At 44.5% G+C, this 71,479-nt stretch overlaps 3 protein-coding genes across 5 annotated transcripts; 1 reads left to right on the plus strand and 2 right to left on the minus strand.

The window, feature by feature from the left end:
• The first annotated feature begins 38,482 nt into the window (after positions 1-38,482).
• LOC122015907 (autophagy-related protein 3-like) lies at positions 38,483-44,757 on the plus strand. Of its 3 annotated transcripts, none has more exons than XM_042573000.1 (11): positions 38,483-38,652; positions 38,740-38,921; positions 39,017-39,087; positions 39,294-39,422; positions 39,503-39,669; positions 41,637-41,722; positions 42,250-42,301; positions 42,927-42,992; positions 44,120-44,247; positions 44,371-44,475; positions 44,573-44,757. In XM_042573000.1, the coding sequence occupies exons 2-10, from the start codon at positions 38,761-38,763 to the stop codon at positions 44,465-44,467; spliced, it is 957 nt and encodes a 318-aa protein (XP_042428934.1). In that variant the 5' UTR covers positions 38,483-38,652; positions 38,740-38,760; the 3' UTR covers positions 44,468-44,475; positions 44,573-44,757. The 3 variants fall into 3 exon arrangements, with proteins under 3 accessions (XP_042428934.1, XP_042428932.1, XP_042428933.1); XM_042572998.1 differs by having other exon boundaries at positions 38,484-38,652; positions 38,735-38,921; XM_042572999.1 differs by having other exon boundaries at positions 38,496-38,626; positions 38,735-38,921.
• Positions 44,758-45,468: 711 nt separating this feature from the next.
• On the minus strand, positions 45,469-50,526 carry LOC122016955. The gene is made up of 4 exons (XM_042574397.1): positions 50,045-50,526; positions 47,534-47,795; positions 46,553-46,646; positions 45,469-45,935 (listed from the first exon to the last, which is right to left on the minus strand). Exons 1-4 carry the CDS (start codon positions 50,395-50,397, stop codon positions 45,670-45,672), a joined length of 975 nt encoding a protein of 324 aa, XP_042430331.1. The 5' UTR covers positions 50,398-50,526; the 3' UTR covers positions 45,469-45,669.
• Positions 50,527-51,955: 1,429 nt separating this feature from the next.
• Positions 51,956-53,844, minus strand: LOC122017001 (VAN3-binding protein-like). The gene is made up of 6 exons (XM_042574453.1): positions 53,489-53,844; positions 53,029-53,404; positions 52,810-52,956; positions 52,682-52,731; positions 52,540-52,597; positions 51,956-52,447 (listed from the first exon to the last, which is right to left on the minus strand). The coding sequence occupies exons 1-6, from the start codon at positions 53,792-53,794 to the stop codon at positions 52,212-52,214; spliced, it is 1,173 nt and encodes a 390-aa protein (XP_042430387.1). The 5' UTR covers positions 53,795-53,844; the 3' UTR covers positions 51,956-52,211.
• Positions 53,845-71,479: the final 17,635 nt, after the last annotated feature.

Raw genomic sequence — 71,479 nt, forward strand, 5'->3', positions numbered from 1 at the left:
GGGCTCGGTAGCTCGTTCTCTGGACCTGATGGAGTCGGAGAGGGCTCGGTAGCTCGTTCTCCGGACTATGGTCAGAGAGGGCTCGGTAGCTCGTTCTCTGGACCGGATGTAGAAGTCGGAGAGGGCTCGGTAGCTCGTTCTCTGGACTAGGTCAGAGAGGGCTTGGTAGCTCGTTCTCTGGACCGGACGAAGTCGGAGAGGGCTCGATAGCTCGTTCTTCGGACTAGGTCAGAGAGGGCTCGGTAGCTCGTTCTCTAGACCAGGAAGGCAGATAGAAAATCCTGGTGAGTGAAGCCAGGTGAAAGTCCTGGTGAGTGAAGCCAGGCAGATTGGAAATCCTGGTGAGTGAAGCCAGGTGAAAACCCTAGTGAGTGAAGCTAGGTGAAAGTCCTGGTGAGTGAAGCCGGACAAGGAAAAATCCAGATGGATCAAGGATGATCGGACATCTGGTGTTGAAAAGGTTAAGTAGGTCAAGGGAGTGACCAGATACTTGGCATGAAGAGAAAAGTCCAAGTGGGTCAAAGGGATTGACCAGACACTTGGTGGGGAGTCTTAGCAGGTCAAGGGAGTGACCGGATGCTAAGCATGATGTACCAACAGGTCAAGGTTGACCAGATGTTGGTGTGGGAGACTTGGGACTTGGTATTGGGAAAAACCAAGCTCTAGATCGATCTGGGGACCGATCCAGTGATACGGATGATCGGTCTGGTGACCGATCAGTAACCAAACAGAATGCTTCTGTGGATTATCTGATCGGTCTGAAGACCGATCAGGAAGCAAACAGAAGAGAAGAAGGAGAAAAACTGATCGGTCCAGGGACCGATCAGACTCCTCCTGGACCGATCAGGACATAGCCTGATCGGTCCCCAAGACCGATCAGGGACAGTGTGGACCGATCAGGTTGGAGCCTGATCGGTCCAGACCTAGCCGTTGTGATTGACAACGGCTAGATCTCGGTCTTCTGTGTCTTCTTCTGCCTTCACAGGTTTGCAGGTTCAGCTATATAAAGAGTCGAGCGACTCTACAGGACCTTCTTCTTGCTTCTGCAAGTTCTTCCTGGTTCCTTCTGTGAGCTTTGCTGAGCTCATACGTCTTGAAGCTTCGCGTGAGCTTCCCTGCTGCTGGCATCCGTGAAGCTGCTGCTTCATCAACGGACTCCAGACGAGAAGGCAAGCTTGTCTGTTTCACATTCATATTGTCTTGTGCTTCTTTGTATTTCGTGTACTTCTATCTTGCTGTTGCAAGAGTTATTGTGGCGAGGTTTCTCCACCCAGAAGGAGTTCATATTAGCCGGTTTTCCGGGGTCTCATCCACCGACGGATTGATAGGCTTCGTCCACCTTACGGACACACCGAGGAGTAGGAGTTTCATCTCCGAACCTCGTTACATCGCTGTGCTTGAGGTTTGAATTCTCCATTTACGTTTCTGTTGTTATTTTTCCGCTGCGCTAACTTGATTTGTAGAAAGAAACGCGAATTTGGGGTCGGCTATTCACACCCCCCCTCTCTAGCCGCGACCGTCGATCCTAACAGTTGAGTGCGAGATTGATCCTGTAACATCTAAATTTAAACAGCTATTCATTTGTTTCCATGCATGTGCAGTTGGTTTTCTTATTGGTTGTAGGCCGTTGATTTTTTTTTTGAATGGGACTTATATAAAGAATAAGTACATCATCATTACTATTTTCTTCATTACTTGGTTCAGTCATCTTCTTATTAGCTAATCTATGACATCTCACACAATGCTTTTACCATCAAAATAAGAGTAATGTAGTAAAAAAATATCTTATCATCATTATTTAACATAAATAGTTTCACATCATTAATTAACATAAATAATTTCATTATTTCTATATTTACCAAAAAAAACTTCCTTGTTTGTCACTTAACAGAATCTCTTCATCTGGAAATGGTACTATATCCAACACCTTTTTATAATTATAAACAAAATATCACTTCTATAATTGTATTTAGAAAAAAATACTAAAAATATAGTAACTCACCTTGCTAAAATCAACGTCGATAAATAATCTCTCAGCAACATCACGTTGGATGGTAATTTTACTCCTTTCCTAACGAAACAATCAGGGAAAACATCATAAAGACCATGCATGTTCAAATGAAGATATTCTTTCATATAACCATGCCCGAATACACAAAGATATTATTACAATAATATGAAATATATCGCAATCGCACTTCAAAAATTAAAAACTCATCATTAGGCTAACAATACAACTATCTATATATTTTTTGCTTCCTTCCAACCTATTGTCATTACCAGTATGTAAAATAAGTTGGTGGCACAAATTTGTATACTGTATATCCCCACGTGTAATCAAAGAACCTCATCAGGTTATCAATGTAGGATATGATAAATCAAGGAGTAGAATAGTTACAAATAGGAAAAACAACACAGTTAAATAGAAGACAAATAAACAGTCTAACAAAATCATCCATTTCAGAATTCTTCTCTGATCCAACTAATACAAGTATTTTACATTGAATTACAGTTTTATTTATGTTGCTGACTTTTCTGTTGGTGCGGGAAGCATCCGACGATCGAACCTATGTTTTGATTATGTCAAAGGGTTCAAAGTTAAGGTGTTTTGGTTTCTAACATGTTGAATGAGTGTTTCAGGAAAGTCCTAACTGCGGTTAGGCAAGTGAAAATCCTAGGGGGTGGTAACCCTAGGTCCTAGGGGGTGGTAACCCTAGGTGGAGAAAAGTCCTAGCTGCGGTTAGGCAAAGGGAAAACCCTAGGGGGTGGTAACCCTAGGTCATAGGGGGTGGTAACCCTATGCGGAAAGTCTTGGCAGGTCGATGTCTTCAGGCAAAAGTCCTAGGGGGTGGTAACCCTAGGTGAAAAGTCATGGTGTCACGAACCAGGTGAAAGACTGGACTAGCTGGGGAAGCGGATGTCCAGCAGAAAGTCCGGAAGCATCGAGTGCTGAGCAAAAGTCCAGTTGATCTGGAGGATCAACTGGCAACAGGTAAATCTCCTGAGTGGAGTAAGTGAGGACGCGTTCCCCGTAGAGGGAACAGTAGGCGTCGGGTCGACCTAGGGTTTCCGGATGGAAATCCGAAGTTAGACTCGGACAGTCCGGGGACTGTCTATACTTCTTTAATAATGTTTATTGTGCTAACTTTGTGTTGCAGGATAGTGTTTGGGACTAACGTATCTTGCAGGAGCAAAGGAGCAACCTAAAGCCTTGGATGAACAGTGTCCGAGGCGCCTCCATGGAGCTTGGAGGCGCCTCGGGTGCAAAGGCTGAGCTGGCTGCGAAGCACCATTGGAGGCGCCTTGGAGAAGGCAGAAGGCGCCTTGGAAGGCGCCTTGAGAGGGATATAAGGCGCCTTGAATGGATGAAATTCGACCAGGTCAGTTTTGATCCACGCGGAAGATCAGGCAGCATGGAGGCGCCTTGAACACCCTTTATAAGGGGGTTTTGACCAGCACTTCAAACAAAATGAATTCCAAGTGATCTTTCATCAACGTGCTTCTCCAAAAGACGTTCCGAAGTGCTGCTACAAGTGCCCGACAACCCGAAGCTTCAGATTTAGCATTTCTTGTTGTCGGTATAATACTTATAGCTTTTTGTACTCATAATTGTAATCTTTTAACGAGCTTATAGTTGTTGCCCACGGAAAGCGATCAAGGATCGCGGGCCTTCGAGTAGGAGTCGCCTTAGGCTCCGAACGAAGTAAAATCGACCTGTGTCTTTGTGTTGTTTCTTTTATCTATTTCGCTGCGTGTTTTACAACTCCGATAGTTTTACGATTCCGCTAATCTAACAAAATAGCCACGAGCGCTATTCACCCCCCCCTCTAGCGCTTCTCGATCCAACAATTGGTATCAGAGCGGGGTCGCTTTGAACTGGTGCAACCACCATTCAAGCATTTTTCGTGGCTTTGTCGTTTATATAGGTTAAAAATATAACCTTACGCCTTTCGTTTTTTTTCCCTCCAAAACTATTTTTGAAAATTTAATTTTCATCTTTTCACCATTGGTTGGAATTAACAAAATATTGCGTTTTCAAAAATTGTGGTAATATTTTTTAATAATATTTTAATAATATTTTATTATTTTTTCTCAAAATTCCTGAATTACTATTTTTATTTTTCTCCCGCACTACTAATCCAAGACTAAGTCTTGGAACAAGTTTTATTGTGTTTATTTTGCGAGATCGTCTTTTTAAAATGGCCCATCAAGAAGGCTACAACACTGCTCGCCCACCGCTCTTCTCCGGAGATGATTTCGGAGATTGGAAGGGTCGGATGGAGGCGTATCTCCAGACTCACTTTGAAGTCTGGATGATCGTCAAAACCGGGCTTCAACTGCCAACTGACGGCGCCGGCAAGCCACTACTATACGAGAACTGGGACGCGAACCTTATCAAAAAGGTAGAAGCAAACGCAAAAGCAACGTATACACTTCAGTGTGGCTTAACGACTAAGGAGCTAAATCGCGTCGGCCCATTCTCAAGCGCCAAGGAGCTGTGGGAGAATCTGATTGAGCTACACGAAGGTATTCTTGATACGAAAATAGGTAAGCATGTTTTAATAAACAAATTATTTGAGCAGACTAATGCTATTCCGGCCGAGGAAGGTGTTGCGTTATTTGCAGGAACAAGCAAGACGAAGAAAGCACTGAAGGCAACTTGGTCCGAGTCATCAGATGAATCCGAATCAGACGAAGAAGAGCAAGCGAGCCTTCTCGCTCTACCAGTACTAGCACATGTTGTTGAAATCGAGTCCGAGTTCGAGCCCGATTCAGAAACCGAGAGCGAGTCAGAAACAGAGTCCGAGCGAAGCCACGGATCCGTATCCGTTTCTGAAGGACCCAAAACCACTGTAAGTGCTCTAATTTCTAGTATTACCTTAGATGATTCAGAAAATTTAATTCCTTACTTATTAAAGAAGTTGGCTAAATCCAACGTCTGGGTTAAGTCGCTCCAAAAGGAGGTAACAGCCCTTAAGGAAGCGACTGACTTGAGTGCTTTAACTGAGCCAGTTCAAATTGGAAGTTCGACTCAAGTCCAACAACTTGAGGAAGAAAATTCTAATTTGAAAACTCAGATTAAAGAACTCAAAGACACGTTGGAACGGTTCACCTTGGGTTCCAAGAATTTGGATCTAATCCTTGGAAAACAGCGAGCCATTTACAACAAATCCGGACTTGGATTTAAGACCAAAACAAAATATAAATCATATCTGTCTCTAGTTAATAGAAACAATAGAAACATAATTCAAGCATGGGTCCCCAAGTCCAAATTGATTAATCAAGTTGGATTTGGTCAATATTAGATCCCAAAGGATCAAATATACTACCTCGATAGACCATATCGAGGCTATGATCCAGGGGGAGTTAACAGAAAAACCATTAAAATTAAATAAAATTAAATTCAAAATTCAAAATTCAAAATTCAAAATCGAAATTCAAAATTCAAAATCAAATTCAAAATTCGAAATTAAATTCAAAATTTAAAATCAAATTAAAAATTTGAAATTAAATTCAAAATTTAAATTCAAAATTCAAAATCAAAATAAAAAATTCGAAATTCTAAATTCGAAATTCTAAATTCTAAATAAAAAATTCAAAATTCTAAATTCGAAATTCTAAATCAAAAAATCGAAATCCTAAATTTGAAATTCTAAATCAAAATCAAAATTAAAAATTCGAAATTAAAATTCTAAATTCAAAAATAGATGGTGGATCCAAACTAGCTGGCACCTCTAACTGAACTACCCGACAGGGTAACTGAACCTAATTTACCCGAAATGGGTAAAACAAGAGTAGATCACCCGGCAGGGTAATTAAGGTTAGATAAAATGAGCTAGGTTTAACTTGACCCACGGTACTGGTGAAGTTTTTGGATGATAGTACGTTAGGGAAGCTTGGGCATCGCATGTCTAGGAAGATATGGCTTCGACCTGGTGCATTTGGCCAAGTGGAACTGACCGAAGCTACCCTTAAATGGATCCTAACTAGTTAGACCAGGGTTTAGTATTAAGTTTAATGGGTAGGACTATTTGGGAAACCTCGAAGGCATGGTTACTTTAATGAGTTCCTTGTGACTCACCATAACCCAGAAGTTTATCCAAAGAATGCTTACTTGCTGAACCCAAAGCTAAACCTGAATCTAACACAAAGTTAAACCTTACCCCAAAATTCAACCATAATTCATCTCACAACAATTATAGGGTTCCCTGATTGACAATTTAGATCATGTGAGATGACTAAGAAATTAAATTTATTAAAATTGACTTCAACTTAAATCAAGTTAATTAACAACTAAATTTAATTGAGTTATTTTTAAAACTAATCTTTTCAAAATACTTGAAAAACTTATTTCAAAATCCTTTGAAAAATCTTTGGAAAAACTTATTTCAAAATCCTTTGAAAAATACTTGAAAAACTTATTTCAAAATCCTTTGAAAAATATTTGAAAAAACTTATTTCAAAGGATACTTGAAAAACTTATTTCAAAATCCTTTGAAAAATATTTGAAAAAACTTATTTCAAAATCCTTTGAAAAATACTTGAAAAACTAACTTGAAAATCTTTGAAAAATCGTTGAAAAACTAATTTCAAAATCCTTTGAAAAATACTTGAAAAAATAACTTGAAAATCTTGCTCCCCTAAATTTACTAGACTTACAAGAATATGGAATTAGCCCCGAAGGAAATGGAGATTTGAAGTTTGAGCATGCTCATACTTTAGGGCTCTGATACCTGAACAAAACAATCTGGATAACTTAAAATCTATTTAACCTCATGCTTGGACTTAAAGACCAACTAAAATAAATAACCTAAATTAAACATTTAGCTACTCTCTCTCTTCAACCCAAAAAAAAAAAAAAACTAACAAGTTCTTTTTCAAAAATAAGTATTATTTTATTCAAAATTAAGCTAAGTCCCTTTTCACTTAAGCTATATTTTCAAAATTTAATGTTTTGCAAAAGGCTTAGCTAAGTGATTCATAGAGCAACTTTCAAACTTTTTCCAAACTTAGCCAACCTTGAAACCTAACTTTATAAATTCTTGCTAAGATATTTTCTAAGTTACCTTTTAGATAGTTTTGCAAAATTGTAACTCAGTGCGTTCAAAATTTTAGATGAAAATTTTTTTAGCACTTATCTTTTTTTTTTCAGAGCCTATTTTACCTTTCAAAAAGAAAATGTGAAAATCATTTTCAACTGAATTATTTTTTGATAACTGGCAAAGGAAGAGAGTAGAAAATTCAAAAGTCAAAAGTAAAAATTCAAAAAGGCTACCCTTTAGGGGGAGCTTAAAATTACATTTCTCTTTTCCTAGGTTTCTTTTTGATTTATGTCAAAGGGGGAGAGAGAAGAGTTAAGTAAAGAGTAAACTTAAACATAGTCAAAGGGAAAGCATAAAGTTTTTTATGTTCATTTATGTTCATGTTTAAGTTTCTGTACTTATTGTCTTATTTTTTACTTAACTTTGAACTGTATTGCCATAATCAAAAAGGGGGAGATTGTTGGTGCGGGAAGCATCCGACGATCGAACCTATGTTTTGATTATGTCAAAGGGTTCAAAGTTAAGGTGTTTTGGTTTCTAACATGTTGAATGAGTGTTTCAGGAAAGTCCTAACTGCGGTTAGGCAGGTGAAAATCCTAGGGGGTGGTAACCCTAGGTCCTAGGGGGTGGTAACCCTAGGTGGAGAAAAGTCCTAGCTGTGGTTAGGTAAAGGGAAAACCCTAGGGGGTGGTAACCCTAGGTCATAGGGGGTCGATGTCTTCAGGCAAAAGTCCTAGGGGGTGGTAACCCTAGGTGAAAAGTCATGGTGTCGCGAACCAGGTGAAAGACTGGACTAGCCGGGGAAGCGGATGTTCAGCAAAAAGTCCGGAAGCATCGAGTGCTGAGCAAAAGTCCAGTCGATCTGGAGGATCGACTGGCAACAAGTAAATCTCCTGAGTGGAGTAAGTGAGGACGCGTTCCCCGTAGAGGGAACAGTAGGCGTCGGGTCGACCTAGGATTTCCGGATGGAAATCCGAAGTCAGATTCGGATAGTCCGGGGACTGTCTATACTTCTTTAATAATGTTTATTGTGCTAACTTTGTGTTGCAGGATAGTTTTTGGGACTAACGTATCTTGCAGGAGCAAAGGAGCAACCTAAAGCCTCGGATGAACAGTGTCCGAGGCGCCTCCATGGAGCTTGGAGGCGCCTCGGGTGCAAAGGCTGAGCTGGCTGCGAAGCACCATTGGAGGCGCCTTGGAGAAGGCAGAAGGCGCCTTGAGAGGGATATAAGGCGCCTTGAATGGATGAAATTCGACCAGGTCAGTTTTGATCCACGCGGAAGACCAGGCAGCATGGAGGCGCCTTGAACACCCTTTATAAGGGGGTTTCGACCAGCACTTCAAACAAAACGAATTCCAAGTGATCTTTCATCAACGTGCTGCTCCAAAAGACGTTCCGAAGTGCTGCTACAAGTGCCCGACAACCCGAAGCTTCAGATTTAGCATTTCTTGTTGTCGGTATAATACTTATAGCTTTTTGTACTCATAATTGTAATCTTTTAACGAGCTTATAGTTGTTGCCCACGGAAAGCGATCAAGGATCGCGGGCCTTCGAGTAGGAGTCGCCTTAGGCTCCGAACGAAGTAAAATCGACCTGTGTCTTTGTGTTGTTTCTTTTATCTATTTCGCTGCGTGTTTTACAACTCCGATAGTTTTACGATTCCGCTAATCGAACAAAATAACCACGAGCGCTATTCACCCCCCCTCTAGCGCTTCTCGATCCAACATTTTCCTCCAAATAATCGAGCTACAAATTTGGACTTTATGCTAACATCCAAATCAATAGGTTGCTCTACATGAGCCAAACCAAGGATGATGCAAAACTCGATCGATGTAAATGGAACTACAATGTTGTCACTAAACAAGAAAGAATGCAAAGACTGCTGGAATCTGTTTAATACTAAATCTATTTTGGTACTATTAATTGGCATCTCAGGAACCTCGAGCCCATGGAGCAAGTGGAGTGCTTTTGATTCTCTCTTTTTGCTTATTACCCAAATGTTAGGACCGATTATGTAGCTAGAGGGGGGGTGAATAGCTCGACTCGATCTCATGCTCGTCGTTGCTTGTTTCTTCAAGGATATGCAGCGAAAAATACAAAGAAACACACTCAATGCTAACACTAGGGATTTACTTGATATCCACCTCAAGAAGAGGTGACTAATCTAAGGATCCACACACTCATGCACCCTCCACTAATAAAACACTCCTTTATGGTAACTACCAAAGGGGGATAAGCCCTACAAGTTCACACTACAAGAAGAAAGGGAAAGGGAACAAAATACAAACAAAAGCTTATAAGTTTGCACAAGAAAACCATAACCCTAGATTTTTTCTTCTTGCTGTAGATCCGCCTCTTGACTTGGAAGAACCTCCAAGAACTTCAAGAACTGGTGGTGAGAACTCTGTGGAGAAGGCCTATAAAGATCTGTGCTTGCTGGAGAAGAAGCCGTGGAAGTTCTTGTCGACGAAATCGCACGCCAACGTCTTTATCCAGCGCCAACGGTCAGATCCCAATCGATTGGATTGCTCTCAATCGATTGGGGAGGCTTTGGATCGATCGGCTGATCGATCCAGAGCGCCTCTGTGCTCTCGGGAATTGCCTGGATCGATCGACTGATCGATCCAGATCCCGTCGCGCGAAATCGCGCCTCCCAATCGATCCATTGATCGATTGGGGGCTCTGGATCGATCAGTCGATCGATCCAGAGCTATTCTGTGCGATCGCACACTTCTCCCAATCGATCCACTGATCGATTGGGAGGAGGCTTGTCGCGAAGACTCGCCCAATCGATCGACCGATCGATTGGGCATGAGCCAATCGATCGGTTGATCGATCCAGCCCATGTAAGACTTGCCAAATCAAGTCCAAATGTCCCTCAAACCACCATCCGGTCAACCATGACCTGTTGGTACATCATGCCTAGCATCTGGTCACCCTTGACCTGCTAGGACTCCCTTACCAAGCGTCCGGTCAATCCCTTTGACCCACTTGAACTTCGACCAGATGTCTGGTCAACCTTGACTCATCTGGATTTCCTCGTGCCAAGTATCCGGTCAATCCCTTTGACTACTTAGACTTCCCAACACCAGATGTCCGACCATTCTTGATCCATCTAGATTTTCCTTGTGGCAAGTCTCCAGTCAATCCCTTTGACCTACTTGGACTTCCCAACACCAGATGTCCGATCATCCTTGATCCATCTGGATTTTCCTTGCTTGGCTTCACTCACCAGGACTTCCCTTCTGCCTAGCTTCACTCACTAGGACTTTCACCTGGCTTCACTCACCAAGATTTCCTTCTGTCTAGCTTCACTCACTAGGACTTTCACCTGGCTTCACTCACCAGGATTTCCTTCTGCCTAGCTTCGCTCACTAGGACTTTCTTTCTGCCTAACTTCCTAGTTAGGACTTTCACCTGACTTCACTCACCAGGATTTCCTTCTGCCTAGCTTCACTCACTAGGACTTTCTTTCTGCCTAACTTCCTAGTTAGAACTTTCACCTAGCTTCACTCACCAGGATTTTCCCGTCAAGTATCCAGTCAACCTTGACCTACTTGACTCTCCTTTACACATGAACAATTGCACCTGCAATCTTCATGTATTGACTACATGTATTGTCAAACATCGAAACCACAACATTAAGACTCGAGCTTGACTCAATTCAAGCTCAGTCAACACGGTCAACCTTGACCTAGGGAATATTGCACCAATAATCTCTCCCTTTTTGATGTTTGACAATACCTTCTTTAAGTTAGGCTAATCCCATAGCCTCAACCTTCTTCATGTCACTAGGTAATGAAGACGTAAGTTAAACCCTACATTCTCCCCCTAAGAGGGCAAACTCCCTCTTAGATAATGAAGGCCTAACTTAAACCCTTCATTCTCCTCCTATTGACACACATCAAATTCATTCCCAATCTTTGGGCACAAAAAAAACAAACTCTCCTCCTGAAGAGTTACCCTTCGTTGTTTATAACTTCACTCGTTGCTCACAACACAATAATGAAGGTCTCATACCCTTCATTATTCTCAACGCTCATCCTTGAGCATATACCACTTGGTATATTCACTTGTTGTATTCACACACGATTCTACTTGTTGTGTGAATACCACTTGTTGTACTCACACACGATTCAAATGAAGGTCTCATACCCTTCATTATCATCAGATGCTCATCCATGAGCATGCACCACTTAAACAATGAAGATATCCACTCTCCATTGAAGTCAAATGCCCAAACTTGAGCATTTTCACGAAAGAAGGTTAATCACCTTCCAATGTATATGAAAATTGAATTTTCATGTCCTTAAAGAGTAACTCCCCCTAAAGACATGGTCATGACTTCTGTCATTGTACCAACAATGACTTGGAATCCCTAAACCTTTAGGAAACCCAAATTTATAAGTTTTGAGGTTCATAATTTCGATAATGAACTCAAACCTCAACCTAAACCTCTACTTAGTCTTCCTTAACCAATCCATCCTAGTTTTTCATCATGAAAACTCCCCTTAGATGTATAAAAATATGTTTTGAGGGGTAAGAAATGATTACAGAGACTAAAACATGATCCAAAATGCTAAAATCAGACTTTCCCAGCCAAAATCAGTATTCTCAATCGATTGGAGTTGGGTTCCAATCGATTGAACCCTGTTGAATCGATCCACTGATCGATTCAGACTGTTTGGATCGATCGGCTGATCGATCCAGCGAGCTTCTGCTCGCGAGAATTGCCTTCTCAATCGATCGCCCGATCGATTGAGGCACTCCAATCGATCGGGTGATCGATTGAAGCTTTGAAATTACTGAAATTTCATTTTAGTCAATTTCAGAAACCCCTAGAAAATTCTACAAAACCCCAAAAATCGTGAAAATTATTGTAGACATTATTTAGGGCATATATTATCATGGGAAAATAATTTTTTATGAAAATACTTTTTGTTTTTCAAGATTGACACAAACTTGAAAACTTGTAAAAACTTTAGTGTTTTCTTCTAGTTTGTGTATAACTTTTCAATGATAATTACTATCAAAAATAGTCTTCATCAAGGTTTTCTAAAAGCATTTTAAAATGATTTTCAAAACTAATATCTAACCATGTTCTTTGGGCTCAATGCACATGACTTATACATTAGCTTTCCCAATGATTGGAAAACACATAACTATGTATTTTGATGAACCTAAAACTCAAAAGAATGCACTAAATCAACATCTTGAGTTTTGTTCATCATACTAACATCTCACTTGTATTTAATGTGTACTAAAAACACATACAAGTCACCTTATAGTTTGTGTGAGATGTAAAGTTTTGGTTTTACCCTAATCTAAGGATCATGCATATCTATCTAGGCATTTTGAGGTTATGAACATCCACCAAGGATGTTACTTGTTAATGAATGTCATTGGTCCTTAATTTACAAGGAAATAAAATAATGCATGATGATGTTATGACATACATAAAAAAAAAATAATTTTCAAAAGAAAATTTCCTATAACTATATGATGTATGTATGACATGACATGGTATTTTTATATTTTTCATAATAAGACATGAAATAAAAAAAAATATGATGTCATGACATATGATGGGTAAACACAACATGGCAAATTAGCTTAAGTAAAATACCTAGAATAACTATCTAAGTATCCTTAAGCCTTAGCTAAATTAAAATTTAACCCTAGATTGTCCACTATTTCCCAAGGAAATGCCAACACCCAATTTTGACATTTCTTTTGCTTTTCCTAATTTGTGCCAATTTAAATTAACCAAAACCCTCATTAGCACAAATTACTCTTTTAAGGAGTAACAAATTAAAATAAGGCTTAGATTTGCCTTTAACTTCCTAAGAAAATATCAAAATCCCAACTTGACATTTCTTTTACTCTTAATTTGTTGTGCCAATTGAAATTAATTATATTCCTCAAATTTTGGCACAATCTACTCTTCCAAGAGTAACCATTTAAGTTAAGGCATAGATTGCCTTTAACTTTCTAAGAAAATGTCAAAATCCCAAATTGGCATTTCTTTTACTCATATTTTGTTGTGCCATTGAAAATACATCAAAACTTCTCAACTCATAGCATATATTACTCCAATTAAGAGTAAATGATAATCCTTTTCATTTTCAAAGGTTAATAATGACCTTGAAAATGCTCCTTGAGTGTCAACTTCATCATGATTAGGTTAACTACCCTTTCAATTTGAGTTGACACTCTCTAACCCATCTATGGGGTAGAGAAAATGCTCCTAGGAACCCAAAACCTATTGGTGCTTCTTGGATGATCTAGGTATTCGCTAGGGATAGCCTCCCTAGATACCTTCCTAGTGACTTTGTTTGGCTTCTTAGAAGCCTTGGTCACCTTTTCTAGATCAACCTTAGGGATTTCTTCCCTTGTGACCTTTTTAGTGACTTTGTTAGACTTAGAAGTCTTAGTCACCTTAGTTGCAAAAATACTCCTAGGGATAACTTCCCTTGTACTTTTGACTTGCCCCTTAGACCTAGACTCGGTTCCATAGCTATATGGAACCCTATGGTAAGAAATTACATCCTTTTTAGCCTTAAGTTTGTATCCCAAACCTCTATGGCCATTGGATGACTTTTGTTGTCCTAAACCTAGGTTTTACTCATTTTGCCCTTTTAGGATATTTTCCATCCTTTTTAGGGTCTTTTCCATTTTATCAAGTCTTGACCTCAAGACTTGATTTTCCATCCTTAAGTCCTTAGCTTTAGGTTTTTCAATGAATTCATGAGCATTTTTATTTCTAGACCTATAACTAAAATTCTTAGTTTCCTTGTCTAGATTTTTATCTGCCTTTCTAAACCCAAGTGTGGTAGTTTTAGCATGTAGTGCCACATGTTTTTCTTTAAAGCTCTCATGCTTTCTATTCTTATGGTAAATAACATTAAAATGATAAAAATTAGAACTAGCATGCTTTTTACCATTGATCCGGCAGTAAGGACGGGGGACCCCCTTTGAGGGAAGTCAATGACACGTAGAGGTCAAAAGTCTAAGGGCAAGATGAGGTTCGGCCGATCAGGTAAGGGTTGGATCAACCGGCCGAACGGGTCAGAACAGAATCAAAGACAACCCGGCGAGGAGTCGGGTTTCCGACGCTCATGGTGAATAAGGTCGCCGGGCTGAGCGGGTGGCCTGCTCAGCCGAGGCATAAGGCAGCAATGCCGTGAACAGTCTCAGCCGAGCACACGACCAGGAATCTCCCAAGCGTACCAGTACTCGCGTCCGGTCGGCCGTGATGGGACTGCCGAGCGGCTGGATGCTCGGCGCGGGGAGAGAAGGGACAAAAGGACAAGGGGACATCAAGGAACATCTTCTGACAATGAGCATGCTCGAAGATCAAGCCATACGCAGAATCTTACGACAGAAGGTTCTGCCGTCCCATCAGAGAGGTGCTCGGACTGTAGCAGTATGGTGTCAGGCAAGCTCCTCCGGCAAGCCCATACTGAGGTATGGTAAGAGGACACGTGTACCCCTCGGTATGTATGCATAAGCCTGTAAAGAAGTCGGAGGTACCGCCGGCCGAACGAACCACCGTCGATTCTCGCGGCAAAGCCCCAGAGGTGGAGGTGATTTCGTCCGATTGGACCCCATCCCAGCTGGATGCGTCCGCGGACCCCCTCGAGGTCGTTCCTGTCAGCGACCTTCCGTCCGCTCCCCGCCAAGTCCAACGTTCGGCCATTTTATCCCAATTTTCTGCGCCGGCCTCCGACCCTTCCCCCGCTTCCGCTCAGACTACTCCCGGTCGGTGCCGCACCGTCAGGGTCTCCTTGCATCTCCCCACCGAAGAACTGCTGCCCAAGTCCGATCGGCCAACCGCGCCCGAGCACATGATTACAATGAAGGGGCCTCTAGCCGAAATGTGGGTGTCGCTATGATTCCCCTCAGCAATTTGGCCAACAGCCACATGCAGCAGGCTACTGGGGTAAGCGTATTTTCTCAAAGTTCTTTACGCATTCTTTCCGATCGGCCATTAACAATTCTTACTTATTCCAGAGATGGGTGGAGGAGATTGCCGTCTGCAACCGTCTGGCCATGGTGGACGAAGAATTAAAGAGGCTGAAGGCTCCGGGCGGCCCGTCCGGCTCACAAGGTCCATCATATGCCGAGCTGCAGAAAGAGCTCAAAAAGACCCAAGATTTGCTGGCGGCTGAGCAAAGGAAGACGATCGATCAGGCCCATATTTTGGTTGAGCTCAATCGACAGGTCAAGACACTCGACCAAAAAATAAGCTTAGCCACCACTCGGAAAAACACGGCTATAGCCGATCTGGAGAAGAAGAATGTCGAGGTGCGGGGCCTGGAGCAACGGGTCAAAGAGCTAATGGATCAGCTAGACGGTGAGAAGGTGAGCCGCTCGGCCGAGGCGACTAAACATAAGGACGAGCTGAAGAACTTGCATGAAGCTCTTGAAGCTTCACAAGCTACCTTCAAAGAATACCAGGAAGCAGAGCCCGGCCGAGTCGCAGCCCTGAGGCAGAAGCACATCCGCTCGACCGAGTTCTCAGAAAAAGTGTGCGAGCGGATGTATAATGCCTTCGAGCTTGCCATCACCGCCACAACAGACTACTTGAAGTCGTCCAAGGCTCAACTTCCCGACTCCGCCAGCATTCCGGCCCAAGACTATGCGGTTCTCCTCAACACCATCCCCAAGGATCTTTACGATTTTCTGGAGTAAAGTTTTTATGTACTTCGGCCGTTCGGCCAAAGACTATCCTTTTTTGTAATTCGGCCGCTCGACCTTAATTTCTCTAATGCTATCCTTTTGCTTGCTTTTTCTTTTGCTAATCAATACGAGTGTTGTCCGCTCGGCTTGCCAACTACCGTTGTTCATGTTCCTTCACTTCTCCTCGTTATTCGCCTCTCATCCCACCTTTCTTGTGTTCGAAAGGGGTTTTTTACAAAGTATTTTGCATAGCTAGTCCGCTCGGCTGAATATATCCTGTTTCGCAAACGGGATTTTCGCCAGATGTTCACGAAGTACTTTTGGTTACTTGGCCGATCGGCCAAACGACTTAAAAGTCGACCTCTTTATTGTCTTCTTCCGTCCGAGGGGTTTATAGTCGCTGGCGCGACTCTCGATTTTTAACGTCGGAGCTCGATGGTCTTCCGGCCGGAGGGTTTATAGTCGCCGGCGCGACTCTAGATTTTTAACGTTGGAGCTCGACGGTCTTCTGGCCGGAGGGTTTATAGTCGCCGGCGCGACTCTCGATTTTTAACATCGGAGCTCGACGGCTTCCGGCCGGAGGGTTTATAGTCGCCGGCGCGACTCTCGATTTTTAACGTCGGAGCTCGACGGTCTTCCGATTCGGCTGATGATGCCCTATACTTGTGCTAATTTTCAGATTTTTTACTCCTGCATTTCAAATATACAACCGAATGGAAAATATACAACATATATTACATTGGCGCACCTTTCACCCCGCCCGGTAAGGCTGGAGGTGGTTCGCGCTCCATGGTCGATCCAGTTGTCGTCCGTCTTCATCCTCCAGATAATAGGCACCTGAGCGGAGCTTTTCGATGACTTTGAAGGGACCCGCCCAAGGAGCCTCCAGCTTGTCAACGTCCCCGACCGGCTTTACTTTCTTCCACACTAGGTCGCCGACCTGGAACGCTCTAGGGATCACGCGCTGGTTGTAGTTCTACTTTATTCTCTGTCGGTACGCCATCAGCCGGACGGACGCTTTGGCTCGCTCTTCGTCGATCAAGTCGAACTCCATGTTCCTCCGCTAGGCGTTGTCATCATCATAGTTCTGGATCCGCACGGACTCAACGCCGACTTCAATCGGGACAACTGCTTCGCCTCCGTACACTAATGGAATGGCGTGATGCCCGTTCCCTCCTTTGGAGTCATGCGGATAGCCCATAAGACGCACGACAGCTCGTCCACCCAACTTCCTCTTATGTGGTCAAGTCGAGCCCGAAGAATTCTAAGGATTTCTCTGTTGGTTACTTCCGCTTGGCCGTTGCTTTGGGGATACGCCACAGAAGTAAAGTGTTGTTCGATGCCATAACTTTTGCACCATTCTTCGAGCTGCTTCCCGACGAACTACCGCCCGTTATCATATATGAGCCGGCGAGGAATGCCGAACCGACAGATTATATGCTGCCAGATAAACCTTTTGACCATATGCTCGGTGATCTTGGCCAGTGGCTCGGCCTCCACCCATTTGGAAAAGTAGTCGACCGCCACTAGTAGAAACTTCCGCTGACCGGTCGCCATAGGGAACTGACCCACGATATTCATTCCCCATTGATCGAACGGACAGGATACCGTAGACGCTTTCATCTCCTCTGCCGGTCGGTGGGAGAAGTTGTGGTACTTCTGGTAGGAGAGGCACGTCGCGACGGTCCGAGCGGCATCTTCTTGCAGTGTTGGCCAGAAGTACCCAGCCAGCAGGATCTTCCTAGCCAGCGATCGTCCGCTCGGATGTCCTCCGCACGATCCTTGGTGCACTTCCTGGAGGATGTACGCCCCGTCTTCCGAGCTCACACATTTCAACAGTGGGCGGGAGAAAGCCTTCTTGTAGAGTTGGTCTCCCACGAGCGTGAACCGGCCGGCTCTTCTCCTCAATAGCCGGGCTTCCTCCCGATCGGACGGTGTTGCACCCGATCTCAGAAACTCCATGATGACTGTCCTCCAATCGCTTGGAAACGCGAGGCTCTCCATCCGGTCGACGTGCGCCACCAAAGATACTTGCTCAATTGGCTGCTGAATGACGACCGGTGATATTGAACTTGCAAGCTTGGCTAACTCGTCTGCTGCCTGGTTTTCCGCTCGGGGTATCTTCTGGATAATGACTTCTCTGAAGTGGGTCTTGAGCTTTTCAAAGGCCTCTGCGTAAAGTTTGAGCCGAGCATTGTTAATCTCAAAAGTGCCCGAGAGCTGCTGGGCGGCCAGCTGAGAATCTGAATGGAGTGTCACCCGACCGGCTCCAACATGTCGGGCGGCCTGCAAGCCGGCTATAAGGGCCTCATACTCCGCTTCGTTATTTATGGCTTTGTAATCCAGCCGGACGGATAGGTGCATCCTTTCTTTTTGGGGAGAGAGTAATAGCACGCCAATCCCGCTCCCGAGCCGAGTGGACGATCCATCCACAAATAATTTCCACATAGCTTCGGGCTCTGGCTTTTGCACTTCGGTGACAAAATCTGCCAAGGACTGCGCCTTTATCGCCGAACGGGGTTGATACTAAATGTCAAATTCGCTCAACTCCGTTGTCCATTTGATGAGCCGTCCGGACGCTTCTGGGTTCAACAGCACTCTTCTCAATGGGCTATTTGTTCGGACGATGATTGTATGTGCCAAGAAATAAGGACGAAGTCTCCGAGCGGCGAGGACCAAAGCAAAAGCCAGCTTCTTGAGCCTAGTGTAGCGAGATTCAGCGTCTTTTAAAATATGGCTCAAGAAGTACACGGGTTCTTCTCCGCTCGTCCTCACTAATGCCGAGCCTACTGCCCGCTCGGTTGAAGATAAATAAATACAGAGCGGCTCACCTATAGCTGGCTTGGCTAGCACGGGCAAAGAGTTCAAGTACGTCTTCAGCTCCTCAAACGCCCGATTGTATTCCTCATCCCAATGAAACTTAGTAGCCTTGCGTAGAATCTTGAAAAAAGGGAGACTCCGGTCGATAGTCTTTGAAATGAATCTTGATAATGCAGTTATCCGACCGGTCAGGCGCTGTACTTCCCTCAGATTTCTTGGGGGCGGCATATCTTGCAACGCTTTGACCTTGCTGGGATTTGCCTCTATGCCCCGCTCTGTCACTATATAGCCCAAAAAACACCCGCTTCTTGCTCCGAACAGACATTTCTAAGGGTTGAGCTTGACTCCATACTTCCTCAGCGTTCGGAAGGTCTCCTCCATGTCCATAAAAAGATCAGTCGCTCGGACGGACTTGATAAGAATATCATCCATGTATACTTCTAAATTGCGCCCGATCTACTCCTTGAATACTTTGTTCATCAAGCGCTGGTAGGTTGCTCCTGCGTTCTTCAGTCCGAACAACATTACATTGTAACAGTAAGTGCCGTCGGCTGTGACAAAGCTAACCTTTTCTTGATCTTCTCGGGCGAGTGGCACCTGATGGTAGCCCTGATAGGCGTCTAGCATGCATATTAACTCGCACCCGGCTGTGGAGTCCACCAGTTGATCAATCCGAGGCAGAGGGTAGAAATCTTTTGGGCATGCTTTGTTGAGATCTCGGAAATCAATGCAAACCCTCCACTTGTTGCCCGACTTGGAGACTAGCACCACATTTGCGAGCCAGCTTGGGAACTGGACTTCCCTTATATGGCCGGCCTCCAGGAGCTTCTCAACCTCCGCTCGGATGATGGTGTTTTGCTCAGCGCTAAAGTCCCTCTTCCTTTGCTTCACCGGCCGAGCGTCCGGTCGGACGTGAAGCTCATGCTGCGCTATACTTGGCGAAATTCCCGGCAGCTCATGCGTCGACCAAACGAAGACGTCGCAGTTGCTCTGGAGACATTTGATCACCTCTTTTTTCTGGCTTGCCTCCAGATCGGCCGCGATGAATGTGGTGGCCTCCGATCGGGTCGGGTGGATTTGTACCTCCTCTTTCTCTTCATAAACCAAAGAGGGTGGTTTCTAAGTTATGGCGTTCACCTCGATCCATGGCGTCTTCCGCGCGTAAGTAGCTTCCGCTCGGACCATTTCGACGTAGCATCGCCGAGCCGCCAGCTGGTCTCCTTGCACTTCTCCAACTTTATCTTCAATCGGGAACTTGATTTTCTGGTAGAAGGTGGAGACGGCCGCTCGGAACTCACTGAGCGCCGGTCGCCCCAAGATAACGTTGTATGCTGAGGGAGAGTCAACCACGACGAAGTTTGCCGTCTGCGTCCTTCTGAGCGGCTCTTCTCCCAGCGAAATAGCCAGTCGGGCCTGTCCGACCGGCAAAACTTCATTGCCCGTATACCCGTAGAGGGGGGTTGTCATGGGCAACAGCTCAGCTCGATCAATTTGCAGTTGGTCAAAAGCCTTCTTAAAGATAATGTTGACCGAGCTGCCTGTATCGATGAAAACGCGATGAATAGTATAGTTAGCTATTACCGCTTTGATGAGGAGGGCGTCGTCATATGGCACTTCGACTCCCTCCAAGTCCCTGGGCCTGAAGCTGATTTTGGGCCCGCTCGCCCGTTCTTGACTACAGCCGACCGCATGGATCTGGAGTTGCCTAACACTTGCCTTCCTTGCTCTGTTGGAGTCACCTCCGGTCGGTCCGCCAGCGATGATGTTGATTTCGCCGCGGGACGTGTTGCTTCTATTTTCTTCTTCCCGCGCGGACGACCTAGGCCGCTTCTTAGACACCCGGGGATTGTCCTCATGCCTCTGAGCATGATACCGCTCGGGAGACTGTCGTTGATTGGCTTCACAGTGTCGCTGTCGCCTGTCGGATGATGGCGATCGACGGCGGCCACTCCGGGGAACGGGGTGGGCAATCAGGGGAAGGCTTCGACAATCTTTTGTATTATGCGTGTCGGTCTGGTGGAACGAGCAAAACATGGGGGTCCATACCTTGTTTTTTGGTTTTGGCCACTCGGCAGCTACCTCTTGAACGACGTGGGACCTTGCGTGGTGAGGGCGGCCTGCTTCGGCCCGCGGTCCTCTGGGCGGCTGGTGGCCAGTGGACGGTGATCCTGTCCGAACCAAGAGTCAACGGACACTGGGGACGTGGCGCCTCCTGCTGGATCCTCGAGTGCTCCGGTGAACCTGCAGCAAAACCGAGCCGGGAGGGGTGTCCCGGCGACGGCCCTCCGACGCTCAAGTCAGGCGAGGAATAACAAAAAGGTGGCCTCAAGATGAAGGTTTTTCATACCTCCGGTGAAGAAATGGAGGCCTTATATAGACCTCTCGAAGAAGCCTGGGCGCGCCAATCAAAGCAACCACCTGCCTTTGACCATGCCCAGGTATGGGTCTGTCAGAAGGGCCATGCCCATATATGGATCTGTCAGGAAGACGTTCATGAGGCCATACTGCTACTGTATCAACCTTTCCATGATGTGACGGCAAGATCCGCCATCGTGCGATCTTGTGTACGGCCTAATCATCAGACATGCTTCTGCTGATATCTCACATCCCGAGCCGAGCTCATAGGCCGCTCGACCACCTTTGTACCCTCGCCCTTATTTGGGCCGAACGGACAACCCGCTCGGCCCTTTGGCCCCAGCCGAGCGGACTCCCGCTCGACCCTTCAATCATCCTGCCTTGGCGTCGGAAACCCAAGCCCATGGATGGGTTATCTCTAGCTCCGCTCGGACCTACTCAGCTGCTCGGCGCGGCCATTAACCGCTTAGTCAGCCCTTCATCGGTCCTCAAGCTGAGACCCTTCAGGAAGTGGGTCCCCCATTCTTACCGCCGGATCACTTGCCTTCCCTTCAAGTCTAGTCGAAGGAGGCAGTGAGTCCGACTGACTGGACTATATGTGTCCGAGCGGGCGGTCACCGCCTTTCCGTAGCTTATAATATCCCTGGGGCCGTTCGGCCTTTCTGCCAAATTCAGCCGTTCGGCTCTTCATTTTGGTTGTCTTATCGCTTAATGTGGATATTTGCTTGTCTAGATCTTCTCAAAAATCACGCAAATCCTCTCCATTAAGTCAAAGCATGCGCGGTATGGGCGCATTAATTGTGCCTAGCGACAGAGCGCCACGTGGCTCTTCTCGCGTGGCCGTGATGATCCGTACGATGGGACGCTGGTTATTTTGAAACGGACGGTTAGATGATGACTTCGTCTTCCGTGACCTGCATCCGACGGACGAGGCCGACCAGCCTCGTTCGTATAAAGCCCTCGTCTTCGCCTTTTTCGCCGCATTCTCTGTTTCATCGCGTACTCTCCGTCGAAGGTGCCCGCTGCTGCTGCATCATTCCGGCCGTCCCAGCTCTTGCCTCTTGGTGGTCTTCGGCTCTCGGGTGATCCTTTCTGTCTACCTTCCCTCAGTAAGCTTCTCCCTTCCCTTACAAGGCCTTCCCAACTTGTTCTGCCTCCTTTGTTCCCATTCCTTCGATTTCTCGCTGTCTTTCTGCTCCTTCGAGATGGCAAGCTCCTCTGAACCCGCTGTTGGTGTTCATGGCCCTTGGTACCTGACCATGGAGAGTCGATTTGATGAGGAGGGTGCTCGGCGCCTTGTTCGGACGTATGGGATTCCCGATAACTATGAAATAGTTGTAGCCGACCCGACTGACCGGCCCCATGACCCCCCGGTCGGCACCATTTGCTTTTTTCTAGACCAATTCCAGGGCGGCCTTAGATTTCCTACCCATCCCTTTATTTTAGAGGTTTGTAACTATTTTCGCATCCCGCTCGGCCAACTTGTGCCGAATTCCTTTAGGCTGTTGAGCGGGGTGGTCGTCCTCTTTAAGCTGCACAGTATCCCTCTTGACCCCAAAATATTCCACTTCTTCTTCTACCCCAAACAATCCGAGCCGGGCACTTTTATCTTCCAAAGTAGAATAGGCTTTAAATTTTTCGATAATATGCCGACCTCCAACAAACACTGGAAGGAGTTTTTCTTCTATATCCGACTTCCCGAGCGGCCAGCATTCCGAACCAAATGGCAGACCGCTGTGCCGACTCAGCCGGAGCTCGGCAAGTTCAGAAGCAATCCAGCCTATCTTCATGCGGCGAACTGGTTGTCCGGTCAGCGATACAAGATTGACCAGTTGCTTCTCAAGAGGGTGTTGTATATTTTCGGACTATCTCCCGTTCGGGCAAATCTCCCCTTCCGCATGAGTAAGGATTCTTTACTCTCTTAGTCTTTTTTGTCTAATTGATTTTAATTTCTTTTACTGCAGCTGAAGTCATGTGGCACTCCAAGGCTACCGCTCATTTGAAATTAAAGTCCGTGGAGATTGAAGCGGCCACCAAGAAAGAGCTCGCCGAGCGGGGTCTCATCCCCAGCCGCCCGGCAGATGCAGGAGAGGGGGGGCGCAGTCCGCCCCTGAAACAGAAGCTGCCCCATCCGCTTCAACGGAGGTTGAGGCGGATCCTGTTTCCTCAGCCCCCGCCGAGCTGGGCGGGGATCCACCATTGGAGGTTCGGCGGAAACGTCGAAGAGACTCCAGCCTTCCGCCAACCCAAGAGGGGGAACCACAGGCGTCGATCGGCGTAACTTCGCCTGCTCGCACGCCATCACAGATCGGGACCCCTGTGGCTTCGCCTACCGCACAGCCCTCCGGTTCTCCTCCCCGGACTCGTCGCCGCTTACGTTGGTTGGGCGAAACTTCCACCATAGGGGAGCCCTCGCATCAGGCGGCCGCGACTGGAGAAGCGCCGTCCGGCCATCCAACCATCAAGACTACCCTCCGATTCCCATCGGAGGAATATTTACTGTCCGCCGATCAGCCCTCGAGCCCCGTTCACGAAATAACCTTGACGGGTCAGCTCGCCAAGCTTTTTGAGGACGTGCAGATTCAAGTGGCCCTCATGACGCCCAAGCAGCTCGGCGACAACAACATGCAGCAGGCCACTCAGGTAAATTCATTTTTCTTCTTGTGTCATGCTACTGTTTGGTTCCTGATTTCATTATTTCCTTTACAGCAATGGGCTGAGCAAATCGCCACTAGCCATCGACTAGCCGAGCTGGAGGAGCTCCTGGAAAAACTTCAAGTGTCGGGGGGTCCATTGGCCGAGCAGGAGAAACAAACCCTCGAGGCCGAACAGAAGAAGGCTGCCGATCTGGCTGCAGAGGTGGCCCGACTCGAAGACTTGGTGAAGAAGCGGGACGGGGACGTGAAGCGCGCCAGTGGCCGGAAGAGGCGGGCGATTGCTGATCTGGATAAAATGAAAGTCGAAGTCCGGGCCCTAGATCAGCAGTCTAAGAAGCTAGAGGTCGAGCTGAATGCCGAGCGGGAGATCCGTTCGGCAGAACGCACAAAGGCCGAGGTGGACTTGAAGGCTGTCCAAGATACCTTAACCGCTTCCCGAGCGGCACTCAAAAAATATAAGGAGGGAGAGCCGAACCGCCTAGCAGCCGCGCGCCTAGAATACCTCTGCTCGGAGAGGTTCGGCGTAAAATTCGGTGGCAACGTCTCTTCTACTTTCGCCGAAGCGGTCAAGGTCACCATGACATACTTGAAGAAAGGTGGTCACCTTCCCGAGGGAATGCATATTCCCGCCTCCGACCTGGCGGCAATGATTGATGATATTCCGGACGCCTTCTTTAATTTTGAAGACCCTGAGTGAGGCGAGTTTTTTTCAAGTGCTTTCTGTATTTCATCCGCTCGGCGGATGCAACATTTTTTGTACGTGCCGTTCGACCTCCTTATGTTCCTTTGCTTGTATTTGTTTGCCCTTCATTGTCTCCTTTTAGTGTGTTGCTGCTTATTCGTAGAATCAGTTGGGCTCCCCATGTTTCCTACCAAACGACTGATCAGGTTAATCGGAAAACTCGTTTTCCTCAAAATCGTTTAACGCTTGGCTACACTGCTTGCATCCAGTGAATACGAAGTGTTGGCAAACCGATGGCCGATCGGACCTAATTAATTTAGTACTTGCGAACGCTCGTTATTTGGCGTCCTCAGTTCCGTCCAAGTTCACAGTCGCGAGTTCGGCACTCGATCTTTGACGGAGCTCGACGGCGCGGATATTTATAGCCGATCGGCGCGGCTCTCGATCTTTAACGACGGAGCTCGTCGGCGCGGATATTTATAGCCGATCGACGCGGCTCTCGATCTTTAACGACGGAGCTCGTCGGCGCGGATATTTATAGCCGATCGGCGTGGCTCTCGATCTTTAACGACGGAGCTCGTCGGCGCGGATATTTATAGCCGATCGGCGCGGCTCTCGATTTTTAACGACGGTGCTCGTCGGCGCGGATATTTATAGCCGATTGGCGCGGCTCTCGATTTTTAACGACGGTGCTCGTCGGCGCGGATATTTATAGCCGATCGGCGCGGCTCTCGATTTTTAACGACGGTGCTCGTCGGTTTTCCGCTCGGTTTTTATAGCCGATCGGCGCGGCTCTCGATTTTTAACAACGGTGCTCGTCGGTTTTCCGCTCGGTTTTTATAGCCGATCGGCGCGGCTCTCGATTTTTAACGACGGTGCTCGTCGGTTTTCCGCTCGGTTTTTATAGCCGGTGGGCGCGGCTCTATGGTTTAACGTCTGGGCTAGACGACTCTGGCTAATTTTGACGCTTTCGTTCGGCGAAGCTTTTTGCCCTCCTTTTTATCACTTTTGGTTCCTTTTAGCCAGCTCGGATAACGTACTCTTGGCCGAATGGCTCAGGGTCTGCTTCGTCGAGCATTTTGGCTAGGATAATATACCTCCGTCCGAATGGTACGGGGCCTTCAATTTTAGAGCGCTTGGCCCGACCCATTTACCTCCGGCCGTGCGGCTCGGGGCCTTCGTTCTTTTGTTGGCGATGTCTTATTTGTTCTCTTGATTTTTCATTTCTGCATTTCAAGTATTCAGTCGAAAAAAGTACACAAGATGATTTACATAGGCACACCTTTCACCCTGCCCGGTAAGGCTGGAGGTGGTTCGCGCTCCACGGCCTATCTAGCTGCCGACCTTCCTCATCCTCCAAATAATACGCCCCCGAGCGGAGCTTCTCGATGATTTTGAAGGGACCTGCCCACGGGGCTTCAAGCTTGCCGATGTCGCCGACCGGCTTGACTTTCTTCCAGACAAGATCGCCAACCTGGAATGATCTGGGGATGACGCGCCGGTTGTAGTTTTGCTTCATCCGCTGACGGTATGCCATCAGCCGAACGGACGCCTTTGCCCTCTCCTCTTCTACCAAATCCAGCTCCATGTTCCTCCGTTCGGCGTTGTCATCATCGTAGCTCTGGATCCGGACGGACTCAACGCCGACTTCAACCGGAATGACGGCCTCACCGCCATATACCAAATGGAACGGTGTGACTCCTGTCCCTTCTTTTGGCGTCGTTCGGATGGCCCACAAGACGCTCGGCACTTCATCCGGCCAACTTCCTCCCAAATGATCGAGCCGAGCGCGCAGAATACGGAGAATTTCCTGGTTGGCCACTTCAGCTTGACCGTTGCTCTGAGGATAGGCCACGGATGTGAAATGTTGCTCAATGCCGTAGCTCTTGCACCAATCCTCTAACATCTTCCCTGTGAACTGCCGCCCGTTGTCGGACACTAGTCGGCGAGGGATGCCGAACCGACAAATGATGTGTTGCCAGATGAATTTTTTAACCATTTGTTCAGTGATCTTTGCTAGCGGCTCGGCTTCCACCCACTTGGAGAAATAGTCTACCGCCACTAGTAAGAATTTCCTCTGCCCGGTCGCCATCAGAAATGGACCAACAATATCCATTCCCCATTGATCGAACGGGCATGAAACGGTTGATGCCTTCATCTCCTCTGCCGGTCGGTGGGAGAAGTTGTGATACTTCTGGCATGAAAGGCAGGTAGATACTGTCCGAGCGGCATCTGTTTGTAAAGTTGGCCAAAAGTATCCGGCCAAGAGGATCTTCTTGGCTAATGAGCGCCCACCCGGATGACCCCCGCATGATCCTTGATGTACTTCCTGGAGGATGTAAGCTGAGTCCTCCGAGCTTACACATTTCAGCAACGGACGCGAGAAAGCTTTCTTGTAAAGCTGATCTCCGATAAGTGTAAACCGACCGGCTCTTCTTCTGAGGAGCCGGGCTGCATATTCATCGGAGGGTGTGGTGCCCGAACGGAGAAATTCTATAATAGGTGTCCTCCAGTCGCTTGGAAACGTGAGGCCTTGCATCCGATCGACGTGCGCCGCCAGCAGTACTTTTTCAATTGGTTGCTGAATGGCAACTGGTGTTATTGAACTCGCGAGTTTGGCTAACTCGTCGGCTGCCTGGTTCTCCGTTCGGGGGATCTTCTGTATAAGAACCTCTCGGAAAGTAGCTTTGAGTTTTTCAAAGGCCTCAACGTAGAGTTTAAGCCGAACACTATTGATTTCAAAGGTGCCAGAAAGTTGTTGAGCGGCCAACTGTGAATCCGAATAGAGAGTCACCCGACCCACACCCACATGCCGGGCTGCCTGCAATCCGGCTATGAGGGCCTCATACTCTGCTTCGTTGTTGGTAGCTTTGTAATCCAGCCGGACGGATAGGTGCATCTTCTCTTCTTGAGGTGAGAGCAGCAATATTCCAATCCCACTTCCGAGCCGAGTGGAGGACCCATCCACATATATTCTCCACATAGCTTCCGGCTCTGGCCTTTGCACTTCGATCAGCCAAGGATTGGGCTTTGATTGCCAAGCGGGGCTGATATTGGATGTCAAATTCACTTAATTCGTCGTCCACTTGATGAGCCGTCCGGACGCTCTGGATTCAACAGTTTCCGAGTGGACTGCTCGTCCGGACAATGATGGTGTGAGCCAAGAAATGCGAGCGGCTAGAACCAAAGCAAAGGCCAACTTCTCGAGCCCGTGTAACGAGATTCAACATCTTTTAAAATGTGGCTTAGAAAATACACTGGCTGCGCCGCTTGCCCTCACAAGTGCCGAGCCTACAGATGCTCAATTGACGACAAATAAATATAAAGTGACTCACCCCGATCGGCTTGGCTAACATGGCAGAGAATTAAGATATGTCTTCAATTCTCCGAACGCCGGTCACATTCTTCATCCCACTGGAACTTAGTAGCGCAGGATCTTGAAGAATGGAAGGCTCCGGCGGTTTTGGAGATGAATCGACAAAGCGGTTATCCGACCGGTCAACCTCTCCACTTCTCTTGTATTTCTTGGGGCGGCATGTCTTGCAGAGCTTTCACCTTCCTGGGATTTGCTCGATTCCCCGTTCGGTCATTATGTACCCCAAGAAACGCCTCCTTTTGCTCCGAACTCTCGGGATTTAGCTTGACTCCATATTTGCGCAGCGTTCGGAAGGTTTCTTCCATATCCTTGAAAAGATCGGCCGCTCGGACGGATTTGATAAGAATGTCGTCCACATAGACTTCCAGATTACGCCCGATCTGCTCCTTGAACACTTTGTTCATCAAGCGTTGATAGGTGGCCCCGACATTTTTCAATCCGAACGGCATCACATTATAGCAATATGTGCCGTCGGCCGTTATGAAGCTTACTTTTTCTTGATCTTCCCGGGCGAGCGGCACTTGATGATATCCTTGATAGGCGTCAAACATGCAAATTAATTCGCAGCCGGCCGTAGAGTCCACCAGCTGATCTATCCGGGGCAGAGGATAGAAGTCCTTGGGGCATGCTTTGTTTAAGTCCCGAAAGTCGATGCAGACTCTCCACTTGCCGCCCGGCTTGGAGACTAATACCAAATTAGCCAGCCAGCTCGGGAACTGCACTTCTCGTATGTGGCCGGCCTCCAGAAGTTTCTCTACTTCCGACCGGATGATGGCGTTCTGCTCGGCACTGAAATCCCTTTTCCTCTGCTTCACTGGCCGAGCGTCCGGTCGGACATGCAATTCATGCTGCGCCAGGCTCGACGAAATTCCGGGCAACTCATGTGTCGACCAGACGAAGACATCATAATTTCGTTGGAGGCATTGGATCAGTTCCTCCTTCTGATCCTCCTCCAGATCAGAGGCGATAAAAGTCGTGGCCTCCGATCGGGTCGGATGGATCTGAACCTCCTCCTTTTCATCATAAATTAAAGCAGGAGGTTTCTCGGTGATGACATTTACCTCGATTCGAGGTGCCTTCCGAGCAGAGTTGGATTCTGCTCGGACCATCTCGATATAGCATCGTCTAGGGGTGTCAAAAATGAACCCGACCCGACGACCCAACCCGAGTCGACCCGAAAAAAATCGGGTTCGGGTTGGGCATTTTCGGGTTCGGGTCGGGTTCGGGTTGGAGGGTTGGAGAGTAAAAAAATTTCGGGTTGGGTCGGGTTGGGTTCGGGTTGACCCGGGTTGACCCGGGTTGGCTTAAATATAGGGTTTTGTGGGTTTTTTTAGAGTTAAATCAAATTTTATTTTAAAAATTTAGATGTTTTTATGTATATTAATATCATGTTTGTATGATAATGATGGAATATTGAGATAAAAGTGAAGAATTATAGGGAAAATAGCCCAAAAAAGTCGTTTTGAATCGGATTTTCGGGTTATATGGGTCGGGTTCGGGTTGATCGGGTTGGTCGGGTTCGGGTTCGGGTTGAGGTGTTTTGGGTTGAACTCGGGTTCGGGTTGGGTTAAAAAAAAAAAAAAAAAAACTCAACCCGACCCAACCCGACCCGACCCACCCGAATTGACACCCCTAGCATCGTCGAGCTGCTAACTGATCCCCCCGTACTTCTCCCACTTTGTCTTCGACGGGGAACTTCATCTTCTGGTGGAAGGTTGAGACGACTGCTCGGAATTCGCTAAGCGCCGGTCGTCCCAAAATGACGTTGTAGGACGAAGGAGAGTCGACCACCACGAAGTTTATTGTCCTGGTCCTCCTGAGCGGCTCTTCTCCCAGTGAGGTAGCCAGCCGAATTTGTCCGACCGGCCGAACTTCGTTGCCAGTAAACCCGTAGAGCGGGGTCGTCATGGGCAGCAGCTTGGCTCGATCAATTTGCAGCTGATCGAATGCCTCCTTGAATATGATGTTGACCGAGCTCCCTGTGTCAACAAATATGCGGTGAATAGTGTAATTTGCTATTACCGCTTTAATGAGCAGAGCGTCGTCGTGGGGCACTTCAACTCCCTCTAAGTCTCCGGGCCCGAAAGTGATTTCCGGTCCACTTGCCCGCTCTTGGCTACAGCCGACTGCGTGGATCTGCAGCTGCCGGACGTCCGCCTTTCTGGCTCAGTTGAAGTCTCCTCCGGTCGGCCCGCCAGCAATAACGTTGATCTCGCCCCGAGCAGTATTGCTTCTGTTTTCTTCTTCTCGAGTGGACGGTCGGGACCGTTCTCTGGACGCCCGGCAATTATCCTGTCTCGGAGATCGGTGCCGATCGGGTGTCGGTTGATGTCACCTCTCGGTGCGGGTTCGGTCAGCTTCAGGAGTCCGTCTCCTGTCGGTGGGAGGTGACCGTCGTCCGGCATTCCTCGGAACGGGATTGGCCACGAAGGGAAGACTTCGACAATCATTCGTGTTGTGCGTATTCGTCTGGTGGAAGGTGCAGAACATAGGGGTCCACCTCTTCTTTGGCTTGGGTCGAGCGGCAGCCACTTCTTGTATGTGCGATCTGGCGTGGGGGGATCGGATTGCTTCGGCTCTCGGTCCTCTAGGTGGCTGCTGAGCGGCGTTCTGTTTCCGCTCGGCGTGAATAGGTGCCCGCTCGGTAGGAGTTTCCTTTTTCCGGGCGGCTTGTGCTTCTTCCACGTTTATGTATTCGTTGGCCCGATGTAGCATATGATCATAATCTCGGGGCGGCTTTCGGATGAGCGACCGGAAGAAGTCCCCATCCACAAGGCCCTGCGTGAAGGCATTCATCATCGTCTCCGATGTGGCCGTTGGGATATCCATCGCCACTTGGTTGAATCGCTGGATGTAGGCTCGAAGCGATTCTCTCGTCTCCTGCTTGATGGCAAACAGGCTGACACTTGTCTTCTGATAACGCCGACTGCTAGCGAAGTGGTGGAGGAAGGCCGTTCGGAAGTCCTTGAAGCTAGTGATGGATCCGTCCGGCAGCCTCCGAAACCACCGTTGAGCCGATCCCGAGAGAGTTGTAAGGAAGACGCGGCACTTTACTCCATCTGTATATTGATGGAGTGTAGTCGTTATCAAACTTACCCAGATGATCATCCGGGTCCGTTGTTCCGTTGTACTCGCCGATCGTCGGAGGCACGTAGTGCTTGGGTAGAGGGTCTCGTAGAATAGCCTCCGAGAATTGGCGATTGATCCGCTCGGGAGATGAGTCCGTCCGGGGAGCTTTTCCTTTTCTGTCATCCCGCCTTGGCATTTCGTCTGAAGAAGAGCCTCTATCTCTTCGAGCTGGTGCGGCTTCAGGGGTGCGAAATAAGGCCCGGTGGAAGGCGACGGTGGCCGCGGCCCCCCGACGCCGATGTTGCTTGTTGCTCCGGCCGCTCGGCCGCTGCTTTCTGTTTTTGCTCCACAAGTTTGGCGGCCCTCATCTCGACCAGAGCGTCGAGTTCTTCTGTTGAAAGCGCCACCGTGTGTTGTCGTCCAGCCTCGTCCATCGTTCCCGTTGGGATACAGGAGCGTTCCCACAGACGGCGCCAATTTGATCCTGTCCGAACCAAGAGTCAACGGACGCTGGGGACGTGGCGCCTCCTGCTGGATCCTCGAGTGCTCCGGTGAACCTGTAGCAAAACCGAGCCGGGAGGGGTGTCCCGGCGACGACCCTCCGACGCTCAAGTCAGGCGAGGAATAACAAAAAGGTGGCCTCAAGATGAAGGTTTTTCATACCTCCGGTGAAGAAATGGAGGCCTTATATAGACCTCTCGAAGAAGCCTGGGCGCGCCAATCAAAGCAACCACCTGCCTTTGACCATGCCCAGGTATGGGTCTGTCAGAAGGGCCATGCCCATATATGGATCTGTCAGGAAGACGTTCATGAGGCCATACTGCTACTGTATCAACCTTTCCATGATGTGACGGCAAGATCCGCCATCGTGCGATCTTGTGTACGGCCTAATCATCAGACATGCTTCTGCTGATATCTCACATCCCGAGCCGAGCGCATAGGCCGCTCGACCACCTTTGTACCCTCGCCCTTATCTGGGCCGAACGGACAACCCGCTCGGCCCTTTGGCCCCAGCCGAGCGGACTCCCGCTCGGCCCTTCGATCATCCTGCCTTGGCGTCGGAAACCCAAGCCCATGGATGAGTTATCTCTAGCTCCGCTCGGACCTACTCAGCTGCTCGGCGCGGCCATTAACCGCTTAGTCAGCCCTTCATCGGTCCTCAAGCTGAGACCCTTCAGGAAGTGGGTCCCCCATTCTTACCGCCGGATCAGACGGCTTCCGCTCGGCAGGGGATAACCGCTCGGTTGGAGCTTCTTTCCTTCGGGCTGCCTGGGCTTCCTCCACATTGATGTACTCATTGGCCCGGTGTAACATATGATCGTAGTCGCGGGGTGGCTTCCGAATAAGTGAACGGAAGAAGTCACCGTCCACGAGGCCTTGCGTGAACGCATTCATCATTGTCTCTGAGGTGGCCGTTGGAATATCCATGACCACTCGGTTGAATCGTTGGATATAAGCTCTGAGCGGCTCCCTGGGCTCTTGCTTGATGGCAAATAAACTGACACTGGTCTTCTGATAATGCCGACTACTTGCAAAATGGTGGAGGAAGGTCGTGCGGAACTCCTTGAAACTTGCAATGGATCCGTCCGGCAGCCTCCGAAACCACCGTTGCGCCGATCCCGAGAGGGTGGTAAGGAACACCCGACATTTCACTCCATTTGTATATTGATGTAGTGTAGCGGTGTTGTCAAACTTACCTAGATGATCGTCCGGGTCGGTGGTTCCGTTGTATTCACCGATCGCCGGGGGCACATAGTGCTTTGGCAGAGGGTCCCGCAGGATGGCTTCTGAAAACTGCCGATTGATCCGCTCTGGGGAGGCGTCCATTCGGGGAGCCTTGCCTTTTCTGTTGTCTCGCATGGGCGCCTCGTCGGATAAAGATCCTCGATCACGGTTAACTGTTGTGACTTCAGGAGGCGTACGGAATAGGGCCCGGTGAAATGGAACTGTGGCAGGCAGTGCTTCCGCTCGGCCTCCTGATGCTGACGTCGCTTGTTGCTCCAGCCGCCCGGCTTGCGCTTTCTGCTTCTGTTGCTCCACGAGTTTAGCTGCTCTTGCCTCGATTAGAGAGTCGATCTCCTCCTGGGAGAGCATCACGGTGTGCGGTCGTCCAGCTTCATCCATCTCTTCCGCTCGGATGCAGGTGCGTTCCCACAGACGGCGCCAATTTAATCCTGTCCGAACGCTGAGTCGATGGACGCTGGGCGCGTGGCGCTCTCCGGCTTGGTGACGTGGATCTCTGACCGGCTGTATGGATCTCCGACGAACCTGCAAAGAAGTCGGGCCGGGAAGGGGTTCCCGGCGACGACCTTCCGACGCTCAAGTCAGGCAAGAGGAAAATGCAGAGGTGGCTTCGAATATCAGAGAATGCGTACCTCCGGCGAAGTGTGAGGACCCTTATATAGAGCTGTGAGGAGGCTTATGCACACATACCAAGGTGTACACGTGTCCTCTTACCATACCTCAGTATGGGCTTGTCAGAGGAGCTTGCCTGACACCATGCTGCTACAGTCCGAGCACCTCTCTGATGGGACGACAGAACCTTCTGTCGTAAGATTCTGCGTATGGCTTGATCGTCGAACATGCTCATTGTCAGAAGATGTTCCTCGATGTCCCCTTGTCCTTTTGTCCCTTCTCTCCCCGCGCCGAGCATCTAGCTGCTCGGCAGTCCCATCACGGCCGACCGGACGTAAGTACTGGTGCACTCGGGAGATTCCTGGTCGTGTGCTCGGCTGAGACTGTTCACGGCATTGCTGCCTTATGCCTCGGCCGAGAGGGCCACCCGCTCGGCCGGGCGACCTTATTCACCATGTGCGTCGGAAACCCGACTCCCCGCCGGGTTGTCTTGGATTCTCTTCTGACCCGTTCGGCCGGTTGACCCAACCCTCACCCGATTGGCCGAACCTCATCTTGCCCTTAGACTTTTGACCTCTACGTGTCATTGACTTCCCTCAAAGGGGGTCCCCCGTCCTTACTGCCGGATCAACCATTATTCAAGGGAGTAGGCTCAATAAATGATATCTTTCTTTTTACCTTTGAGGCTCCCCCTTGAGTTGTGCTTCCTCTATGAGCCTTGACCGCTTCTTCCCCTTGGGACATTGGCACATTGACTCCTATAATGTCCCTTTTGATTGCAAGAGAAGCACATAATGTGCTCCTTGCTCTTCTTTGTTGTGGGGACGGTCTCCTTGGGCTTCTCCTTGCCTTTTGGTGCCACTTGGCTCTTTTTCTTGGCTAATTTAGGGCATTTGCTCTTATAATGCCTATGCTCCCTACACTCAAAACATATGATATGATTTTTATTTTTATTTGAAACATTTATACCTTAATGTGTAGGGATGACATCTTCTCCTTTTGATCCAGAGGTAGAGGCTTCCTCTTGATCCGATAATGATACTCCTCCAATAGATTCAACTCGACTTGTGGAGGTGGAAGCTTCTTCATCCTCTTCTTCTCTTGACCCAGATGTGAAGACTTCTCCTTCTTCTTGATCCCGTGTCATCGAAAATTGCTTCCCCTTAATCCTAGAGGTGGAGGCTTCTTCATCTTCATCTTCTACAAGAAACAAAGAATATGCACCCTCTTTGCCCTTTTCGTTGCATTCCTTTGAAGATGAGTCTTCTTGGACTTCTTCTTCTTCGAAAGTTGAGCATCTCTCAACTTCGGAGTACTCCTTCTCTTGGTCTTGCTCCAATGAGTCGCCCTCTTTGGATTTATCTTGATTTGGTACAACGGAGGGTTCTTCATGAAGTTTGGCCAACTTGCTCCATAATTCCTTTGCATCTTCAAATTCTCTAATTTTGCAAAGAATGGTGCTTGACAATAAATTAACCAATAATTTGGTTACCTTGTTATTCGCCTCACACCTTTGAATTTGTTCTTGACTCCATTTGCTCTTCTTGAGGATTTTTCCCTTTGAATTTCTTGGAGCCTCGAAGCCTTCCATTAGAGCAAACCATTACTCTATTTTCATCATCAAGAAATTTTCGATTCTTGATTTCCAAGAATCGAAGCTCGTAGATACATATGGTGGAGGCACCCTTGTATCGAATCCAAGTCCGTCTTGGAATTCCATATTGAAGTTGAGCTTGATAAAATCTTTGACTTGAAGAATTTTACTCCAACTTCTTCACCCTTTAGCTCTTTGCCCCTTCCGGCGATGATTCCGGTGAAGAGCAGCCTCGCTCTGATACCACTTGTTGGGGCCGATTATGTAGCTAGAGGGGGGGTGAATAGCTCGACTCGATCTCGTGCTCGTCGTTGCTTGTTTCTTCAAGGATATACAGCGGAAAATACAAAGAAACATACTCAATGCTAACACTAGGGATTTACTTGGTATCCACCTCAAGAATAGGTGACTAATCCAAGGATCCACACACTCACACACCCTCTACTAATAAAACACTCCTTTATGGTAACTACCAAAGGCGGATAAGCTCTGCAAGTTCACACTACAAGAAGAAAGGGAAAGGGAACAAAATACAAACAAAAGCTTACAAGTTTGCACAAGAAAACCCTAACCCTAGATTTCTTCTTCTTATTGTAGATCCGCCTCTTGACTTGGAAGAACCTCCAAGAACTTCAAGAACTAGCGGTGAGAACTCTGTGGAGAAGCCCTGTGAAGATCTGTGCTTGCTGGAGAAGAAGCCGTGGAAGTTCTTGTCGACGAAATCGCACGCCAACATCTTTATCCAGCGCCAACGGTCGGATCCCAATCGATTGGGGAGGCTTTGGATCGATCGGTTGATCGATCCAGAGTGCCTCTGTGCTCTCGGGAATTGCCTGGATCGATTGACTGATCGATCTAGATCCCGTCGCGTGAAATCGCGCCTCCCAATCGATCCACTGATCGATTGGGGGCTCTGGATCGATCAGCCGATCGATCCAGAGCTATTCTGTGCGATCGCACACTTCTCCCAATCGATCCACTGATCGATTGGGAGGAGGCTTGTCGCGAAGACTCGCCCAATTGATCGACCGATCGATTGGGGATGAGCCAATCGATCGGTTGATCGATCCAACCCATGTAAGACTTGTCAAATCAAGTCCAAACGTCCCTCAAACCACCATTCGGTCAACCATGACTTGTTGGTACATCATGCCTAACATCTGGTCACCCTTGACCTGCTAGGACTCCCTTACCAAGCATCCGGTCAATCCCTTTGACCCACTTGAACTTCCACTAGATTTCTGGTCAACCTTGACCCATCTGGATTTCCTCGTGCTAAGTATCCGGTCAATCCCTTTGACTACTTGGACTTCCCAACACCAGATGTCCGATCATTCTTGATCCATCTGGATTTTCCTTGTGCCAAGTATCCGGTCAATCCCTTTGACCTACTTGGACTTCCCAACACCAGATGTCCGATCATCGATGTTCGATCATCCTTGATCCATCTGGATTTTCCTTGTCTGGCTTCACTCACCAGGACTTCCCTTCTACCTAGCTTCACTCACTAAGACTTTCACCTGGCTTCACTCACCAGGATTTTCTTCTGCCTAGCTTCACTCACTAGGACTTTCACCTGGCTTCACCCACCAAGATTTCCTTCTGCCTAGCTTCACTCACTAGGACTTTCTTTCTGCCTAACTTCCCAGTTAGGACTTTCACCTGGCTTCACTCACCAGGATTTCCTTCTGCCTAGCTTCACTCACTAGGACTTTTTTTCTGCCTAACTTACCAGTTAGGACTTTCACCTGGCTTCACTCACCAGGATTTCCTTCTGCCTAGCTTCACTCACTAGGACTTTCACCTGGCTTCACTCACCAGGATTTCCTTCTGCCTAGCTTCACTCACTAGGACTTTCTTTCTGCCTAACTTCCCAGTTAGGACTTTCACCTGGCTTCACTCACCAGGATTTTTTCGTCAAGTATCCAGTCAATCTTGACCTACTTGACTCTCCTTTACACATGAACAATTGCACCAGCAATCTTCATGTATTGACTACATGTATTGTCAAACATCGAAACCACAACATCAAGACTCGAGCTTGACTCAATTCAAGCTCAGTCAACACGGTCAACCTTGACCTTGGGAATATTGCACCAACACCAAATTGGGTAATACTTCTCCAATACAGCTTTGAAATATGTCAGTGCACAATGCAAACATGATTGTTTGCTGCTCTTGCTCTTCTCCACAGATTTCCTATTAATCTCCTTTAAATTTATAGCTCTGATTTTCTTTTTCAGTTATGTATAAAAATAAATTACTTAACAATTAATACCATAAACTATAATCCATGAAAAATATAAGTATTAAAGTCCTTAAATTGAGTATCAATTATATATCTTATTCAATTATTCAATTAAAGAAGATAAAACACAAACACATTTATAAAATAAGTTGCAATTTGAAATTCAGAACCCATTTTTATTTAAATTAACAAAATCAGCCACACTCAAACAACAAGAATAATTTATAATTCATACCATAAAGTACAAGTCATGGAAAATATGGACATCAAAGCGCTTGAATTGAGTATATTATTTTTTTTGCTAATCAATACACAAAAGTAATATATATCTTTTAATTCTTCAATTGAAGAAGATAAAACACAAACACAGTCATAAAATTACAATTCAAACATCAAAAATTAATTTTATTCTAGCTAGCTGATTAAACAACATAAAACATTTAAACTATTTATCTATTTATACCCTAGAGTACAAACCCTAAATATTTTGGGACATCAAAGCGCCTAAATTAAGTATATTTTTCAGTTTATTGATAATCAATATCTAAAACTAACATATATCTTTTAATTCTTTAATTGAAGAAGAAAAAATACAAACACTCATAAAATTATAATTTAAAAATCAAAACTAATTTTATTTGAGATAGCAGAATGGACAACCCTAATAATTATAACAATTTACTCATTCATATCCTAAAGTAAAACCCTATAGATTTTGAATATCAAACTGCTTAAATTGAGTGCATTAATCAGTTTATTGATAATCACTATAAAATTTGCACATATCTCACATTCTTTTAATTGAAGAAGATGCAATATAAACTCATTAATAAAATTGTAATGCGGACACCTAAATCTAATTTTATTGAACCTCAACCTCATAAAATCGAAAACACCCATAAGATAGTTTAGTCGGGTTCTACCGCCTCTCTGATTTTTACCTTCAATATTGATAGAGATGGTTTAGGGACGAAGCCGAGGAGTGTGTCACCGATGGTTTGGAGTCGCGGAGGCAGAGTGCCTCGCCAAGGTTTGGAGTTGCGAAGTCGAGAAGTGATGGGTCAGATGTTGGAAGATAAAGGAGTAATTGTGCGTATTTAATGCAAAGTTTGACTTCCAATTAGGGATTTAAAGGTAATTTCCTATTTATTTAATTATTTAAATAATAATAATTTTTCTTACAAATAATAATTTGTTTGGTTTAAAAAGTAATTTATAGAATCTTCTCTACTTGTTGTCAATTCTAAGATATGAGACTAGAGAAATATAGAAAATTATTGATAAAAAATTTTCAATTGTATGCTACAATTGAATTTCGAATTCTAGATCTTTAATTGATTAATGAGAATTTTTTTTTAATAATACATTGTAGTTTTTCAATGTGAAAAGAAAAATAAATATTTACATAATTTAATTTTAAATTTTATCAAATTAATTAAGAGTTAATATTAAAGGTTCAGATTTTTAATAAGATATTAAGATAATATTATTATTAGCGTAATTGAATTAGCCATATAATATTTTCAGGGGAAAAACAGACTTGTTCTTTTCACACAATCAAAATTTACCGAGGCTGATCGGAAATCTGTCTTATTTATTAAATTTAGGGCCGTGCCTCTTCCGTTAACACGCCAAAATCGCCTTGAAGCTCAAGGTATCGAATTTGATCGCCTGCGGCCGGGCGATTGATCATTCCGGCCACCGATAAATCGTTCGATCGCCGTCGTACCTCGGCACCATTCGGGTGATTGTCTTTGGAATCATAGTTTGGTTCGTCTCTGCCCTTGTTTGCCTGTGTATATTTTCTTTGCTGTCTCTTTGCCATTAATTACGTTCGATTCTCCTCGAGAAGGGAAGGGTAGTAGCCGGGGAGGGAAGATGGTGCTGTCGCAAAAGCTACACGAGGTGTTCAAGGGGACGGTGGAGCGGATCACGGGGCCCCGTACTGTCTCAGCCTTCAAAGAGAAGGGCGTCCTCAGCGTCTCCGAGTTCGTTATCGCCGGCGACAATCTCGTAGCTAAATGCCCTACTTGGTCTTGGTTAGTTATGCCTCTCCTTCTCTGCGTGTCTACGTTCTTGTTTTCTCCCTTCCACCTCATCTGAATTCCGGTTTTTGTTTCATGATTTCGCGTAGGGAGGCGGGCGAGCAGAGCAAAAGGAAGTCGTACCTGCCTGCCAGCAAACAGTATCTCATTACGAGAAACGGTATGACCAGTCTATCGTCAGCTGTCTCATAGAAGTATTATTTTTCCCTTTTTTGTTTATTCTAAATTTGTAAAAGATCCTTCTTTGCGCTCCGATCATGTGGTCGTGTTGTTGCAAAGTAAAGATGAAATTTTGCTATCTTCAGAAGCAATGCTAACTGGACACCTCATTTTTTTATCTTCTCCTTCCATCGTTCACTGTTGCAGTGCCTTGTCTAAGGAGGGCTAGTTCAGTGGAAGAAGAATATGACGCTGCTGGGGGAGAGTTTCTTCTTGGTGGTGATGATGACGATGACGATAACGATGGTTGGTTAGCAACTCATGGGATGCCCAAAGGTTAGTAAATTTTGATTCTTCTGAGTTAGACATCATTTAGTGAATGTCTATTCCATAACTCATTTTTTTGGAACTTTCAGGGACCAAGAGTGTTGATGACGAAGTTTTACCTTCCATGGAATCTCTAGACATCAGAAAAGAAGGGGCTATCAAATCTATTCCCTCTTATTTTGGTGGCGAAGAGGAGGATGACATACCTGATATGGCTGATTACAAGGATTCAGAAAATTTTATAGAGGCAGATCCGGCAAGTGCTTATTTTTTGTGTTTTAGTTCTGAAAAAATGCCATTCCTTTGATAACTCTTATTATTGGTACAATCCTGTTAGCCTTGGGTTACCAATATTCTTAGGCAATAACATCATATGCATTATAAGCAGTTTATAGGCTTGTTTTACTATTTTAGGAGGGTTGACTTTGTTAGAAATCAGCTAGTGAAGTATATAATTCTAAAATATACACACACATTCAGATTAAGATTTCTTTATGGTAATGATATAAAGCGGAATTACAATCCATGGATTGGATTGGTTGTGACTATAGAATTTGAAATTGGTATATATATATATATATAGAAAAAAAATGAGATTTAGGATCCTTGTTGATTAAGATAGGTTATCGTATTCTTCTTCAGTCTACAATAACCTCACTCAATCAACAGTGAGGGAGAGAAAAATAAGTAAAGCATTGAGTCTAATGAGTGATGGCAAGGTTCAGCGGTTCATCCTTTTATCTCATGGTGAATGCTGAAATGTGATAAGTCTAAACAATTTATGAGGGTGATGAAAACTCTTCTTTCCATGCAACTCTCTAAGAATCAATTTGGAAGTAAAGGGAAGCTAAATTGGTCAAGTTTCTTAAATTCATCTCTATTTAGCGAAGATGAACTAAATTTATTCCATTTTTAATATCAATTTGATCATAATTTAATGGATCCTAGTAATTTTCTATTACAATTCAACTTATTTCTAATTAATTTCTTTGAATTTCTAGTTTTTTTTCTTATCTTCTTTTTTGTTTTTATGAATGGGAGCCTTGGCGCAACAGTAAAGTTGTGGCCATGTGACCAAAAGGTCACGGGTTCAAATCATGGAAACAACCTCTTGCAAAAATCAGGGTAAGATTGTGTACAATGGATCCTTCCCCAGGATCCCGCATGGCGGGAGCTTCGTGTATCGGGCTGCCTTTTTTTTTTTTTTTTGTTTTTATAGTATCTGATTCTCGAAAAATATCATAACCTTGCCAATATTAAGTCAACTCAGGCAATCCATATTGGTACTGGATGATTTTGCCAACTATACTGATTATATCTAGTCTGTTAGTTACTAAATTAGACAAGAGTTGGCCAAGTATCAAGATGTTACTATGTCCTTGATGTTGGCGGCCTCAGTTGTTTGAGTGCATAATGACTGGAAACATACTTTTCTCATTATCAGTGCTGCACTTATTCAAGCTCTTTGCCAAATAATTATGTCTAGGAGGTTTGTTCTCGGTGTAAAATTAATAATTCTGCTATTAAATATATTTTTTCTCACCATTGACAGAATAAACTTATCCATTTGGGGGCCTTTATATTTGGATTAATGTTGGTTCTATTCAGAAAAAGATAAATACAGCTATGACGCCTTGATACTTTCTTACATTAGCTTATTATTTGTTAAGTTGTCAATAAATTGCTATTCATCTATTTCTGGACAGGCTCAGTATGCAGATTTAGATCATATTTAGTCTAGTGTGGTCACCAAGTAGCTAGATCCTAGCCCTAGTTACCATGAACAACACCATGCTAACAGTTAGTTTAAAATAAATATTAAAATTGGTGCTTTTGGATGCACATACATAGTAAGGTTCTTTAAAGTTTTCTGTTGTCCCCACGGGGATGCCCAGTTGGCTAGAGGGTGGTAGATTTGCTATAATGGGGTATGGATCAATTCTCGACGGACGCATGCCTAGAAAAACTCTTCCTACCTCTAGTCACTTGGAGGTCTACTATAGACTGACCCCGTGATTTAGCTCCCTTCACATAATATGGGGATGGGCTCTGAGGGGTGTCTAGGGTGAGCGTATTCACCTTGCTACAATTTAAAGTTTTCTGTTGTGTACTTGCAGTTGGTTTGACTGCTTTTTTAAGAATAATATATTCCATCAAGTCTCTCTCTACATTTAAGATATATATATATATATATCTGGATGTTATTGTGTGGTTCAAATGCAGGCCACCCTCCAGTCTACCTATTTGGTTGCAACTGAACCAGAGGATGACAACATTCTTCGAACCCGAACATATGATATTAGCATCACGTAAGTTATATGATGGATAATGATTGTTGCTGCTCCCTAGACAGCTGATTTTTGTTTGATTTTTTACTACTGCATGCCACTTCCAATTGCTATATGTTATAACCTTTTTCAATGTTTAGCTAGTACGTCTAATAAACAATTATAACTCACAGATGCACTATTCAGCTCTACATGTTGATTACAGTTTTATATTCAAAGTTCGTGAAATAATAACAGGACAATTGAGGACTGTGTGTATGTGCTCAACACAGATGTGGATCTTACAAAAACTTACATGCGATCAATGAGGGTATCATGTTTGAATAGAATTTGTATATGACATATTTGACATAACATGGTCCTATAAAAGCAGGAGATTATTTGAGATATATCCTCATAAAAAAAATACAGTAAAAATTTTAATATTGGTTTCTAGTATTTTTATTGGACAAAATCTTGAAAACCTATTGTTTGTCTGTTCTCTTAGTGAAGTTCTCTTTCGTAGTGGAGATTGATTATTGAGCTTATACATTTCTTTGTTTTTTCAGGTATGACAAATATTACCAAACTCCTCGTGTGTGGCTAACAGGATATGATGAGGTTGTTTTATTATAATTGTGTTTCTCCATGTCATTGAAAAAGGCATTGTAGAATAGCAGTTGTTTTGATTTGGTTTTGGCATTTACTTATATAATGATGGATTTGAGTGTTTATTTTTATGATTTCTTACTGACTTAGTGGTATTAGCAGTCTACTACCATCACAATTTAACGTATAACATTATCTTTGCCAAATTGTCATGGTACTTTCTGAAGATCCATATTAGTAACTTTTTATTTATTTATTCTTGATTGATGAGATTTTATAATTTCAAATATTCAATTTTGGAAATTAATGGTTCTCTTTGGAACTTATCTGTTTCACAAATATCAAACAGTTTATTTTATGTAATTATGTAAGGTGCAAAATTGATCAATTTAACTAATTCTATCAAAATCTAAGAAATAATTGTTATAACTTTGTAATGGTTATCACTGCAATAATATTTTTTTAGTTTTTGTATTCTGGTATGGTTATTCTTGTATTGTAGATTATTTTTGATGAGTTTTTCTGTCTTGGTGTTGATTATAACCATAATTTCACTCTAAAGTAGATTCTTGGCCTTTAAATTTACCCTTTAACCTTTTATAACATGTATTAACTATGCTCTGATATTAAATTGCAGCGAAGGTGCCCTTTACAGCCAGAACTAGTATTTGAAGATGTTAGCCAGGATCATGCACGAAAAACAGTATTGTCATACTTATTTATATATTTATCATTTTATCAAATATCTTTTCTATGAATAAATATCATATGAAATAGCTAAATTTGAAACTCTTGTAATTCAAGTTTGTTGATTATGTATATGTCTTGTTAAAAAGAGTAGGATGTGGGAGGAGTTGCTGAATTCCACCCTTACATGAGAGGAGTCTTGCATCTTCAATTGAGGATTCTCAAAATATTTAAATATCAAAAAAATCTCACCTTATGTGGGTAGACATTTTGTGTTAAGATTCAGCTCTCTTGAACTTTAACATGCCATAAGTGCAAGAGGTTTAGGTTCAGATCCTATCAGTGCCAGAGAAATAAAATACAATAGTTAGGCTCAATGGACAAGAGACGGTGTATTAAACTTAGGATGCTCTTTACCTAATGGTTCCATTTAAAATATAAATTGGTCACTTTTGTAACGTCTCAAACTTATGGAAGAGTTGTTAGCCAATCAAATTTATTAGTGGAAACTAGGATGACCATGCCCATAGTCCTACATCAAGAAGTCCAATGCACTATCATATAAAATATAAATTGATTTCAAACTTTTTAGAATAAGGGTTTAGATTTCAAACTTTTATAACTTTAATATGGTATGAGAACAGAGATTCAGGTAGGAAAAAATTTTGGTTGATGAGTGGTATAGATTTCATTTGACAAAGGATCCATTGGAAGGTTTTTCAAATGGTTTCACGGAGCAACATTGGTCATATTTGTTAGGCTATAGTTAATGCCTTTGCTTACCCATTATCATGTTCAATATGGTAGATGTGGACACCTTGATAGTTTTGTGAATTCATGCATTGGTGGATCATTTGAAAGAACTAAGTGTACTTTTACCTTCAGCACATTGTAGCACATTCCAGTTCAAGTCTCAATTCATAGTTTGCATTCATGTAGAAAGTTCTATATTTGCAAATTGCAGCCCTATTGTGTTGTTTCTCATTGTTCTCCGATGTTACATCTTTTTAGTTAATTACCCTATTTCTTACTGAACATCTCTTTCCCATTGCTAGTCTTCTTGTCTTTTATTTTTGTAATTTATTCTCGATTTGAGAACTTAATTGTTTGACGTTTTTATATTGATTATCTGGAAACTGACAGGTGACAATTGAAGACCATCCTCACATGCCAGGGAAGCATGCATCTGTGCATCCATGTCGGCATGGTGCTGTGATGAAAAAGATCATTGATGTTCTAATTTCACGTGGAGTTGAACCAGAAGTCGATAAGTAATTTCCCAGCATAATAACCCAATTAAAAAGCTTTGGGAATCTGAACTTAATAATCTTCATTTGTGCATCTGGACTTGTTTACCATCTACGTTTCTTCTAATGTTCTCATGTATTTGATAGGTATCTCTTCTTGTTCTTGAAGTTCATTGCTTCTGTGGTTCCTACTATTGAATACGACTACACTATGGACTTTGATCTCGGCAGCTCCAGTCATTGATCACAAAGGTAACCTTCTGGGTAGTGGATGTGATCTGGTGTCATATTACTAATTCGTTTTCGATGAGATTCTTATCGCATTATGTTTCTCTGTTTCTCGATGCAGTGGTCTGGTTGATGACAGCATGAAGTTGAACAATATAAAGCCGTGTTGGGGTCGAATTAAAGCGACGAAGCGAGGAAACTATTTATCATATTTTAACACATGAATATGGTCGAGTCATTACACATGCATGCGTGCTTTTTTAATGTAAAACGAGTGAAAGAAAACGTAGGCGGTTAATGGCGTTATTTGTATATAATTGATGTTTTAACCTTTCAATTTCATAATCATACTCTCTTAAGTAAATCATCTCCTGGTCGGATCAAAGCTAAGCTATCAAATCAAAATCCTGATTTGAGTATTTCACAACATTCTTCTTTTCTTTGTAGATTTTACTGAACTCTCTTTTGTCATGCTACCTTTTGCTGCGATGGACTGTGTTTGATAGTTATGCACTAACAGTTGCTTATCTAGTGGTACTTGAATTAAATTTAAATGATCTTTTAAATCGTAAGTTAGGGGTTCATGTGCATAATGGTACTATTAAGAGGAGTTGAGCTTTGTTGTTACATATAATTCACTTAGATTGCATCCATGTGGACATGATATTCAAGAGCTGATGATAAACATTGAATCTAGGGGTGCAAATGATGTTCAAAAATACAAATAATTTTAGTTCAAGTTTTGTGTTTTGTTTGAGTTTTGATTCGAGTAGAATTATATTTGAACTTGTGTTTTGTTCCAAGAGTTATTTGAATCTTAATTTGAGAATATTTTTAAATTAAAATTATATAAAAATAATCAAAATTCGGCTCATGGACAGATCGTTCAGAACGACCTAACAAACTATTTCGGTTTTAAAAAAAAAGTATAGATCACATGGTTGCTATCATATTCACTGGATTAAATACTAGAAATGCGTCATAGCGGGCAAATTGAATTAAAGATAGATCACATGGTTGCTATCATATTCACTGGATTTCCAAGTCCAAATCACCGTTCATTACAGGTAGCAACCAAGACTGCAACACTGCACAGTCAACGAACACAAATATGCACAATGACGGACATGTTTAACAACATTATTCATGTCCTTTTATATCTACAACAATCCCCTTATGTACATGTTTAGGGAAGGAGTAAGTCATGTCGACGAGTTTTCATGAAGCTGTCTGAAGGCGTTTCATTATGACGATCACAAACACAAAGATCGAGACCAACAGAGAGGACCTCACTGCATCCTCAAACGCATCGTTCCCATCTGTCTCATTCTTCTGAAACAGGAACATCTGCTTTGCCAGCCTCGTGATCTTGTCGATGAACTCAATTAGCTTAGTCTTGGCATTTTCGAACATCCACCCAAGCGGTCCAGTGTTTGTGTCAACACGCTCTTCTGAGCTCCCGGTCTCACTGCTTTCGGAGGCACCTACAGTGTGCAAAGTTATAATCAACACAGTGAGCTAAGGAAATAAAACTCTGAAAATTAGTAGATTTCCCAAAAGATACCGCAATCACCCAAGAGACAGCATTTAAATGTACAAATCATATTAAACCAACATTCTCAGACAGTCACATCCACAAATACCACTGTAAAAGTGTAGTCCTGGCAGAACTCAAAAGATATTTACACGAGAACAAGAATGACTGGAAACAATTAACATAACTGTAAGCCAAATTACAAGCATCTGAAATCAAATGCATAGAAGAATAATGGGAAAAGGATCAATTGTAATTGGTGAATTTTTTATTGTGTGGATATTTTTATGAATCTATCCACGTGAGATGGATGTAATATACATAGGACAAATAATTTTGAAGATTAGATCTAAAATTTTAAGTTGAACAACTAGTTGTAGTTAAGCTAGAACACATGTCAACGTAAGCATCAAACTTGTGTGACAATTAGTAGATGTAAAGAAATGAACATATTTTTGCGATGAAAAGATTTCCCTCATAGATTTAGAATAAGAATAAACAAGTTCCAAAATTGATGCCTTCAAATTGATTGACTAGTGCTAATTTAGGATCATCTCTGAAATATACCTTCAAGAAAAGTTTTTTTCAGTTCCTGAACTGTTTTATTGTTCATCACGGCATCCCAAACAGCTTCATCAGATGAAATTGAAACAACCATTCTCTGCATGGGCAAAAAGAAAATAGAGGATAGATTATCCCAAATAATCATAATGACGCCCTACAGAAGGAGAAGAGCGTCTACATTACATAATATGCATCAAGATTATGTTGATTAGGCCATGATAGTCAAATGGTCAATGTCATCAGGATCCACACATTAATATCTCAATTCATCTAGCACTAGTAGCAATAAAAATGCTTTGGAGCAATGCCCACATTGTGCTCTTTCTATGCAATTGTCATATACAATAGGTCTTGTGATGAAGCAACTGTAACTTTAAAAGAAAACAAGCATCAAATTCAACTGATGTATTGATTTACATAACAAAGTTACTTATGGAGGAATCACCTCAATGGCCAATAGATTGACAAATGAAGAACAAGAAACAAATCAATGGTTAGATATTTCTATTTGGGCCTGTAAATCTACCCAAAGCATACTCCCAAAAATCAACCATAATACAGTAGCATAGAGATCAAACAGAATATAAAAAACGGCCAACAAAACCTAAAGAGAACAATTCTGATGATCACAGGAATTTATAGTGTGCCATGGTCTCTACACTTCAGGGTGTAGCTGAAAAATCTTGTAACTCAATTTTAAGATACAATTCATACTGGTTAATGTATAGAAGAAAAGTCAGTAAGCTAACTAAACCTGAAAATTTATTCTGATTACATTACTGATGATAAGCATGAAAAATTATAAACCAATAATTTCTCTCAGTGGTTCTACATGTCAGCATCCAATATCTGAGATTGTCTTTCTAATATCTTCTATAGAATAATTATATCTATAACAAGAAAATAGAAACTCTTCTGACAATTTGTCACGTAGTGAGAGACATGATGAGAAAAGATTAAATGCAATAAAAGTCAAGCGCAAACCTGAAGAGTTGCATTTGCATTGAACAATTGAAGTGCATCTAATGCATTCTGTCGTTCTTTATAGTTTGAGATGTCTGAACTATAAACTTGCATTGAAGGTTCAATCCAGTCAGGGTGGCACAATTCATCAGTGGACTCAGATGATGAGTTGTAGATCATGTTCATTTGAGCTATATTCTTATCGATTGCTTCAGAAGAATCATAATCCTCCAATTTCGGTTCATAGTTTACAATATGTGGGAAAACAACCGGGCCAAGCATCCTACAAGAGAGCGAAGAAAAAACATAGCTTCCAATGTCATCAAAAATTTATTTCTAAGTGGTTGCATAAGTGTTTGAGCTGAAGATTCAATTCGGTTGCGGTAGTATTCTATATTGCAGCCCCATATTGAATATGTAGGCAGCATATGTAGTATTCATACTGCATATACAATTAACTCCTATGTAATTCCAATTCAATTAGACAAATTCAATCAAATAAAAGATGGTATGGTCAAAATAACCTCGTATCCCTAACAAACGAGGAAGATAAAAAAAAGAAAACTCTTACAAAAAACTATTAATTCCAAGCTACACAAATAATCTCTACTGTTCCTGTTTGAAATCGGTGGAGATGGAATGCTGGACATGTGGCTCGGATGTTGATCAAATGAAGACTCCTCGCTATCAAAAGATAACTTCGAAGCACTCATGCATATCAAAAGAAGCATTAGTGACCGGCCCAGGAAGGGGTCCTCGGCATAGACTCTCCGACGCTCAAGTCAGTTATCGGTAGAAGGCAATGAAATGAATGAACAGTGGAAATTGCATAGTCTCGCGTAAATTGAGCGTACCTACGCTTGTAGATGGAGACCCCTTTTTATAGTATTACGGTTTGTTTGTGTACGAAGCTTAAAGCGTTTGACAGACCATAAAGATGCTCTGACATCTTTCCCAAAATGGACCTGCAATCTCTACGTTTGGCAGAGAGGCAGCTTCTGATGTACAATTTGCATATGGAATATTCACTATCTTTCGTGGCACAAAACGCCAAAAAGGAATATGAGGTCATTAGGTTGGGCCCACAACCCACTCACCAAACTGACATAGCTTTTCCTATGACTCGGTCGATAGTCGCTTGGCCGATCGGACATATAGAATGTAGTTGGGAATTCGTCCCTTACTCGGCTTATCGGTTTTAACTAAAGAGTTCAATCGGATCGAGCGTCCATTCAGCCGATCGAACCGTAGTTCCGATCGGCTAAACTGCACGACCGAGCTATTCAATTGTGCTATCTTAAAGAAACCTTGGCCCTGGATAATGTTGACTCGTCTTGAACTATTCGTCCATATTGAGAGGCTTGGCATCCGGCTGGCCCGATGTTCTGGTCAGATAACCTCTTGGTCCAATGGTTCAACCAGCCCATTGGGCCGATCAGATAACCTCTTGGTCGTGATGATTGACTGTGTTGGCTTTAAGGGTTGACCCTTCATTGACTTTGACCACTATGTCAACCAGCCTCCTGGAGTTTGACCCGATTCGGGGGCCCACCTCAATCGCCGAATCATTTACTATTTTATAAATTTTAAATTTTAGCCCTAAAAACTTTAAGAAAAATTATACTTCAGGCCTATTAATTATAAGATATTAGAAATTCACTCAAACTTTCTAGGTCGGCCACAATTTACTCAAGAAATAGATAGATAGAATACTTCACCAATCTCCTTGGCACCACATTAGACACTCAAATTTGATGGGCACACTTTTGACCACATCTAAAAAACCTGTTCAGCAAATGAGATCTGAAACATCAAGATCCATGTGTGTTTGACACTGGTGTCATTGAGTCCTTTAAAGAAAATAATATATAAGGCAGTGTCGTAAGTGTTATCACTTGTATTGTCAAACGTCTAACACGTAATTAATTTTAAACCAAGGAAGATCTCCAAATCTTTCATACGATTAATTTTATTTATTCAAAATATAGTAGTTGCTTTTATGCCAAAACCAGAACGGTACAGATTGGATTCACTTAATGCTCGATTTTACAAGGAAGGAAAAGCTCATACAAGTTTGATTAATTAGATATGCTATTTGGTAACAACAACGTGTTATCCTTCTTTTATATGCATATAAATAAATGTTTCAGATTCGACTAATTTGAAATATGATTCGGTATAATAATTTGTTATATTGAATGATATATGCAAATTAGATTTATTGTTATGATTTTAATTCAAAAGCTTATTTCGTACGGTAAATTTAAAATTCAATTTGTCTTCTTCTTCTTCTAAGATGATTCCCATCCACGAGCCATGATCCAGCTATGGCAGATGGAAGTGCAAGATTATTATTATTATTATTATTATTATTATTATTATTTTTTTATTTTTATTTTTTTTTTTTTTGAGAAGCAAACGAAGTTCTCAAAATACTTCATAGCTTCCATCTTATTTATTTACTTTTTTGATTAAAAAATTGAGGTTGCTTTTATATTTTAATAGGCAGAGCACAGATTGGGGAAAGCTTACTGCCGAAGGGTTGAGACGGCGTCCTCGGCCTCCTCCCTCGACGGCGCGCTCCCGAACACATGCCGGTCTTCCTTCACTTCCTCGTCCCAGAGCGGAGCCTCGTCTGCGACCCGCTCCCAGTCCTCCAGATCGGCGAGGCAGCCGGAGTGCGAGCTCCAGATCGAGGACGACCCGTTCTCCGCGGAGGCGAAGGTGGGCGAGGCCGCTCCGGAGGAGGACGACACGCGCATGGCGCCGGACGGAGGCTTGGTGCGGACGGAGGAGAGCGGCCCCAAGACACCGCCCCCAACCGCGCGGCCCATGGCCCGTAGGACGCTCCCGCTTACCATCGTCGGCGGCAGCGGCTTTGGCATCGAGTGTTGGGAGGTCGCGGCGGCGCTTCGAGGAGGCGGCGGCGAAGCAAAGGGAGGAGAAAGAGGTAGGGAAGGCAGTGAAGGTGCGGACGATGAGGTGTGGTTCGCAATGTATTCAATCGCATTTATGATGATGGTGAATGCATTTACGTCATAGAAAGAGATATAATAATAATAATAATAATAATAATAATGTTTAAAATTAATGACGGTGACTTGTTAATACGGATAAAGTGCGTAGATTTTAGAAATAAATTCATTATTTTAAAATTATTTAATCATTTAAAAACATAATTAAATTATAATAATTATTAGAGTATATTTATTTTAATGATTTATTAAATTTAATTACACACTGTTTCATACGCTTTTCTAATTATATAAAAAATTATAATATAGTGTGTAAATAGTAATTTTAAATATTAAAACATAATAAAATAAAATAATAGATGATTATAAATATATTTATAAGTTACTTATTAATTAATTAAAATAATAACATATTATACTTCCTAAATAAAATTTAGAGTTGTTAAGAGATTTTGACTTTTGATTTATAATTTAATTCTTATTTTAGTGTCAAAATTAAACCAAATCATGGTGTAACAGTTTTGGACTTTTAGTTGGTATGTACTATTTTTTTTTAGTCATTTTAATTACTTTAAGAAACATAATTAAATTTATAATTAAAAAAATTCTTGTATAATTTTTTTTTTCAATATAGAACATTCCTCAACAACCTCAACTTGACCAACTAACTTAACTTCTTATTTCTCCAAAATGAAGATCTTCTTATGTATCTTAGAAAACATATGGAGTAGTCTACCATGAGGATTGCTTTCAGCTTTATCCTGAGTTATTACTTATTATTGTTCCAACAATTTCATGGGTTAAATTCATCGCCAAACCAATTCATCTAGATAAACAAACTATATCATACCATCTACTCGATATCAATGAACTTTTGTCTCCTTTCTTACAATCTCGTTCAATGCTAGAATGTGGTGACTCCCAAAGGTCGTCCAGTTATAAAAGTTCTTAAAAAACAGTAACAACTTGATCCTCATGGCCTTTCTTCTAGCGTAATCACGACCCTCACATTATAAAACTCATGAAGCTTCGCGTGCAAGAAGCTCAACAATTAATTGAATAAGTTACCAAACAAAGCTCAATGCAACAAGAGATTGTGACATAAACAATAGAAAGGATGAATGAACGAGTACGCCATGAAGAAATAGATTCAGTCACTGTCATTTCGGAGTGCTTGCTTTTGTTTTTTTCCCCCTTAATTTTAAAACTGATAGAGAAGGATTCTCTTCATATTCACTTGCCATGATCATGGAAATTCAATTCAGCTCAAGGAAACACAAAATAGCTCAACATGTTATTCTTAAGATTATATTAATTAAATTAATTAAGATGACAGCAAGTTCTTATGATGCAAGAAAACTACTGAGTTTATCCCCATTTAATTCTTTAACACTTTTATGGTTATTGCGTGTTTTCTTCGCGGATAGGGAAGATTATTTTATTATTGTGTGCGTTTGAAAGTTGAGACTAGAAAAGAACATTTATGTTTATATTACCTTGATCTTCTTTTCACCAGATTCCGGAAGACAAGTATGTTACAGCTCACAAGCAAACTCAACTCTTCTTTTCATACGGTAACATTTGGATCACAATCGAAGGAAGAAACAAATTTTCTTCACTTTATATGCATGAGCATATCCTCTATCTTCATAACAGAACCAATGGTGTAGAGCAGGGTGCTCATTCAATTTCTCAAGCACCTACTGATCGATTCATACCATGCATCAGGTGAGTTTTAGTAGTTCCATGGACTGCTCTATTTTCTCACCAACACTGCTTGATACTTGTCTAAGCAAGTTCTGCACTCCATTCACCCACTTTTGCTTGGTGGTCTCGTTCTCACACTCGAACTCTATCAAACCCTGCGCTGTTCTCAGACCGAAGTAGCATCTCTCCTCCATAAACGCCTTTGCACACTCGGGCCACGCCGGAATCTCATCGTATACGCCATAGACAACACCTGGTTAATCACCAAGAATGGATACCGAAATTTAGAAGCTCTGGTTCAAGTGAGGAAGCAGCTAATGTCATGCCATTATCAACATCACTTACTCTTTTTCTTCTTGGAAAGTGCCCCTGCTATATGTTTGCTTTTGAGCTTCACTATGACCTGAGAGAATTGTATCCGTGTCAGATTACCAATCAATAATAGATTTGAGAACAATCAACAGCTAAAATTTGAGTTATCGATTACCTGTGACTTCCTGTTGATGTAGATTGATACTCTCTTCCAGTGCAAAGTTCCTGGAAAATTGATCAAACTGAAATTCAATTTTGTTGATCAATTGTGAAAATCCGAGCTGATAAATTCAGCTGCCTTACCTTTTCTGGTGCGTTTGAGCAGCTCGCCTTCTTTGCACCAGATATCTGGGCTTCCACATTGACTCTTCTCGTAAGGGATGACAGTGGCAGCGTTGTTCCTTGCTTCCCTGTTCAGTCTCAGCTTCAATGCAGCGGCTCCTCGTAGCGCTGTTAAGATTGAGAGGTCTTAATCAGTAAATTGGCGATCAGATCGCAATAATTTATCAATCAAAATCCAACCTGTTGCGGCAGCTGCTGTGAGAGTCATCAGATCTCCGGCAGTTTTTACGTCGACCGCAGATCGGACAGCAGAAGCCACAAGCTCGTGGTCGGCCCCCGCTTGCTCTGCGATCTCGATGCAGTGCGACGCCAAGATCTCGGTAGCAGAGGCCATGGCGGCGCTCATCTTCGATGTTTGGTTCTCGGAGTTCGAGGCCGCAGTGATGGCAGCAACAGCCGCAGCGACTCCGGCGACGGACACCGCGGCGTGGATGCGGGCTTTCTCGGCGCGGGCTTTCTCCTTGCTCCTCTCTTTGGTTCTGCTGCTTTCTTTTTGGTGAAACAGTTTCCCGATTGTTCTATTGTGGGTAATTATGTTGTTCCCGCCACCGCGAGGCTGTAGAATTAGTCGACAGAAACACGATGAATCTAAGAGATCCATTCCATCATCAACCATATAGCTAGAGGAGAGCGATCTTACTCGCTTACTGGCAGTTAGAGGAGCTCCGGCGTTGGCCGCAGCGACGACAAAAAAGTCCGGATGCATCATCTCCGGCAGACGATCCACCACGAAATTTCTCTTCTTGCTCCGAAGAAGGAGGGCCTTGGAGATCTCGGAAGCGGAGACGCTCCACGACCTGGCGAGGAACTCCATGGGCTCACGAGGGGTCTGCGGCGGGGGGATCTCCTGCATCTTAAGCGCACACTCCGGCTTCTCACGTTCTTCGCCCTCCAACCGGGCCAGATCGTCCCTCTTTTTGCTCCTCCACAAGTAGGCCTTCTCCATTCCCCTGCCTGCTTTATGCCGCTGAGACTGGTGAGATTGAGAGGAGATGATCTATATATATATATCAATACACATAAGCAAGAGGGCTGGGCTGGGCTGAGCACGAGAAGGGGGACAAGAAGCGGACAGACAGCGGGCAGCTGTTGCTGTTGCTGTTGCTGTTGCTCGCTGTTTTTGTCGTCGGATGCATCCGCTCGCGCTCGTCCCTGTGCGCTGGGCTTATCATGGCTCATCCACCTCAGTCAAACTCGACGACAGGTTCGCCTGGTAACCTGGCGGAGTCCCCTGCGGTGTTCCGCGATTCCCTACGCCTTTGTTTTGTTTTGTTCCGTTCCGGCAACAGCTGTCCGTAGCAGATTCACGAAGAAAGGTGTGTCCGGACGGGTACTTTCGGTGGCCGGGGCATCTCAAACTTTACCGCACACAACCGCTGCGTGGAATTCCAAGTGCGCGGATGCAAAGAATGACAAGTGGCGCAATTGTTTAGGCAGTGCGCTGCAACAATTTTCTCATGTCTATCAGTCACCGGCATCCACGTCGGTAACCGTGGCCAAAGCGAAAGCTCCTCGGCGAGCCGCGGCTCGGTTCTTGCTCATGGGATGCGCCATCAGGCAGCGCGGCTGCATGAGCAGTGTGGCACACACGGAGCGGCCTCCCGTTAGTTTAGTGTGGGTCAGTGTCTGAGCAGGCGGGCGGCCACTTGTGCCTGGTGATGGATCGCCACTCACTGCTTCCTCAGGATAAGTTGCGCGTCGCAATCATACTCTTGTCCCTTTCGCTTGCGGAGGAAGTGATCCCCTACCCATGTGTCTGTGCCATTCTACCTTACAACAATTAGCTCTGCACTAAAGCTGCTTTTGCTATTTTGTTAATAAAACACATATATTTGTTTTTTCCCATGAAAACACTGTGGTGCTTTGTTTTTTTAGCAGGCCTCCCTGTAGTAGAGTTGCCGGTTATAAAGGAATGGAGGAGACAAGACTGCAGAGTGAGAGAACGCAGTATATATATATATTTTCCTGATATTGTGGTAGGTATATTGGAACGAGTCTCCTTGTTCAGACAAAAAGCCGGTTCTCGGGGAAGAAGATAAAGTTAACTATCATGCTTGGCCTCGGCCGTCAAAATCTGCGATGATATATATAGAGACTATTAAAGGATGGGTAGGGAGCTACCAGGCAATCATTTGAAGAGACATTTCACTACAACTTGGCTAGGTTTCCGTTTATAATTGATTTGTGGGCTGTTCTGATAGGGAACATGAGATTATAACAGTTTGTTTATTACATTCGTGGTAAGAGGTGCTTCGACGGCTCCACACCCGTTGAAAGAGAGTAAATTTAAAAAAAATATTCAACTTCAATTTTTTTAAAATAAGCAAAATAATACAATTAGAAATTCACTATTATCCAAATTATTATTTGGCGAGCCATCCTAGGACGGTAAACGAGTCAAGTCAAGCAAAGTCAAACTTTGAAGTATTTAAATTTATTTGATAAGGTAACTGAGCTGAATCGAACTGAGCTTAAAATGAACTAAATTTTTTAAATGATTGTTCAACTTTGGCTTGGTTTATTTTTTTATGAATTTGAGATTGTTTGAAATTTGACTTGAGCTTGGTTCATTTAAATGTTATCAAGCTCTCAATTCAAGCTTGGCTTGAGCTTGGTTTGAGCTTGGTTTGAACTTGGCTTGAGCTTAATTTGAGCTTGGTTCGTTTAGATGTTATCGAGCTTTCAATTCAAGTTTTTTGATTGTTTGAAACTTAGTTGTTTGATTGGTTATTGAGTTTTATCATTTAAACTTATTTATTTTATTTTATTTTATTATTTATTTAGCATATTAAAAAGAGTTTTATTAATGAATATGATTCATGAACATTGTTCAGGAACATTATTTACAAATATTGTTCACAAACGTTAACAAGCTGAACACATATGTGTTTAAGCTTTTTTGTTTAGTTTAACGAGTTGTTTAAGCTTGTTTGTTTAATCAATCTTGTATATATTGAACGAACATAAAACAAGATCTTATCAAACCGAACACCAAACATGTTCACGAATACTTGATTTATTCACAACCCTAAGTCACCTAGTCATTATTTGATTATAAAATCAGTCTCTTTTGACTCTTTTATCAGCTATTAATTGGTTGTCACATTAGCCATTAATTACTTGATATATTTGACATTATTTTAACTATAATACATCTAATATTTGACTGATCGACAACGACTAAATAATCATCTCATCTCTTATAAAATGTGAGTTGCATTTCTCATTGGTAGGATTAAGAAATTCTATTTTCTACATAAAGCTTACAGAGATTCTTCTTCTCTATGTTTCTTATTCTCAAACAAGAGGGACAATCTTCCCCTCTTGTGAGAGAAGTTTTTATTACTCTTTGTAATACTCTTCTTGTAACATATCTTATGAATACAAGAGTGAGTTTTTAAGAGTGGCACTTCATCTCATGCAATCCAAATTGTTATGAATTTTCGACATGGTATCAGAGTAAGTTGGTTGGTTTCGATAGGACGTTTCAAGCTTATTATAGGCACTAGTTCAAGCAACCTTGATGAACCTTTATATGTTCTGCAAATATGAGAGATTTGCAAGCAAGTCCAGCACAACCTCATTATTGGTGCAATATCCCCTGGGTCAAGGTTGACCAGGTTTGAGTTGGCTCAAGTTTGAGTCTTGATGTTTAGGTTTCGATGTTTGACAATATATGAAGATTGCAGAAGCAATCATCCAATTGGAGAGATTGTTGATACAATTCCCCTCTGGTCTAGAATTGATCAGTTAGATAAGAAGGAGAGTCAAGTAGGTCCAAGGCTTGACCGGATACTTGACTGGGAAAGTCCTAACTGGAAGTTAGGCAGGTGAAAGACCTAGTGAGTGAAGCTAGGCAGTTGGAAAATCTTGGTGAGTAAAGCCAGGTGAAAGACCTAGTGAGTGAAACTAGGTAGGTGAAAGTCCAAGTGAGTGAAGCCGAGATATGGGAAAGTCCTAGTGAGTGAAGTTAAATGAAAATCCCAGTGAGTGAGTCGGGTAGTAGGAAAGTCCTGGTGGGTGAAGCCAAACAGATGGAAAGTCCTGATGAGTGAAGCCAGGCAGATGGAAAGTCTTAATGAGTGAAGCTAGGCAGATGTAAAGACCTGGTGAGTGAAGCTAGGCATGTGGAAATCCAGGTGGGTCAAAGTTGACTGGACACTTGGTGTTGGGAAGTCCAAGTAGTTTAAAGGAGTGACCAGATACTTGGCACAAGGAAATCCAGATGGGTCAAGGGTGACCGGACATCTAGTGGAAGGAAGTCCAAGTGGGGCATGGAGGACCGAACACTTGGCACGAGACAGTAAGTCCAAGTGGGTCAAGGTTGATCGGACACTTAGCACGAGGAGAAAACTCTAAGTGGGTCAAAGGGTTGACTGGACACTTGGTAAAGAAATCCCAGCAGGTCAAGGTTGACCGGATGCTAGGCATGAGGAAGTCCCAACAGGTCACGATTGACCGGATGTTAGGTTTGGAAACCTTGGACTTGAGTTAAGCAAGTCAAAGGAAGGTCAATCGATCAGCCGATCGATTGAATTGTGATTCAATCGATCAGCTGATCGATTGAAGATGGATCGATTGATTGGGAAGCAAAATCGCGAGCACAGAATGCTATACAATCGATCAGTCAATCGATTGGGCACTATCAATCGATCGATTGGGGGCTGATTTTCTCCCACGATCGCGAGAAAGCCTGAATCGATCGATCGATTGATTCAGGCAGTTTCCAGTGAGCACAAAGGCGCTCTGAATTGATCAGCCGATCGATTCAATCCTCCCCAATCAATAGGGATATGACCGTTGCGAAGGAAAACGCACAAAAAACCTTCTTCCTCGCAGCGATTCTATAGCGCTCAACTCTCCACTTCTTGCGATCAATTTCTCATAGGTTTACGTCAGTGCTTGAAGCTTCTTGGAGCAAGGTGCTGCTGCATTTCCAAGGTCAAGAGACATTCTAAACAAGAAAGAAAGCAAGCTAAGGTTTCCTCATTGTAAATCTTGTAAGATTTGTTATTGTATTAGCTTGCATTTCTTTCTTATTGTATTGAGAGATTGTACAAGACTTCTCTGCCTTCGGTAGTTACCGAGAAGGAGTGTTTTTCTTAGTGGAGAGTGCGTTGTGTGTAGATCCTTGGATTAGTCACCTCTTCTTGAGGTGGATACCAAGTAAATCTACGTGTTAGCTTTGTGAGTCTTGTTTCGAGTCCTTTCCGCTGCATATCAACAACAACGAAGCAAGCAAAGGAACCGCGACGAGCTATTCACCCCACGCCCGCTAGCTACAAATCAACTTTAACACTCATTTCTTTTCATCTATGATTTCTCAATTCATCTGATTACTTCTCCTAGGCCACTCATATTAAGAGATCTTTAAATGCAAGGAAGATTTTGAAGTATATTACAAATGATCCTCTTGTAGAGTCAGGCCTTTCTTTCAAAGCTTGGAAAGAGAAGGATGATGAAGTATTTATTCTCCTATTAAATTCTATGGATAAAACCCATAGAACAATGGTCGCTTGTGCCCCAATGTCGAAGGTCCTCTGGGAGCAAATGAGTAATCTGTATGGACAAGAATCAAATCTGGGAAGAATCTTCGAAATCAAAAGAAAAATTATAGATATAAAAAAGGAAGAAAAGATTCTTTCCCAACTATTTGGTGACTACAATGATCTATGGAATTAATATAATACTTTGAGGCCGATTACAAACCGATCTCAAAGTTTTACAACAATAAAGAGAGGAAGATATGATATTTGGCCTTCTTATATCGCTAGAAGAAACATATGCTCTTCTACGTCAAGAGATATATTCTAAGGATGAAAAGATTTCCTCCCTATCAAGAGGTTAGGGTTATGATTCAGAGAGCTGCAGTAAGCATGGGACTTGAAGCCTCGCAATCAAAGGGTGGCTTCATGTAGACCTAGAAGAACAAAAGGCGAATAAAGTTCAAGAATTCAAAGTTGTGTATGGATACTACAAGAAGCCGAATCATACAAAGGAAAAATGTTGGTGACTTCATCCACACCTAAGGCCTGATCACTTAAATAAAAAGGATCAATCATCCCATAACTCGCCCAAGATTGCAACTCTATAAATCACCATCAATGACGTCTCAAAACTACTCGAGCAAGTAAAAACATCAATAAATGATCAAGGTAATTGCTCGAACTCTTCTAAATTTTTAGTTCTCAAAATTAACTAATTGATTCAGATTGTGATTATCATATGGTCAGGGATAAAAATAAAATTAGTAATCTCAAACTGTTAGTTAACCATATGACAGTAAAAGTAGTTGATACGGGATGTAAGGAACAAACCTAGGGGATGACGTGGAAATCAAAGTCAAGGTGACGTGACAGTCAAAGTCAAGGGAATCAAACATTCCCCCACTCGACTTTGCTATTCGCCCAGCATTAAGGCTCACAGTGTCAACCCAACCGGATTATAAGTCGTTCGAAAGAAGGCCGACCAACCCTTAAGCCGTTCGAACATAGGGGGTTTAGTGCTTTACTCTCAAAATGAAAAGCTAGCATGTCTAGTCATTCAATAGTCGACCAAGTTTAAGGGATGCCCAACCCACCTTACAATCAATCAACCATAGGTCCGTTTGAGGTAAAAGTCAAACTCCCTAATTTATACGAGCCTCCCAGTGTACACCTAGTCGGTCCTAGTACTGGTTAACCCTACGGGCCCTGCACGGGATAGGAGGCCTCCATGCCCATTCGACCGATAATATGGTCAAACGGACCCATACAACTCAAGCGTATTCATCTCCTATAAACGCAAGTGTAAGGTAACTCTCTTTATATACCTAGTTAGACTTCCAGATCTTAGGTTCACCTTACCTATAAATTATTATACCGACGATCGACTTAAAGTATCGATCAAACCTCTCAGTGTAATATACCAAAAATATAGATAAAGATATAAATAATTAAAATATGACATAATTAAATTTTTATGGAAAATAAATATATTTTATTGATAATTTATCAAGAAATAAGTTTATATGAATTTATGAAATTTACTGGAAGTTTTTGTATTTTAAAGGAACCATTTTATATTTTAAGGGGTATAAATGGGTAAAAGATAATGTATGTTTAAAATATTCATTTTAATGAGGAGTTGATAATATATATTAACCTAATTTAATATTTCTAAACCTAAGTTTTATTTTCTGCGTTCCATTTCATCTCCACGCCGCCTGCGTCCCCTTTGCTATAGCAGTTGCGTCGCGTCCAATTGCGTGATCCGTCATCGCTGATGAGCATCTGTTGTCACCTTCTCGAAGAAGCCCCGCACTCCTATCCCAAGGGGCCAGCCACCGTCGTGTGTTGCCTCTTCGCATCTGACTTCGGTGCCACCACGTAGGAGCAGCTGGCGTCGTGTCCCTCTCCTTGGTCTCCATCGTCGGTCGTTGTATCGCTACTTCTCTGCCAGAGTCGAAATGTGGAGGGCACATCACAATCGGTGACAAAGCCACTGTTATTCATCGTGAGAGCGAGGGCTACAGTCGCCCGGCTGTCACACATGACCGACCATTCTAGGCATTCTTTAACACTGCCTAGATGTCGGTCACCCTCCTCCCTCCCGACCGCCTGCCTTCCAGTAGCCACGAAGGGCACCGGACAACAAGGAGAAAGGCTCTCCTTGCTCATTGTCGCGAGCTTCCAGTCGCTGGCAGCCCTTCTTGCTGCCCTATGCCACTGATCCGATGAGCAGTTGCTGGTGCCAGAACATAGTTACTGTCAGACCTGCTGCCATTGCCCGCAGCAAGGATCTCAACCCTTAGACATTGGTTTTATTGCTGTCGTCCCTGTCCTTCTAAATCGACGACGGTCATTGCGTTCTAGCAGCAATTAAGCCATCACAAACCAGTAGGATTCGAACACAAGGTAGATCATTAACTTGGAGATGATTAAAACAATCTACATTTGAGGTGGGTAAATTTGATCATAATGCATGATTGTTTATTGTCATGTTTTGATGAGTTGTAGTTACTCGCTTACCTTAAATCTATCCTATATTGCTCCTGAGTTTGATACCTTATGATTTATCCTTATATTTGAATCTGTTGTCGAGATCTATATAGTCTTGGTTGTTATTCATGATTTGATTTATATACATGCATGATATTATCATATCATAGTCTAGTTATAGGCTTATGCTCGTGCATTTATATTATAGTATGATTATATACTTAGCTTGTGCCTGCAGGGTATTGATATGATAGGTAGTATAGTTGTATACTTGTGAGAGCATATATATTAGTGAGATGGTGTAGACCTATACTTGATGAAAATCACTCCCTAGTAGAGGGGTAGCATATTCCACTAGATTTCTCCCTTCGGATCAACCTCTAGGATTATTTAATCTCGACTCCGTTGTCTATTATATGTGTGATGCTACCACGGGATTAGTTGAGATATTAATACTAGATGACTAGTATTCTCTTGATGAGATTGGTTGACTAGTATCTTGGGGACCTAATTATCTATTTTCTGCCTATATTTAAGTAAGATGATATTATAGTATAAGATACCGAGTATCCAAGTAGACCCTTGTTATATAAGCTCATGCCTATACATTAGTAAGATAATACCATAGTGTAGTATTTTGAGTATCCTACTAGACTCGTGGTTAGTATATCCTGTCGACCATTATCTCCCATTCGTGGTTGAGAGAGTCGTCAGCGATCATAATATATACGACTGCCCACGAGACCATTCGTGGTAGCGAGTTCGCATGTAGTCTGTAGCCAGATAGCTACGTATATACCCCGTCTACCCACTAGACCATTCGTGGTGGCGAGTTCATCCCCAGATAGTGACTGTTTATTTATCCTGTCTGCCCACAAGTTCATTTGTGGTAGTGAGTTCGCCTTCAGACAGTGACTATTTGTTTACCCTGACTGTCCACGGGATTATCCGTGGTGGAGCATTCTCTTACAGTCAGTGCTTGTTATATACTTGCTATATGTTAGTCCTGTATTTGTTTGTATATGTTTGGATATACTGTATGTACTCCCGATTTGTTGATTATACTTGGTTGAGCATGTTACTAAAGTGTTATGTTATTGATTATACTTTTGGTTAGTTGGTGATTATGTTGGGATACTTATGTCGGTTAGTAAGTGATGCGTATATTGATCAAGGGCCCAGAAGGAATTAAGGGGGGAAGGGGGGGGCATTTTGGTCTTTTCACTATTAGGGCTTTAAGAAAAAGGGAGGCACTGTTCACAAAAGGGGGAAGCTGTTTTCATGGTTGGTTTCCATCGTTGCCAGGAGGAAGACGCGGGGAAGAGAGCGCACAGAGACGTCGTCTCCACCGCTCACCAGGTAGTTTTCAAGCTGAAAACAAGAAGAAATGGTTAAGGAACACTAGGTTGAAGTTTAGATTGAGATTTGCATTCAAATATTAATACTTGAACCTCAAAATTTCAAGTTTTGAGTCTCCTAAAGATTTAGGGATTCCAAGACATTGTTGGTGTAATGACAGAAGTTTGGAGCATGTCTTTAGGGGGAGTTACTCTTTAAGAATATGAAAATTAATTTTTCAAACACCATGAAAGGTGGTGGTTAACCTTTATTAGAGTAAATGCTCAAGGTTGAGCATTGAAAAATAATGGAGAGCGGATATCTTCATTGTTGAGTTATGGATGCTCTAGTACGAGCATTATGAAGTGGATCAATGCTCAAGGGTGAGCATTGGGTACAATGAAGGGTATGAGACCTTCATTATTGGAATGATGAATACTCTAGGATGAGCATTGTGAAGTGGTTGATGCTCAAGGTTGTGCATTGGACACAATGAAGGGTATGAGACATATATTGTGGTGTTGTAAACAATGAGTGAAGTTGTGAACAACGTTTGAGTAAATCTTCAGGAGGAGAGTTTTTGATGTATGCCAAAGGGGAAGAATGTAGGATTTAAGTTAGGTCTTCATTACCTTAAGAGGGAGTTTGCCCTCTAGGAAAGGGAGAGAATGAAGGAAACCCTCACTCATGATTTAACATGAAGAGAAGTTGAGGCGATGAGATTATGATAACTTAAAGGTATTGTCAAACATAAATGGGGAGATTGTTGGTGCAATATCCATTGGGTCAAGGTTAACCAGGTTGACTAAGCTTGAATTGGCTCAAGTTTGAGTCTCGATGTTTGGATTTTGATGTTTGACAATATATAGAGATTACAGGAGCAATCGTTTGATTGGGGAGATTGTTAATACAATTCCCCTCTGGTCTAAGATTGATAAGTTAGATATGAAGAAGAGTCAAGTAGGTCAAAGGTCTGACCGGATACTTGACTGGGAAAGTCCTAACTGAAGGTTAGGCAGGTGAAAGACCTAGTGAGTGAAGCTAGGTAGTTGGGAAATCCTGGTGAGTGAAGTCAGGTGAAAGACCTAGTGAGTGAAGCTAGGCAGTTGAGAAATCCTGGTGAGTGAAGTCAGGTGAAAGACCTAATGAGTGAAGCTAGGCAGGTGAAAGTCTCGGTGAGTGAAGCTGGGCAATGGGAAAATCCTAGTGAGTGAAGCTAGGTGAAAATCCTGGTGAATGAAGTCAGGTGAAAGACCTAGTGAGTGAAGCTAGACGAGTGAAAATCCTGGTAAGTGAAGCCGGGCAGTGGGAAAATTCTAGTGAGTGAAACTAGATGAAAGTCCTGGTGAGTGAAGCTAGATAGTAGAAAAGTCTTGGTGAGTGAAGTCAGACAGATGGAAAGTCCTGGTGAGTGAAGTCAGGCAGATGGAAAGTCCTAGTGAATGAAGTTAGGCAGATGCAAATACCTGGTGAGTGAAGCTAGGCACGTGGAAATCCAGGTGGGTCAAGGTTGACCGGACACCTCGTGTTGGGAAGTCCAAGTAGGTCAAAGGAGTGACCGGATACTAGGCATAAGAAAATCCAGATGGGTCAAAGGTGACCGGACATCTGGTGGAAGGAAGTCCAAGTGGGTCATGGAGGACCGGACACTTGGCACGAGACAGTAAGTCCAAGTGGTCAAGGTTGACCGGACACTTAGTATGAGGAGAAAAGTCCAAGTGGGTCAAAGGATTGACCAGACACTTGATGAAGAAGTCCCGTCAGGTCAAGATTGACCAGATGCTAGACATGAGGAGTTCCAGTAGGTCACGGTTGACCAGGTGTTGGAATTAGGGACCCTTAAGATTGAGTTAAGCAAGTTAAGGATGGTCAATCGATCAACTGATCGATTGAACCAAAGTCCAATCGATTAGCCGATTAATTGGGAGAGCTCTGCGATAAACAGTAGCCCAATCGATCAGCTGATCGATTGGGCGTCTGAATTGCGAGCACAGAAGCTTCCCTAATTGATTAGTCAATCGATTGGGCACCACTAATCGATCGGTCGATCGATTGGGGGCTGATTTTCTCGTGCGATCGCGATAAATCCTGAATCGATCAGTCGATCAATTCAGGTAGTTTCCAGTAGAGCATAGAGGCGCTTTGAATCGATCAGCCGGTCGATTCAAGCCTCCCCAATCGATTAGGATATGACCGTTGCGAAGAAAAGCGCACAAAAGTCTTCTTCCTCGCAGAAATTCGATAGTCTTTACTCTCCACTCCTTGCGATTATTTCTCATAGGTTTACACCAGTTCTTGAAGCTTCTTGTAGCAAAGTGTTGTTGCACTTTCAAGGTCAAGAGGCGCTTCACACAAGAAGAAAAAGCTAGCTAGGGTTTCATTTGTGTAAAATCTTGTAAGATTTTTGATGTGGATATGGTTTATGGTAGGGGGGAAATAAGAGAAAAGGGAGGCCATTTTTCTTCTTCTCGCACTCTTCGCCGGCGCCGGCGCTGGCCGCCGGCCACCGGCCACAACCCTCTCTCCCTCTCCTCCTCGCGACGCTGTCAGACAAACCCGATGCCGACGACTCCCTTTCCTCTCTCCTTCTCCTCTGTCGCTCGACGCACAGAGAAGACAGGAAGTCTTCTTCTCCCTCTCTCGCTGCCACCTTCGGGCAACGCCTCGTCGGCGACGGCCACCGCTCCCTTCTTCCTCCTTCTCCTCCCGACGACGGCCACAACCCCCTTCCCTCACGTGAAGTTCCTCTCGGCGACAGCCACAACCCATCCTTTCTTCCTCCTCCTCCTCACAACACTGTTGGTGCAACATCCCTCAGGTCAAGGTTGACCTGGTTGACCAAGCTGAGTCTTGGTTTGAGTTTAGATGTTTGACAATAAGAAATTGATTGAAGAAGAGTCAAGTAGGTCAAGGTTGACCGGATACTTGACTGAGAAGTCCTAACTGGGATGTTAGGTAGAATGGAAGTCCTGGTGAGTGAAGTCAGACAGAAGGAAAGTCCTAGTGAGTGAAGCTAGGCAGATTGAAAACCCTAGTGAGTGAAGCTAGGTGAAAGTCCTGGTGAGTGAAGCCAGGTGAAAGCCCTAGTGAGTGAAGCTAGGCAGATGGAAAACCCTAGTGAGTGAAGCTAGGTGAAAGTCCTGGTGAGTGAAGCCAGGAAAGGGAAAATCCAGATTGATCAAGGATGATCGGACATCTGGTGTTGGGAAGTCCAAGTAGGTCAAAGGATTGACTGGATACTTGGCACGAGGAAATACAGATAGGTCAAAGGGATTGACCAGACATCTGGTGGAAGTCCAAGTAGGTCAAGGGAGTGACTAGACACTTGACATGAATAGAAAAGTCTAAGTTGGTCAAAGGGATTGACCAGACACTTGGTGGGAAGTCCTAGCAGGTCAAAGGAGTGACCAGATGCTAGGCATGATGTACCAACAGGTCAAGGTTGACCGGATGTTGGTTTGGTAGGCTTGGAACTTGGTTTGGGCAAAAACCGAGTGTTGGATCGATCAGTGGATCGATCCAGGAGCTGGATCGATCAGTGGATCGATCCAGGAGCTGGATCGATCAGTGGATCGATCCAAGCCTTTCCCAGCGAACAGAAAGCCTCTGGATCGATCAGTGGATCGATCCAGATGTCCCAATCGATCAGTGAATCGATGGGGACGGCATCGATCAGAGCGCGGATCGATCCATGGATCGATCCGGTGTTTTCCCCCGAGCGCTGGATCGATCGATGGATCGATCCGGCCTTTCCATCAAAGCCTGCGGATCGATCGGTGGATCGATCCGGATGTCCCAATCGATCGGTGAATCGATTGGGGCCGCTGCCAGCGATAAGCGGATCGATCGGTGTTTTCCCGAGCACGGGCGCTGGATCGATCCGTGGATCGATCCAAAGCCTCCCGATCGATTGGGAACATTGAATCGATCGGGATCCGACGTTGGCGTCGGGTTACGCAGGCGAACGTTGTCTTCAGCATCTCTTCACCGATTCACTCCAGATCTCTCGCCAACTACTCCACAGCGCTTTCAAAGATCAGATCGCCAGTTCTTGAAGGATCTTGGAAGCTTTCCAAGTCAAGAGGCGGATCAAAGGCAAGAGGAGAAGCTAGGGTTAGGGTTTTCTGTACTCATTGTAAGCTTTGCGCTTGTATTTTGTTTCCCTTTCCTTTCTTCTTGTACTGAGAGTCTTGTAGGGCTTCTCCGCCCTCGGTAGTTATCGAAAAGGAGTGTTTTCATAGTGGAGGGTGCGTGCGTGGTGTGGATCCTTGGATTAGTCACCTCTTGTGAGGTGGATACCAAGTAAACCAACCGTGTTAGCGTTGTGTGATTTGTTTCTGTATTTTCCGCTGCACATCTTAGAAGAAACAAGCAACGCCGAGCAACGAGCGAACGCGACGAGCTATTCACCCCCCCCTCTAGCTACTTTTGGTCCTAACAAACACTGCCACCGGAGAGACTCTCCCTTCTTGCGATGCCACCGCCGGAGAGACCGGCCCCTACTCTCCTCCTCCCCTCAACACCGCCATCGAACAGCCTCGCGACGCTGCCCTCCTCCTCCTCTGATGTCGCTGTTTCCTCTCCCACTCGTGCATACCGCCGGCGACGCTAGCAGCCGACACTCATAGCCTCCAGTCGTCGCCCTTTGGACTGTCGAACCGCCAAACGCAGCCTCGCCAGCGGTCTCCTCCAGGACGCCGTAGCGCTGCCTCCCTTTTCACCTCATCGTAGGCCACCTCCGGATCGTACGCCTGGTTGTAGGCCTTCGATGTGGGTTGGGCCTCCGGGCCCTCGCCGCCAATGGACTCCGATCGGATTATACTCCATCTTTGTTGTATTCCGGCCTTCGAGCTGAGGCTACATTCCGATCCTCGCATAATGGTCCTATTTGGGTGGGCCTTGTTGTATCCCGGCCTGCGAGCCGCAGTTGTGTTTTAGTCTGTGATTTGTGTCTAGCCTCCTTGGTGTTATTATTTCTTGGCCTGTACGTCGATATTTTATCCTGGTATGCGTGCCAGTGTCCTCTCCCAGCCTGCGTGCCAATCTTGTGTCCTGGCCTACGTGCCGATCTTGTGTCCCAACCTGCGTGCCGATCTCGTGTCTCGGCCTGTGTGCCGATCTCGTATCCTGACCTGCGTGTCGATCTCGTGTCATCATCTTCCGGATCCAGGCTGCATTCGGCTCCGTGCCGCCAGACCCCAGCTCCACATCCGGCTCCGAGTCACCTGCTCTTCTAGGTCGTGACAACTCGAGCTGCGTCCCATCCAAGGGCGCCCCCCTGTGCCAGGGTACGTTTTTTGCACTCGCCCCTTATTTATTTCATTATTATATTGTTAGTCTGTTACTCATATGTTCGTTGGATCTGCCTCGAGCCTCGGGGTACCAGGGATCGGGGGGGACCCGGTCACTGGCTGCAGGTAGCGTTGACCAGAGGACTTCCGAAGACTTGGTCAACACGGGAGCCATCTCAGCACACCCCCCTCCGGGACGTCGCGACTCAGTCAACATTCTCACCACCTCACCCGACGGTCCGTCTGACTCAGCTTCCAGACGGGATCAATTTTCTTTGTATTTGCTTCTTCTTTTCTTCTTGTTGTATTGAGAGATTGTTCAAGGCTTCTCTGCCTTCGGTAGTTACCGAGAAGGAGTGTTTTTCATAGTGGAGAGTGCGTCATGTGTGGATCATTGGATTAGTTACCTCTTCTTGAGGTGGATACCAAGTAAATCTACGTGTTAGCGTTGTGAGTCTTGTTTCGAGTTCTTTTCGGTACATATCATCATCACGAAGCAAGCAAAGTAAGCGCGACGAGCTATTCACCCTGCCCCCTCCTCTAGCTACAAATCGATCCTAATAAACTCTATATTGCTTCAAATCCAGTCTTTCATGAGTGAACCAAACACATCAAAGTCGATTGTCACTTTGTGCATCAAAAGATAGAAGTTAAAATCATAATCACTCCTTATATACGAAGTCATGAGTATAACTTGTTGACATCTTCACTAAGGGAACTACAGTTAACCATATACAGAACATCCTCATCAAGTTGGGCTCCATGGATATCTATTTGCCAAACTTGAGGGGGAGTGTTGAAAATAAGGAAGATAATATAGTTTGAAAATCCACCGTTATCCAAATCATTATTTGGCCAGCCATCCAACCATTATTTGGCTGTAAAATCAACCTCTTTTGGCTAGTTTATCAGCTATTAATTGGTTGCCACATCAACCATTAATTGCTTGATATACTTGTCATTATTTTGACTATAATACAACTAATTTTTTATTGATCCATAATGGCTAAATAATCATCCCATCTCCTATAAAATGAGAGTTGCATCTCTCATTGGTAGGATTAAGAAATTTTATTTCCTATTTTCTATAGAAAGTTTACAAAACTTCTTCTTCTATGCATTTCTTATTCTTAAAGAAGAGGGACAATCTTCCCCTCTTTTGGGAAAAGTTTTTATTACTTTTTATAATATTTTCCTTGTAGCATATCTTATGAATACAAGAGTGAGTCTTTAAGAGCGATGATTCATCTCATGCAATCCGAATTAGTGAATTTTCTACAAAATTGAGTGGTGATCCTGTCTGGAGGCTGAGAAGACGAACCTGCCGGAATGACGTGTCTGGAAGGTTGACCGCATCCCCATGACCCGGTTGATGAGTTGTCCGCTGCGTTGACCAGATCGTCAGAAGTCCTCCTCCGGTCAACTGTACCTGTATCCAGCGACCGGGTCGCCCCGGCCTCTGGTACCTCGGTGCTCGAGGCGAATCCACAGATATATGAGCAATCGAATACTAATGACAAAATAGTTAACTAAATGCAGAAAAGGTACAAGAACGTACCCTGGCCCAGGGGGGCGCCCTCGAAAGGATGGATGAGCTGGTCGTGTCGCTAATCGAGTCGTAGCGGCCCGGAACAATACAACGGCTCACAGGCCGGCACACGGCACACAGGCCGGATAATACGAATGACTCATAAGCATAATAATGGTACGAAGAATGAAATGCGACGGCACGATGGCCGGATCCACATCGGCTCACAAGCCGAACATAATCTTGGCGCGAAGGCCTGAATAAGCAAACCTGAGCCCGTCAGATGACGGCTGCTTGGAGGGTGATGACGGTGTTCGATCGGGACGGCTGTGGTAGTCACTGGAGGTATCATCAGCGGCTGTAGGTGGCATCAGACGCTGAAGCCGGTGGAGGCGGCAACAACAGCCGCTGTCGGCGACAATGACAACCCTGAAGTCTGCTGTGGTGGGGGTGGCGGAGGCCTCAAGAGGCTGCGGCAATGCCTATCAGGGGCGACGGCGCGTGCTGGTGGCAGCGGCGCATGCTGACGGCGGCCACGGGAATCGGCAGCTGTAGTCGCCGGAGGCGGAAGCAGTGCCTGTCGGGGGTGGTGGCGCGTCCTGGTGGCAACGACGCTCACTGACGGCAGCAATGGTGGTGTTCTTCGTCGCCGTCCACCGGGTCTGTCGGGTGATGCCGTGAGGAGAAAGGAGGGTTGTGGTCGGAATCGCCAGGAGGAGAGGAAGGCAGTGGTGGCCGGCGCCGGCGAGAAGCGAGAAGAGGAGAAAATGCTTCTGTCCCTGCTCCGTTTGGCGACGGCGGCTCTCTCCCACGAACCCAGCCCCCCTTTTCCAGTGAACCGTGATCTCCCTTTAAAGCCAAGACCTAATTTGATTCCAAATGTCCAAAATACCCTCCACTTTCCTCCTAATTCCTTCTCTGCCCCTTAATCACATCCATATCATAAGCCTCTCCTTCAAGTCTAGTCGAAGGAGGCGTTAGTCCGACTGACTGGACAGTCGATCGCAAAGAGCTGAACCGCTCTCGATGTCAAAGCCAAATCGCTGAATATAATATCCCTCGAGCGGTCGCTATAATAATGGTGTCGCAGGAGATGGTAACGATACCGAGCGGACCAAGTCTGCAATCGGACCAATGCCGAGTGCGCAGCCGCGAAGATACCGACCGGACGATCGAAGTGCTATCGATCGGATGGATAGATGCTAGACGGCCCCCGTGCCGAGCAGCCGGGAGGTTTATATCCGAGCCACAGGCTCGAAGATGAAGGCCCCCGTGCCGATCGGCCGGGAGGTTTATATCCGAGCCACAGGCTCGAAGATGAAGGCCCCCGTGCCGATCGGCCGGGAGGTTTATATCCGAGCCATAGGTTCGAAGACGAAGGCCCCCGTGCCGAGCAGTCGGGAGGTTTATATCCGAGCCACGGGCTCGATGGCGAAGGCCCCCGTGCCGAGCAGCCGGGAGGTTTATATCCGAGCCACAGGCTCGAAGACGAAGGCCCCCGTGGCGATCGGCCGGGAGGTTTATATCCGAGCCACAGGCTCGAAGATGAAGGCCCCCGTGCCGAGCAGCCAAGAGGTTTATATCCGAGCCACGGGCTCGAAGACGAAGGCCCCCGTGCCGATCGGCCGGGAGGTTTATATCCGAGCCACAGGCTCGAAGACGAAGGCCCCCGTGCCGATCGGCCGGGAGGTTTATAAGGCCCCCGTGCCGATCGGCCGAGAGGTTTATATCCGAGCCACAGGATCGAAGACGAAGGCCCCCGTGCCGATCGGCCGGGAGGTTTATATACGAGCCCGTAGCTGCTACGGGCTCGATGGCGAAGACCCCCGAGCCGAGCAGCCGGGAGGATTATATACGAGCCAAGGGCTCGATGGCGAAGACCCCCGAGCCGATCGGCCAGGTTCGAATTAGCCCTCAGGGCCGTCGAGCTCCGACGTTAAATATCGAGAGTCGAACCGGCGACTATAAAAACCCCGGCTTGAAGACTGTCGAGCTCCGACGTTAAATATCGAGAGACGAGCCGGCGTCTATAAACCCTCCGAGCGGAAGACCGTCGAGCTCCGACGTTAAATATCGAGAGTCAAACCGGAGACTATAAAAACCCCGGCTTGAAGACCGTCGAGCTCCGACGTTAAATATCGAGAGACGAGCCGGCGTCTATAAACGTCCGAGCGGAAGACCGTCGAGCTCCGACGTTAAATATCGAGAGACGAGCCGGCGTCTATAAACGTCCGAGCGGAAGACCGTCGAGCTCCGACGTTAAATATCGAGAGACGACGTCCGAGCGGAAGACCGTCGAGCTCCGACGTTAAATATCGAGAGACGAGCCGGCGTCTATAAACGTCCGAGCGGAAGACCGTCGAGCTCCGACGTTAAATATCGAGAGACGAGCCGACGTCTATAAACGTCCGAGCGGAAGACCGTCGAGCTCCGACGTTAAATATCGAGAGACGAGCCGGCGTCTATAAACGTCCGAGCGGAAGACCGTCGAGCTC

The sequence above is a fragment of the Zingiber officinale genome, chromosome 8B (genome assembly GCF_018446385.1).
Source record: "Zingiber officinale cultivar Zhangliang chromosome 8B, Zo_v1.1, whole genome shotgun sequence".
In the NCBI taxonomy this organism is placed as follows: Eukaryota; Viridiplantae; Streptophyta; class Magnoliopsida; order Zingiberales; family Zingiberaceae; genus Zingiber; species Zingiber officinale.

Coding starts and splice junctions, on each gene's coding strand:
- LOC122015907 (XM_042573000.1), top strand. CDS start 38,761: ATGGTGCTGTCGCAAAAGCTACACGAGGTGTTCAAGGGGACGGTGGAG. Junction 41,723..42,249: donor ACATATGATATTAGCATCAC/GTAAGTTATATG, acceptor TTGTTTTTTCAG/GTATGACAAATATTACCAAA. Junction 42,302..42,926: donor GGCTAACAGGATATGATGAG/GTTGTTTTATTA, acceptor ATTAAATTGCAG/CGAAGGTGCCCTTTACAGCC.
- LOC122016955 (XM_042574397.1), bottom strand. CDS start 50,397: ATGCCAAAGCCGCTGCCGCCGACGATGGTAAGCGGGAGCGTCCTACGG. Junction 46,647..47,533: donor ATGCAAATGCAACTCTTCAG/GTTTGCGCTTGA, acceptor TTGCCCATGCAG/AGAATGGTTGTTTCAATTTC. Junction 45,936..46,552: donor GAAAAAAACTTTTCTTGAAG/GTATATTTCAGA, acceptor TGCACACTGTAG/GTGCCTCCGAAAGCAGTGAG.
- LOC122017001 (XM_042574453.1), bottom strand. CDS start 53,794: ATGGAGAAGGCCTACTTGTGGAGGAGCAAAAAGAGGGACGATCTGGCC. Junction 53,405..53,488: donor CTCTAACTGCCAGTAAGCGA/GTAAGATCGCTC, acceptor CTAATTCTACAG/CCTCGCGGTGGCGGGAACAA. Junction 52,598..52,681: donor ACATCAACAGGAAGTCACAG/GTAATCGATAAC, acceptor CAATTCTCTCAG/GTCATAGTGAAGCTCAAAAG.